General features: G+C 47.1%; 1 long non-coding RNA gene and 2 pseudogenes across 1 annotated transcript; 1 reads left to right on the top strand and 2 right to left on the bottom strand.

Moving 5' to 3' along the window:
• Positions 1 to 31,453: 31,453 nt before the first annotated feature.
• LOC115319247 lies at positions 31,454 to 48,518 on the bottom strand. The gene is made up of 3 exons (XR_005717974.1): positions 48,491 to 48,518; positions 44,566 to 44,826; positions 31,454 to 31,812 (listed from the first exon to the last, which is right to left on the bottom strand). It is a non-coding gene; the product is annotated as an uncharacterized LOC115319247 (long non-coding RNA).
• LOC115311375 lies at positions 37,634 to 40,195 on the top strand (annotated as a pseudogene).
• Positions 48,519 to 63,354: 14,836 nt separating the features above from the next.
• LOC115319246 lies at positions 63,355 to 71,788 on the bottom strand (annotated as a pseudogene).
• Positions 71,789 to 72,089: the final 301 nt, after the last annotated feature.

Below are 72,089 nucleotides of genomic sequence, written 5' to 3'. Positions count from 1 at the left end.
ATTATCCGGCAGTCGGCGTCACACACCTGAAAGTGAGAGAGATATTGACATGTAATTACCTGAATCCACAAGTAGTAGATTGCACTTATGGTTCACAAAGCAGTCGCAATTTCAGAACCTTTTAAGTTATTTTGTCTGACACATGCATGTCAACACACGTTCCTGGATGCAAGGTACAACTAACTACCAAACAAAAATAATGTGTTTTTTTTTTTACGGAAGCTTGCACGTTTTAACAGACAAGTATTATTTTTGGCAGAAGAGTCTCACGGCTGACCTGCTACGTAGAGCACACGCTCGCGCAGTCGTGAGACCCCACAGCCCGCAGTCATAAAACGGCATACTTAAACCGTATCGGCAATACGTTTTTTTTTTTCTACAGATTTGGGGCGCGTTTTGACAACGTAACATGAGTGTACTTACCACCATCACGTTGAGGGCGCAGAAGTACTTGCGGCACCAGTACGCCGCCTTCGTGACGGTGGGGTCGTTCTTGGACGGGCCGACGATGGAGACCATGGTCCCGTCCACGCAACCGCTGACGCCGGGTATCCTGCCGAGCAGCCTGAAGCCCTTCTCCGCGTCGAACCTCTCGCTCGGCGTCTCGGGGAAGTGGATCCAGCCACGCTGGACCCCGAGACGACGCACGATAGCGACGGACACGGCGCGGACCGCAACGCTGACTGTCTTTTGGTCCCGCGCTACGTGTTCGTCGCTCGCCACCATGCCTTGGAAGCTCCCCGTGCCGTAGAAGCGCAGTGCACACAACACTTGAAGCTCCACAGTCATGACGTGGTACGCACTCTCCTCACCTCCGGTTCCTCGCGAAGTTCGTCGCACAACCACCGCACCACGATCTTGGGCAGGCGGTATTGCTTCCGCAAGATCTCCTCCGGGAGCTCGAATGCATCGCGGTGTTCCCGATACAGCCTTTCTGGCGAAAAAAAAAGCTCTATTAAAGAAAATGTAGAAGTGACGAGACGGCGACACCTCGCCGCCGAAAACATGCTGCCAATGACACCTAGTTCCGAGCAAGTACCTTTTGAAACGTACTCGGTACAAAACGAAACGTCATTTTGTTGTCACGTCCGGTAGCCGACTCCGCCCAGTTTTGCCGACTCCGCCCACATTTTTCTAGGGAAATTACGTCACTTTTGTTTCCAACCAATCAGACGTGATGACGTCACTTCCGTGTACTAAAAAAAGGTACATGTACAATGTCGAACCTAGCTATCCATGTTGACAGATTCGGCGAAACGACCGCGCCACCGCGCTGCTATAACCCACCGTTGTAACCAGAGTCTCGACCTCCTAAATAGTACCGATACCGACTATTCACACTTGACGTCACTCCTACGTCACCTCCGTTTTCGGAGGCCCAGAAACGAGAATAGAGATTGTTCAGTTTCGGTTTCTTTACTGCTTTCGTAGGCACATAAATACGCGTCACAATTGTCTAAAATTGGGCAGCATGCTATGTTCCCAAGAAGCATTAAACCACCATTTAAAAAATTAAATAAAATCGTCTTCATTGTCCCTTTAATCTGGAAATTGTGGAAACAGCCATCTTGGATATATCTTGAATATGTCAACACCAGTCAGAGTGACACCAGTGAAAGTGTGGCGCCATCTATCAGTGGCAATCGAAAGCACATATGTCCACTGAAGTGGACATATGTGCAGGCCTGCACTACGCCGGTAATGCACTTCAGGTCGTTGTCGTAACTGAGTTACATGACGTGGTTTGATTTTACGGCATCCTCACCCCTCTGAACGAAGCTGGGTTTTTCACAGAAGAAAATGCACACAGCGGAGGCCTCTACGGCGATGGCGATACACAATTGTTTACCGACGGGCCTTTTTCGCAAATGTTGGGCGGCATAATGCTTCTACAATTCTTGGCATGCTAGTGCCCAGCCGTGACTTGTGCTATCTCCGTATAATTCAGCTGTCAAGCACGCACAGTCCAAGTAAAGTTGGAGCACGCTAACCAACAGTGAAGTTAACATTCCCAGCAGATGGCTAGAACCCGCAGCAGTGATACAGAGGTGCCGCTCAAAAGGCACAAGGATATGAAACTTCTTAGCACTTCTCATACAGCACAAAGATATTACTGCATTTCACTTTTTCCTGGAGTTTGATCACTGCTTGCAGCAAAGTGCGCATATCCCTTTCTATAAAATGGATATGATATAGTTCTAAATAACAGAGAATTTCGGCACATTGATACTTTAGACCCATGTTGCAGTAAAAAAAACTATCTCCAAACTCCGGTCTAAAAACATGCTTTTCGTGCAAGGCTCGTCAAATTATGAGGCGCTGGAGAAATGCAGCCTTCTGAGTTAAGTCCTTATTTCGAACTCTTTTTGTTCGCCTTCCGCCAATTGAAAAGCATGCGGGAAGGGCCTTAGAACGCACCTGGTATTGCTGCGCCGCAGCGTTCTTCCGCATCAAAAAGTTCGTCTGCTTTCCCCGCCGTCACCATGGCAACGAACACCGAATGAATAGAAGCACGCACGGTACCGCCGCGTGAAGCTAGCAACAGCTGACGCCATTTTACGAACGCCGTCTGCTAGCCAAAGCCGAACGCCGTGTGTCAGATCAACCGCCTCCGCCGGTGCGCCGCTAGCAAAGACGACGAAGCTGAGGCACGCCGACGGCGAATGGGCGAGCAACAGCACCGCGGGACGACTGCAACTGCGGCATTTATTTTGATCACAGGCGCGAAATAAGCAAGAACAATTTTTATTTGAATCATAACACCCGATATCCAAGTTGGGGACCACATACCTTTGCTGGGTCTTTCCTGTGAACTTTTTACAGAGACACGGGGTGCCGCATTAAAAACACAGCTCCGTTTGCAAAATATGGGGGCCCTGAAAAGGAGCGTTTAGACCGCTACCAGAACCTATAACTGACATAACGAGCACTTGACGAGCGGTTGGCGCATAAGTCGTCTTTATGCATGCAGGCGGGTGACGGGCTCAGCGCAGCGGATCCCTCGAAGTCACCGGGGCCGTCAGAATTCCCGCCCTGTCTGCGTCGGGGCTCTAGATTTTGGCGGCCGCGGCGACGAACGACTGGAATCTATCAGTGTTTCCGCGCGCCTTGTCTCTCCTCCAAAACATGAACTTTGCAAGGTGACCAGTGAAATGGTGGCTCTCGCGCCGTCCAGATGGAAGAGAGTTTTTGACGTGGGCCCAGGTGCAATCCACCGTATTTGTGTGCGCACCAGTGTTCGCGTCGACAAAGTTAAGCTTATGGTTGACGGTGAGGTGCGTGAAGCGAGCGTCATCTGCAAGCTTGCGATAGCCAGCCCAACAATCAGTGATTATTCTTGTTTCAGGGCGGACCCACTCGGCTATTAGCCCTTGCAGGGATTTAGCGTCACGGGTCTCCACGGGAACAAGAAAGCAGCACCCGCTGCAACGCGCCACACCGCCGAAAACCACCTGGCCAGGCCTTAAATACCCGCGATGGTACTTGTGCCGACCGAACATACTCTCGTCTGGTTCCACAGTCACGCCGTCGCCACCAATCATGTCTGAATGCTTAAAGACGGCATTTACCACAACCTCCCGACAAAGGCTCGCCCAATCAGTTATTGTCTTACTTGCGATATCAGCCTCCCGCTGAATGACGGCGCACGGTAGGTTCTGGCATCCGGAGGATGATTTTCATGAGTTGGAGAAGCGTCAGGTGCGTGCGATCCTTCGAAAAGGGAATCGCTCCGTATCGAGACTTCGCCCCGGCACTGAACTTTGACCGACTTCCTCTTGGGCACCTCACGAATCATCAACACACCGCACCGCACCCCCCCCCCCCCCCCCCCCCCCCCCCGTGTAGCCATTCGGAGATCTAGCGCGGACTTGCAGCTTGTCATCGCAGCTTCGCACTCTGGACACGCACGAAAAGCCAGGAGCAGGCCAACGCGCTAAAGCAAATTAATTGCTTCAAGAGGGTCTTTCATGGCGCCAAGAAGACGGCACAAGTTGAACGCCACGGCACTGCGATGCTCGCCTCTGGAAGAACGAAGCGCCGAGGGGGAACTGCGCGCTTCTTTGCATTTATTATATTTATTTCATCCGCCATTTTATACCTCGTGACACAATTCTAACAAACTCATTGGTTGAACGGTCATACCACACCATCGCGTGACAAAAAAAAAAAAAAAAAAAAAAAAAAAAAAACGCCAAACGTATGTCCACGGACGGCATCGTCACAGAGAAGGGAGCAGTCGAACCCAACAACAAAATGAAGTAACAAAGTGAATAAAAAAAAAAAATAAGAAGGGAGCCGTTGGAGTTTCGGACGGCGTCTTCTTTGACGAAAGGAGCTGCTCTGGCTGCTCGGAATATTCCTTCTTGTTCTTTTTCTTACTCTACAGGGTGCCACGACCCTCATTTGAAGCTGATTTGTTAAATTAATAACAAACAACGCGTTGGAACGGAGGAGGTAGAGAGTCTTGGCGTCAGAATTTGACGTGGTAGAAAAGAAAAGAAAATAACGAATGCACAATACGTACCGTATGCCAAGACCGTTATGCTCCGCACTTGGCGAGGCCTTATGACGCAGCCGACGACCGTAAGGCTATTTATTTTGTTTCTTTTGTGACGACTACTCCACTGTGCCTCGGAGTCTCCAGTGGAGATCCGGCAGTTTTTAATAATTATTATTATTGTCGTTTGAAGGGCACTCTTCGTATGCTGCATCGTTTCTGACGCCACAAAAATATGGGGCGGGATTACTTTGCACCACGTATAAACAAAAATAAAAAAAAGTTTAGTTCATGGTCAGATTGGTTTGTGGATACAATTAGTCCAATAAAATTAGTCCAATAATTGATAAGTACGATTATTTAGCTTCATTATTAGCTTCTTTTGTGTGCATGCGTGAAATACAACACCCAACGAGAAGACACGAGAACAACGCTGCAACTGCTGAACCATAGACCACTTTTGAGAAAATGCGCCGCAAGACAGGGAGGGAGTAAGGGATACAAAAAGTAGACTATTTAATGTCACCAAATTCCAGGGCGGGGAACACTTGGCGGTATCAGTGTATCGTTTTGAAAGCGATACAAAAACACGTCGGGGACACTGGACTTCTGAACCAACTTTGAGTGCGTGCGCGTTTGATGTGTGTTTATGGCATTCTTTCTTTTTAGAATGTAGGCGGGAAAAATCCACACGGACTAGAGCCTGAGTAATGCAGAGTTGTTACTCAGGCCCCAGTCAGTGTGGACTTTTCGCGCCTATAATCTAAACAGAAAGAATATTTTTATGGCGTCAGGAACGAAGCAGCATAGAAAGAGTGCCCTTCAAACGACAATAATAATTACTAAAACCTGCATGCCGGATCTCCGCTGGAGACTCCGAGGCACATTGGAGTAGCCGTCACGATAAAAAATCAAAAGAAAAAAAAATAAATAGCCTAACCAACCTCCGGACACAGAGCGAGTTGCGCGGCCCGAACACGGATGGCGCCACCATAGAGGTGTACACCAGCGCTCGCGTGGTCGGAGGCGCTCATTACTAAAAAATAAACAAAACAATAATGAATCAAACTTCATTCAACTGCAGTTATGACTAGATATTATTTCACTAAATACAAATTACGTATTCCTAAAAATATAACATATTTTTTCAACGTTCATATCAACATCACACTCTCGAATTTTTGCTTTTTTTCTGTCTTTTGCGTTTCTAAAACGAAACCGCTGCCTGTGCGCATGCGCGCCTGCGCTCTGCGCGTTCTGAAACCGGTGGACCGTTGTGGAGGCGTCCGTGGGTCTGCTCGGTGCTTTCGCGCTTTCGCTCGCCTTCGGTGCGTCAAGCGTCGGCGCGTCGATCATCGCATTGCGCGAGCCTCGCACTTTCGGGCAAGTGGAAAGCTTTTCGTGTCTTTGAACCACCTCATTCGTGCGGTTACGCGAAGTCGTGCCCAAGCAGCGTCGGGAACAAGAAGCACCCGTTCGTTCGGATCCCAACTGACGACGGTGAGTTTGAAAGTTTTCACCCCGATTAAAACGTTTCCTAAGCTGGTCTTCCAGCCACAAATTGCACCATTTGAGGGTTTTGTACTCTTTTAGGTAATTGAATATATCGTTTCATTTTTTAAATTTACAAAATATCACCGTGATTTCATTGCGACGCACATATTTCGGCGAGCGTTCGCACGGGGTTTTGTGGATGAAGACCGTCCTGCAAATATTTTATGTTCTGTAGACTACTGTTTGCGAAATATTGTCACGGGTGGTGACCAAAAATAACAAATAAACAGGAAGAAATAAACGTTTAATGTGGCGAACTTGTGCCAAAAACAAAAGGGGTACAAAGAATAATAACAGAGCGTCGCGGGCGTCGAAGTCGGCGTGGTAGCAGAATCGAGCGCTGGGGCGAGACTGACTCGACAAGGTCGCGGGCGGCCTCTTATCTAGAGTGCGCCGCTATCTCGAAGATTCGGCGAAAGCGGTTCGAGCGTCGCGTGATCGGGGCGAGAATGAACACGCACTTTCTAGAAGACAAAAGCAGGGGTAAATGATAGAAGTTACGTAAGTACGGTACATGAATAAACGGGAACTTTCTGGAGGACCGTGACCGAGCGTTGCTTTCTCAGCCTTGCGCGCGGCATTACTCCCCCCTTTAAAAGTGCATCGCCCCGATGCAGTGTAAAACAAATCAAAATAAAAAAGAACGATAAACTAAAGAGTCTTTTGGAGCACAAAAGGTCCACAGTCCTATCGAGCGTAGTACGGCTTCAGGCGCACGACGTGGACGACCTCCGGTCGTGGTGGGCGGCGTGACGATGTTCGTGTTCCGTCGGGCATCACCTCGTAGTTCAGCTCGCCGAGGCGACGAAGTACCTTGTATGGTCCAAAGTACCGTTTCAGCAGTTTCTCACTGAGGCCGCGGCGACGGATGGGCGTCCATACCCACACCCTATCTCCGGGCTGGAAGTGGACGTCCCTGCGACGAAGGTTGTAGCGGCCGGCGTCGACGCGTTGCTGGTCTTGAATCAGGAGTCGGGCGAGCTGGCGAACTTCTTCGGCGCGTTGAGCAACCACCTGGGCGTCGTCGCTTTCGTTGTCAGATGGCTCATGGGGCAGCATGGCGTCCAGCATGGTCGTTACCTTCCGACCATGTACCAGCTGGAAAGGGGTACAAAGAATAATAACAGAGCGTCGCGGGCGTCGAAGTCGGCGTGGTAGCAGAATCGAGCGCTGGGGCGAGACTGACTCGACAAGGTCGCGGGCGGCCTCTTATCTAGAGCCGCTATCTCGAAGATTCGGCGAAAGCGGTTCGAGCGTCGCGTGATCGGGGCGAGAATGAACACGCACTTTCTAGAAAACAAAAGCAGGGGTAAATGATAGAAGTTACGTACGGTACATGAATAAACGGGAACTTTCTGGAGGACCGTGACCGAGCGTTGCTTTCTCAGCCTTGCGCGCGGCAATATCACCTCCTCTACCTCTCGTCAATTTCGTGCACAGCAGTGTAGATCCTCGTCGAGTAAATTGTAGTCTATGTACAAATATTCTCCCGGTTTTTTGTAATATTTCAGAGTTCATCTTATAATATATCTGCGAGATTTTATTAATTTGTCTCGTGTAGATTCTTTTACAGCCCTGCGACTAGTTTTGCCATGTTTTATTTCTTTCACAAATAAATAGAAAGCTGGATAATTTAATTTTTAAAGACACTTTTAAAATCTTGAAAGATTTACGCATAGAAGGGCGGAATGTAGACAGCAGAGCTTGATCGCGAGATGTGCTATCCGTCCTTCCATGTGTAATTCTTTCGAAAGTTTTTACACCTCCCAACGCACTCCCCTCAAAGCAATTAAAACTCGCGTTAGGCATTTTTTTTTCGTTTGTTGCACATAAAATTCTATCATTTGCATTATGTGTTCTTTTTTTGTGTATCCATACAGATTCTCAAGGCATGAAAATCACTCCAACAAGCCTCAGGGACAGGGAACCCCAATAGACAAAAGGTAGTGTCCGTGGCAACCTTTTTGTGAAGTACACTTGATTGCTGGCCAACCTGTCAAGCTGAATATGTAAGCATCAGCATGCTAGGTTCTCATATAGTGATCTATGCAATCTAATCTACGATCAACTGTAATGTAAAGCGAGAGTGGCTGGGGCAAAGAGGATTATAACAAAAACAAAAGGATAGTAGGAGCAGCACTATGCAATGTTTCATAGCCCTGTTTCTCTTCTGCAAGTGTGTGTGTTGTGACAAGACAAACTAATGTGTTCTTACATTGTCCTGTACAGATCCTGAGAGGATAGAGAACACACATACAGGAAAAACGAGAAAGAACAATGAAGTGGCTGGTTCATCCCATGGGCATCATAAAATCTCGGTGGCCACACCAAGAAAACCTGGTTCAACTCGTGGTTCAACTTGACGGCGCAAGCGACAGGTATCGAAGCTCATTAAGAGGCCAAGAGAAATGAGAAATACCAAAGTGGTCTACAGAGAGCTAGGTCTACACATTATTAAATCTCTAAAGATTCTGGTTCAGGCCTGTAAGTAAGCAACAAATAAGTTTGCCCGAATTACAGTTCATTGTGTTAACTGTTTATTTACATGGACCAGTCAGAATGACACGAGCTTTCAACTAGGCATGAAATCTTTTGGCTGTGCTTCTAGAGACCCTCGAGAGATAATGTTGTCCACTGCATCAGCAGGTTGCTCCTTGCACAATTTTTATGGAGCAAGATAATAGACTAACGGAAGCCTCTGAGCATCCATTTTGTTTCGACACGTTAGCCTGCTGGTGGCCAACAACCTCTTGGCAGTTCTTTTTTAGGTGGGAGGGCGAGGGGGCGGGCTAGCAGGCGCAGATGCGTAAAGGTACTAACCTCTCTGTCTATCCTTGCACGCCACTGAGTGGGCAAACTTTCTCGTGCAAATAAAAATTATTATTATTATTATTATCTGTTGCTTCGAACCAGTGATTCCAGGACCTTTGGCAGCTAGAATTCAAACTACGTACTTGGAAAGTTTCACCCTTTAAGATCTCAAGTTTTGGTAGACAATATCTGACCCACTAAAATTTTGCATTATTGTCTTATTACACAGGTTGAAGAATTGATGTTTTTATCGTAATATACGTTCAGGTTGGTATTTGAGATTCCACAACCAATACCCATTTAAATACTTCTTGGACATACCTCACCGATAGGGCTGTTTGCATACAATTCTCCAGCAAGGCTGCATATTTACTTCACACTGGGTTTGCTTCTATGTAACACTCACCAGAAATTATGATTATTGTGTTTTCATGCTAAGGAAACAGACATTTCTGTTTGCTGTTACAATATTTTCTCTTTGATATGGATATCTCCAGTTTCCAAAACAATTGCCCATAATGTTGGTCATCCATAATCTTGAATCACTGCCAAGATCACAAAGAATAAACAATGAAGGTGGTATGTTGTTCATTTTTGTCACCTGCAACTGGGAAAGGGAAAGAACTGCAAGTGATTCAGGTTGGAAACCCCTGAAAATTGTACCCATTGAGTCACCATTGTCATATCTGACAATGGTGCAGCTCTGGGTAAATTCCGTAACCGAAGAGCTTTACTATTCTTTTTTGCCTCCTAATATATTCCCCCCCCCCTTTTTTTTTTTTTTGCGTTTGTCTTTACAGAGACCACAATAAAAAGATAAAAACATGTAATCATCCATTTCGTTCCCAAGCTAGCTATCCATAGTACGTACTTCGGGTTTCTTTATTTAACGTGACGAGTTAGAATGTATGGGGACAAATATCAGTCCCCGAAAATATGACCTATATAGCGGCGTGACCGAAACGATCGCCGATGTTAGCGAGATATGACTACTGTGTTTTTCAATCTCGAAGACAGATATTCTCGCGCCATAGTTACATCTGAGGTTTACGAAACTTTAAACAGTCACTTGGCGAACTAATAGTTGGTGCGCGCCGATAGCCTTTCAAAGTGAAAAAGCTAAGCTATGTCATGTTCGCGCTAACAGTGTCGCACATTGTATCTTCACTGTAGCACCTCTTGCTAACGTAGATACTACGCGCACTATTAATTTTTTCCCGCATAGCAACGTTTGTTTAAAGTGTTTTTTCTTGTCATGCAAATGACTGAATAAATACGTCAACGAGTGCGAAAAATGCTGCATCTGTTTCGATTCCCTGGAAGACGCCGACGACAAGAAACGGACTGTCAACTGCTGGACACAAGGTAGGCAAGCAGAACTTACAATTCTTTGCCATAACAAGTGGCATGGCACGCGCGAACCGTAAATTTTTAAACAAAACCTACCGCGGTAGCGGCGGTACCGCGGTAGGGAGCAGCGGCAGGGCACGGCGGAAGGGCTGCGCCATGTTGGATTTTGGGCGGCTTCGTCTTCGCAAACGGCTAGGAAGCCGCTCAAGCTAGCTTGACGGCGTCAAAAGTAATTATTAAAACGTTAGCGCTTCATTTTACGAACATAATTATCGCTACTTATTTTAGTTTCGCAATCTACTAATATAGCAATGAGGCTTCAATTCGTTGCAGTAATGAGCGCCTCCGACCACGGCAGCGCTGCTGAGCGCCCAGTTTGCCCAGAAATCGACTCCATTGGGTCTATGACAGTGTCCGGGCACTGACGAAGCTGTGACACGCCGACGGCGATCGAGCAAGCAACAACACCGCGGGACGACTACAACGGCGGCATTTATTCGGATCAAAGGCCGGCTTCGCCGGTGCGCCGCTAGCAAAGACGACGAAGCTGAGGCACGCCGACGGCGAATGGGCGAGCAACAGCACCGCGGGACGACTGCAACTGCGGCATTTATTTTGATCACAGGCGCGAAATAAGCAAGAACAATTTTTTTATTTGAATCATAACACCCGATATCCAAGTTGGGGACCACATACCTTTGCTGGGTCTTTCCTGTGAACTTTTTACAGAGACACGGGGTGCCGCATTAAAAACACAGCTCCGTTTGCAAAATATGGGGGCCCTGAAAAGGACCGTTTAGACCGCTGCCAGAACCTATAACTGACGTAACGAGCACTTGACGAGCGGTTGGCGCACAAGTCGTCTTTATGCATGCAGGCGGGTGACGGGCTCAGCGCAGCGGATCCCTCGAAGTCACCGGGGCCGTCAGAATTCTCGCCCTGTCTGCGTCGGGGCTCTAGATTTTGGCGGCCGCGGCGACGAACGACTGGAATCTATCAGTGTTTCCGCGCGCCTTGTCTCTCCTCCAAAACATGAACTTTGCAAGGTGACCAGTGAAATGGTGGCTCTCGCGCCGTCCAGATGGAAGAGAGTTTTTGACGTGGGCCCAGGTGCAATCCACCGTACTGGTGTGCGCACCAGTGTTCGCGTCGACAAAGTTAAGCTTGTGGTTGACGGTGAGGTGCGTGAAGCGAGCGTCATCTGCAAGCTTGCGATAGCCAGCCCAACAATCAGTGATTATTCTTGTTTCAGGGCGGACCCACTCGGCTATTAGCCCTTGCAGGGATTTAGCGTCACGGGTCTCCACGGGAACAAGAAAGCAGCACCCGCTGCAACGCGCCACACCGCCGAAAACCCACTGGCCAGGCCTTAAATACCCGCGATGGTATTTGTGCCGACCGAACATACTCTCGTCTGGTTCTACAGTCACGCCGTCACCACCAATCATGTCTGAATGCTTAAAGACGGCATTTACCACAACCTCCCGACAAAGGCTCACCCAATCAGTTATTGTCTTACTTGCGATATCAGCCTCCCGCTGAATGACGGCGCACGGTAGGTTCTGGCATCCGGAGGATGATTTTCATGAGTTGGAGAAGCGTCAGGTGCGTGCGATCCTTCGAAAAGGGAATCGCTCTGTATCGAGACTTCGCCCCGGCACTGAACTTTGACCGACTTCCTCTTGGGCACCTCACGAATCATCCACACACCGCACCGCACTCCCCCCCCCCCCCCCCCCCCCCCCCGTGTAGCCATCCGCAGATCTAGCGCGGACTTGCAGCTTGTCATCGCAGCTTCGCACTCTGGACACGCACGAAAAGCCAGGAGCAGGCCAACGCGCTAAAGCAAATTAATTGCTTCAAGAGGGTCTTTCATGGCGCCAAGAAGACGGCACAAGTTGAACGCCACGGCACTGCGATGCTCGCCTCTGGAAGAACAAAGCGCCGAGGGGGAACTGCGCGCTTCTTTGCATTTATTATATTTATTTCATCCGCCATTTTATACCTCGTGACACAATTCTAACAAACTCATTGGTTGATCGGTCGGACCACACCATCGCGTGACAAAAAAAAAAAAAAAAAAAAAAAACGCCAAACATATGTCCACGGACGGCATCGTCACAGAGAAGGGAGCAGTCGAACCCAACAACAAAATGAAGTAACAAAGTGAATAAAAAAAAAAAATAAGAAGGGAGCCGTTGGAGTTTCGGACGGCGTCTTCTTTGACGAAAGGAGCTGCTCTGGCTGCTCGGAATATTCCTTCTTGTTCTTTTTCTTACTCTACAGGGTGCCACGACCCTCATTTGAAGCTGATTTGTTAAATTAATAACAAACAACGCGTTGGAACGGAGGAGGTAGAGAGTCTTGGCGTCAGAATTTGACGTGGTAAAAAAGAAAATAACGAATGCACAATACATACCGTATGCCAAGACCGTTATACTCCGCACTTGGCGAGGCCTTATGACGCAGCCGACGACCGTTAGGCTGGCTTCGTCGTCTTTGCTAGCGGCGCACCGGCGGAGGCGGTTGATCTGACACACCGCGTTCGGCTTTGGCTAGTAGACGGCGTTCGTAAAATGGCGTCAGCTGTTGCTAGCTTCACGCGACGGTACCGTGCGTGCTTCTATTCATTCGGTGTTCGTTGCCATGGTGACGGCGAGGGAAGCAGACGAACTTTTTGATGCGGAAGAACGCTGCGGCGCAGCGATACCAGGTGCGTTCTGAAGCCCTTCCCGCATGCTTTTTAATGGGCGGAAGGCGAACCAAAAGAGTTCGAAATAGGGACTTAACGCAGAAGGCTGCATTTCTCCAGCGCCTCATAATTTGACGAGCCTTGCACGAAAAGCATGTTTTTAGACCGGAGTTTGGAGATAGTTTTTTTTACTGCAACATGGGTCTAAAGTATCAATGTGCTAGCTCTGCTCAAGAGGTAGCATTCATGTCGGACTGCTCGGTTAAATGCCAAAGACCTGCCTTCCTCACTGCATCCCTGCCCCCCTCAGCATGGTGTCTTGGCCTCGGTTGAGGCGTCGCGATGCATGCACTCCAAAGTCAGATCGCAACCGATTAACAAAATTTTATTAAGCGACCTCATAGCAGTCCGCATAACCTGGCTCCAGAGCCGAGTATAGAGAGAGTTTGGTCAATGGGAGGTGCGGGCAGATCCAGGGCGTGCACCAGAAGCAGAAAGAGGGCTTGACATGCTCTCTTGGCCAACCAGAAGCCGAAAAGAATCCCCTAGCGGTGGTAGCGGGAAACAGTTTCAATCATAGGTATATGGTTTCAATAAGCGCGCAAGAGTTCAATGTAGTCACCCTTCATGGTTGAAAATAGGGTGCATGTGATGTTTCGATTGATCATGCAGAAAGCTGTAATGAATGTGCCGCTCAAACTCTGTTTTGTTCAGAGAGTGTGACCGCTCAGTTGGCAGATTCTCGGCCCTTGGCGCCCGGCGTACAGATTATGTCGACCCTAAGGTCGACATAACCCACCTACCAACACTCAACCCTAAGGAACTGTTGTATTTCGATTTCAGTTTCGATATTTTAGCAAGCCGTTCTGTAAGCCAAAGAAAGGCAAGCGAATCCAAGAGGAATCCATTTCGGCACATCGAATAAAAACGGTCATCAGTTTACATAACCGGCTTTGCGCTGGGAACCTCCTGGGTTCGATCCCCGCCGCCCCCGCCCGTTTCGATCTGGATGAGTTTCGTACCGGCACGCGTTCGTGTGATCACTACTGCGTGATGCACGTTAAAAATCCCAGGTTAGCGGTTGTACCGCACTGGCTAAATTTCTCATCTACAGCTAAGAGACCGATTACCCGTTGAGGCGCATCTCCATCAAGGCTGTATAAACATAAAGAGCAAGCCAATTACATAACCGGCTTCTTCTTTCTGGTCAAACCACCAGACACAACGAATTAGCGATGAGCGATGCGTCCAACATGACAAGGTAACCCCATGCCTCCTCATCGAATCACCAAACGAGCAAGGAAGGTCAGTTCACCGGCTCCCGACGCTCAGAAAATTTCAAGCAGCGTGGGCTCAAAAGCAAAATGGCGTTTGCTCCGTCTTTGCCGGTTTTCCCGACCTTCAATGTCAGCTCGTCTCCAGCAACGCTCGGAGATCGGTGGCGATGTTGGATCGACAGATTCGAGAATCTTTTGAAGGCGCTCAAGGTCAAGGATGCAAAGCAAAAGAAGGCTCTGCTGCTCCATTACATCGGTGAGGAAGGCTACGACGTGTAAGCGTCAGTCGCACCGTTGACGGCAACCCCACCCAGCGTAACCACGGCAGTTACCACTACAGGAAAGACCGGTCAAAGCGAAGCGGGAAGCACTTCTGGATCACCAGATGACTACAAAAACAAAACAGCTGCTCCACGACCACTTCACGCCGAGGGTTAACCGAGACTACGAGGTCTTCAACTTCCGAAAAACGACCCAACAAGGTGGTGAGACCCTCGATGCCTTCTACACGCACCTCCGTGCGATGGCAAGGTACTGTTCTTTGGCGGACACTGACGCAGAGATAAAATCGCACATCGTGCTCCGTACTTCATCCACGAAACTACGATGTTTCGCGCTCCAGATCGACGAGACGCTCGAGAAGATTTTAACACAAGGACGGATGTACGAGGTCACCTCGCGGTAGTTGAAAGAAATGGAGACATCTGCGACCGACCAGGTGAATCACTTGAACCGCAAGGAGAAGTCTTGGAAGCAGAGATCCACCCACACGTCAAAGCAGCAACAAAGTACAACTGAAAGTGTTTCAATTAACTGTGGTGGACTGTGGCCCCACGAGCAAGGAAAGTTCTGTCCAGCAAGGAACAAAACTTGTAAAGCATGCAAAAAGCGAGGACACTTCGCAGACGTATGCCAAGGACAAGGTGGACCCAACACGGCTCACAGGCTGGTTGAGCACAGTTCGAACTCCGATTCGGACGACCAAGCTTTCACGCTACAGCGCAACAACTCAAAGGCTCCAAAAGTTAAGTTGACCATCGGTGACCGTGGCATTGACTTTATTGTAGACACAGGAGCTTCGGTAAACGTCATCAGTCATGACACGTACAGAAAGATCCCAGGCAAACCGACCCTGTGTGGCCCAGTACCAAAAGTGTTTGCATACGGATCAAGAACAGAACTTCCTTTATTGGGCAAGTTTTCTGCTGAACTCTGCTACAAGGACACCAAGTTGCGGGATACCATATTGGTGACAAGGATGCCAAGTGAGTCATTGTCGTGCTTCAAGTCAGCCGAAGCTCTGGGACTTGTCTCAATTGTGTACAAGGTTTCTCCCTCGCAGAGCATTTAATTAAGAGACGTACCCCGAGCTATTCAGAGGACTAGGAAAGCTCAAAGGAATTGAAATGAAACTGCACATTGATCAATCAATTCCACCAGTGGCACAGAAGCTACGACCCATCCCGTTCAACATACGTGAGCTGGTCACAAGAGGTACGGCGACTGGAAGAGCTTGATGTGATCGAGAAAGCCTCGGGCCCCACTACATGGGTCTCTCCCATCGTTGTTGTGCCAAAGCCACATGCACCGGACACTGTTCGGATGTGCGTAGACATGCACCGAGCAAACCAAGCCATTACAGAGAGCGGCATGCATCCCCAACGCTGGATGATCCAGTCACAAGTCTCAACCCAGCTGAAAATTCCCATTAAATCCAATTGGAATTCCAACTGGTTTTAACTGGAACCAATTGATTTTAGTGGGTTCCAGCTGGAACCGCTCTGGCCAATGGGTCTCACCAATTGGAATTATTTTTCCAGTTGGAACCTGAATGGGTTCCCAATGATTCCCATTGGTTCCCGTTGGTTCCCATTGGCAGTGACCAATTGGTTGTCCAAAAAACCAATTGGTACCAATAAGTCACCAATTGGTACCAATAAGAAAATTCCAATTGGAACTTAATGGGAATTTTCAGCTGGGAATGGCGTGTGCATCGAGTTTGTCTTGTAACGAAACTGGTTTATTCAGGTTGCCAGACTGCTCTTTACAGCTGGCTGAAACAGGACATTAAAGGAGGACCAGCAGAAATATTCTTCCGCCTGGCGGAAAGTCCTCCTCGCCCTCTTTCTTCTTGTATTGTAGCACGGCGAGGCGAGGAGAAAGGTCTCCTTTTGCGCCGGCTTCTTCTGAGAGGATAAGCCGAGAAAATCCCCATTCTGAGCGACGGGCGATCGGTGCGGCAGCAGCGACCTCGTGACTTAGAGGTAGCTTCAGCTCCTATCGCGCAATCTGCCCCATTTTTTGGCGCTCACCAAGCCTAGCCCCTCGGGTGTAGGTTTTACGGAGCTGCAAGGCTGCGCCCGCGCAGTCACCGAATTTCCGCTGTCGAAGGTCTTTAGTTTAGCCGGTGGCAAAGTAAACGCATACTTGAGAGCTGCGATGCATCCCCGCACCCATTGAAGGAACGTTTCATAGATATTTTCGGTTGATCAAGGAGCTCAGAACACATGCGCGAGAAGTGGTGACTTGAATATGTAAGGATGACTCACATCTTCACAAAACGTTCCATCTTGAAAAAAACGGCTTATCACGCTCAAACCTGCCTCAAATTGGGATCGATGGAGAAGAGAACGATGTACCAGGCGCGGGCATCTATCTTCTAGAAGGTCTCTGTTTTCTAGCAGCGAGCACAAACATTGTGTGCGTAACTTACACTATATGATGGCCAACGAATGTATGTGACATTTATATTTACGCATCCCAGCAACCACATTAGGTGAGAAGGCAGCTATGGTGTGTGTCGATACTAAAAAGTTCTAGTGGATCGTCTTTAGCTCTTGGATAACCGCACCCTACAACAATTTATAAGCTATAACCTTTCTGTGAGCATTCTTGATCGAGTGCGGCTATCGAAGCGTCTGATGTTATAGTTGAACGTTGCTTAAATCTGCGCTATAGCACGTGCTGCCACTTTAAAGTTTCTGAGGTATTAAAAATAAAAAATAAAAAATCAACTGTAGCCTTTTTTTAACATAATACGCGTTTGTAATTTGTCTGTGCAAACACGTTTTACTTAGCACGGACAAAATATTGCCGGTCTTTCTGATTTTGTTTTTTAGAAATAAATGATATTTAGAAAACTGTCAATGCAACTATCCAACCTAAGTGGCAGAGCTCAGTGCTAGACAATACATGTTGTATTGTCTATAGTAATTAAATTAAATAGTAATAAAAAGCGCCAATGTCACGTTCGGGCTAAAAGTGCCACGTAATGCACGCGTACCGCTACAAGTGCGTCCGGACATTTCACCGAACGCCGTTTCATCGAATGCCGTTTCATCGAATGCCGTTTCATCGAACGCCGTTTCATCGAACGCCGTTTCATAGAAGCCGTTTCATCGAACGCCTTTTCATCGAACAATGTTACAGTCTGTAATACTTTGGAATTTACTTTAATTTTTATACACAACTTCATCTCATTCTCTCTTTTTTTTTTTTCTTTTGTTTCTGCTTTTATATCACTGGGTGCAGTGGCGAGATAAGTTCCATCGTGAACATATCCTGGTTCGAGAAGAAAGCCTCCCTGAAACAATGACCCCTCTCCATGTCACATGAAACAATTAAAAATGAGGCTAAAACAGAAAGCACAGACGCTTAAAAGTGTTTTAAGTGTCTGTCCTTTATTTGCAGCGTCGTGGTTTCAGCCATGTATGTACAGGAGTAAGGCTTTTCAGTAAGTCGCATACCCAATTGTTTTTATTTCTTTTTATGCCAATTGCTTTTAGTTTTAGTAATTTGACACCACCTTCAAAACAATTTCTCAAGTGACTACCTTTGTCTTAACAAATGCAAGGTGAAACATCTATAAAGCACTGTTATGCCCCAAAACTCGGTACAGAGCCATGGGCATAACTGAGAAATTCGATGAAACGGCCCTTGGCGACTCGATAAAACGGCGTTCGATGAAGTGTCCCTTCATTCGGTGAAACGGCTTTCGATGAAATGGTGAAAAAGTGAGGTTCAGGCTTGGTCGGAGATTGCTACGGTTACACACGTACGCTTTTTCAGTTCTATCTCGCATAAATAAGCTTCTTGCTCAAATAAACAGGGGCATCTGACTTTTCGCTCATCTTGGCCTTTTGCGCGACTGTTAACAAGTTCTAAAACAGACAAAGCAAAAGTGATTTAATTAGCTCAGGATTATAGGTTGAGCGAAATATTTACAAAGTTCAATGGTTCCCTGAGTCGTCTTTTGTATTCAATTCCCCCTCCCCTCACCACCACTTCCTTCCTCTAAATAAACAACGTAGATTATTTTATGGACCACCAGTAATAGAGCGTACTCACAAAACGTCTATTTGGCGCAAGAAAGCGTAAGAAAGGCCTTGTTTAAATGTTCGAGCAATGAACTTGTTTTCTTACTGTGCGTGACACAGCTAGCACGAAACACAATATTGACATTTTTACGCAAGGGCCATGCAGAATTTAGCGTATAAGAACAAATTGATGCCTTGTAAGTTGGTGCCCAACGGAAGCACTCTTTACCGAATTGCTTGTTTAAAAATAACAACTTTTCAAACATAAAAATAAAACAAAATAACACCACTTTTTTGGGGGCCACTAAATTTACTGATTTACTATGTTAGCGTTGATTGTGCAGCGGTATGCGTACATTACGCGACATTGTTAGCGCAAACACGACATCGCGCTTTTTGCTATTTTCCCCAGCAATGTATCGACTCGCACTAAAATCTACCGCTTAGGTTGGATACTCGCATTAACAGTTTCCTAAACATCGTTCTCTTCTAACAAAAGAAAAGTGGGAAACACCGGTGATAGTTTGTGCTAACTGCGTAGCGTAGGGTACCCAAAAGTTTTTTTACAATGTTAAATGCAATTCTGTGTCACGTTAAAAAAAATTGTCTGCTTTTGGCTTAGTTTCTTTGAGACACCGCAAATACTTCGAAGTGGCGGTCCGTGCTATGGTACCGATACAAGCAACGTTGAACCATAACACGACACGCTAGACTCGTCAAAAAGGGTTTTAATATTGTCTTTTCGCTCCATAGCCGCACTCGATGAAGAATGTAAACAGCGAGTCTAGCTTACATTTCGTTGTGGGGTACGGACCGTATACGGTTATCTAAGTGGCTAAAAGCGACCCACTAAAACTTTCTAAAATTGACATCCACCCTTGATGCCCTCTCACCTCAGGTGCTTGTTGGGAATGTGTAAATATGAATTTCATACATTTTGCTGGCCATCATGTTCTGCGAGTTAGGCACACAACAGGGCATTTTAGTAAATCGTTTTCAAAGGCCCGCTGCCACTTCAGGCGCGCGCTTCAGAGAATGCATCGAAGTGGCAGCGCGAGCTCCCGCTAAATATAGCGTGGCCTGAAAACATAGTCTGCTAAAGTTCTCCAATAATTTGTGCTCGCTCCTAGAAAACAGAGACCTTCTAGAAGATGCCCGCGCCTGGTACATCGTTTTCTTTTCCATCGATCCCAATTTGAGGCAGGTTTTTTAGCGTGATAAACCGCTTTTTCTTGAAGATGGAATGTTTTGTGAAGATGTGAGTCATCCTTACATATTCAAGTCACCACTTCTCGCGCATGTGTTTTGAGCTCCTTGATCAACCGAAAATATCTATGAAACGTTCCTTCAATGGGTGCGGGGATGCATCGCAGCTCTCAAGTATGCGTTTACTTTGCCACGGGCTAAACCAAAGACCTTCCTGCGACAATTCGGCGCGGCAATTCGGCAATTCTGTGACTGCGCGGGCGCAGCCTCGCAGCTCCGTAACACCGACACCCGAGGAGCTAGGCTTGGTGAGCGCCAAAAAATGGGGCAGATTACGCGATAGGAGCTGAAGCTACCTCTAACTCACGAGGTGGCTGCTGCCGCACTCATCGCCCGTCGCTCAGAATGGGGATTTTCTCGGCTTATCCTCTCAGAAGAAGCCGGCGCAAAAGGGGACCTTTCCCCCCTCCTCGCCGTGCTACAATACAAGAAGAAAGAGGGCGAGGAGGACTTTCCGCCAGGCGGAAGAATATTTCTGCTGGTCCTCCTTTAACATCACATCTCATACATCTTCCTTTCTAACAAAGGACAAACTTGAAACACAACTTGACTAACATGTTTGGTTGAAGTGTTCATCACAAGTAAGCTTCACTTTCTAAACAAGGAACAAACTTGGAATACTACAACTTGATTAACATGCCTGGTTGAAGTGTTCATCATAAGTAAGCTTTACTTTCTTCTTCCTTGGTCTTGATGACACTCTAGTGGGAGGTTGCACAGACACCGGCACTGGATAGTCTCCGCGTAAGGGTTCTCACCTATCTGTTCAGCCCAGCACACCACCACCTGCGCCCTTGGAAGTGCAAATAAAATTATTATTATTATTATTATTATTATTATTCCATTATTTCACTTTCGCGGTCACGAGTTTCCTGGTGCTGCACCTTGTCCTCGTTAGTCACTTGTGGAACGTCCATGTCCTCAGAGTCGGAGATGGGTTCAAATGCTTCCTTGCTTACAAGTAAATGCTGTCTGTTCCGTGTGTACACAGCACCATTCTCAGCTTGCACCACATAGGATCTTGGCGCCACTTGCTCTTTGACTTGTGCTTTGACTCTCCACTTTCCGTCATCTCTCAGACGCACCGTCTGTCCAGTGCCCAGTGTCTCCAAATGCCTGCCAGCATTGACATTTTGTTTGTATTTTTTCACTTTCTGTCCATGTGCTGATGAGAAGCCAGGCAGTCGAGACCTCAATCGTTGCCCCATGCATAACTCGCAAGGTGACCATCCATTCTCGAGTGGTGTGCATCTGTAGTTTAGCAACCCTAGCCAAAAATCTTCTTTGGCATACCGAGTTTTCTTTAAAATCCTTTTCACAACTTAAACCCCTTTTCCTGCGAGTCCATTCGCTCTTGGAAATCTTGGGCTCGAAGGTGATATGTTCGAACTCATATTTTCTTGCAAATGCTGCAAATTCTCTGCTCGCAAATTGTGGACCATTGTCGGTGCAGACTTCTTTGGGGATTCCGTGTCTGGCAAAAACACTTGCCATATGGTCGATCGCTGCAGCAGCACTAGTATCTGTTAGCTGCACCACTTCAGGGTAATTGGAGTAGGCGTCATATAGCACAAGGTATGACAATCCTGCATGCTGGCACAGATCAGCTCCAACCCTCTCCCACGCTTTACTGGGTACTTCTCTCATGATGAGTGGTTCAGCAGGTTGCTGGTATGCAAATGTTTGACAAGCTGCACACTTTGATATATATGACTCAATGTCAGCATTCATTCTTGGCCAGAATACTAAAGCTCTAGCACGAGCCTTGCATTTGCTCATGCCTAAGTGTCCTTCATGCAGTCTTGCCAGCGTGTCTGCACGACAAGCTTTCGGAACTACTACTCTTGAGCCCTTTAACAGGACACCGTTGACCAGGGTCAACTCTGATGTGTATCCCTTGAGGTCTCACTGTTGTTCTTGACCCCGGTGGATCCGTGCGATAACTCCTTGTAGTTCGTCATCACTCTCTGTGGCCTCTTGCAGTTTCTGAAGTGTCGCTTGACTCAGTGTTGTGGACAATATGCCGACAACATGTACTTCAACGTCATCCAGTTGTACCTCTTTCTTTTTGGCCTCTTTTACTGGTGCGCGAGACAATGTGTCGGCTAGCACCAAGTTCTTTCCAGGCAGATAGCACAGGTCAAACTCATACTTCATTAGACGAATAAAAAATCGCTGCAGACGAGGTGGCATATCTCCAATGCTTTTCTTTGCTATGGAGATCAATGGTCGGTTTCGAGTGTGAACTTGCGACCATAAATGAAGTCATGGAACTTCTCACACGCAAATGTGATGGCGAGCGACTCTTTTTCAATTTGTGCATATCGCACCTCACAGTCGGTCATCACTCGTGACGCATATGCTACTGGACGCCACTCTGTATCATTGAGCTGTACCAGTGCTGCTCCCAGTCCATACTGGGATGCATCAGCTGTCACTTTTGTCTCCTTTTCAGGATCAAAAAATGCTAACACTGGCTTGTTAGTCAGTGTTCTTTTCAGTCTATCCCATTCTGCTTCGTGAGCCTCAGTCCACTCAAATATCACATCATCCTTGATGAGGCTTCTGAGAAGATTTGTTCTTTGCGACAAGTGTGGCAAATACTTGCCTACATAGTTGATGACTCCCAACATCCGCTGTACTTCCTTCTTGCTTTGAGGAGTAGACATCTGAAGCACTGATGCAACTAGTGATGGATCCGGCTCCACTCCATTTTAGTGATCCGGTCACCCAGGTAGCTGACCTCTTGGACCGCAAATTGACACTTTTCCTTATTGGAGGTCATTCCAGCTCTTTGGGCTGCTTTGAGTGCAATTCCCATAGCCTCTTGTCGTGCTCCTCCTTGGATCGACCCCATACGAGTACATCGTCAACGTACACTCTTACTCCTTCAAGTCCATCAAAAACTTCAGTCATGATCTGTTGGAAGACTTCCGGTGACGATGAGATGCCAAATGGTAGTCTCAGAAATCGGTAGCGTCCAAATGGCGTACCAAACGTGCACACTCGAGAGGCCGTCTCATCTAGTGGTATTTGGTGATACCCACTATTGGCATCCAGCCTTGAGAAGAATTTGGCGTTTGCCAGTTCAGCTTCGATGTCTTCACGACATGGCATTTGGTAGTGCTGCCGTTTGATGGATTCATTCACTTGCCTTGGATCCATGCAGATTCTCAGAGCACCCCCTTTCTTCTTGACTATCACAATTGGGCTTACCCAATCAGTAGGTTCACTGACACAGGTGATGACTCCAGCCTCTTCCATTCTCTGGAGCTCTTTGTTGAGTGGTTCTATAAGAGCTTGTGGCACTCTTCTCGTCGGCTGTACCACTGGCTCTGTCTTACACTCCCGTCCAACGCATCCCAGTCCTTTAAACAACTTAGGAAACTTCTGTTCCACCCTTCTTAGGCCATAGTTTCTTTCACCGTGTGCACTCGCTGGACCAGGAGTTCACTCGCTGCTGCCCATTATGGCCTGGCGTCCTTTTTTCACGATGAAGAACTCAATGTTTGCGCTCTTTCCTTTGAGTTTCACTTCCAACAGTGCTTTCCCTTGGTGTGCAATCACACCATCGTTGTAGCTTTTTAGGACTGACATGCTTGGCTTCAGGCTCGCCGTCTTGTGTAGCTTCCGGAACAGTGAACTTGGCAAAAGATTTGCTGGGGACCCTGTGTCAACTTTTAGTTCCACTTCCTTGTTAACCATGAGGGCCTTGACCAGCCACTCGTTACCTTTTTTAGCCTTGCATGTGCTGACTTGAAGAACGGCGAAGTCGCTGTCATCCTGTTCTTTTACTTCATCTACCGAAGACTTCGTTTTGCAACGCAAGGTGAAGTGGTTCATCCTGTGACACTTGTTGCACTTTTTGTTGTATGCCGGACACTTCCGTGGGTCGTGCTTCCAGTCGCACTTCGGACAATTTTTTCCCGTCGGTTAGACTTTCCGCTCATGCATGTCCGCTCTCTTCTTTATGTCTACTGTGTCGACACGTCGGGGACCGCTGAGAGTTTCATTTTGTGTGCCTGAAGAACCTCATACGCCTTTTCGAGCTGTATGGCCTTTTCCAATGTCAGATCTTCTTCGCGCAACAAACGCTTGCGCAGTTTTTTTGTCTGTTACCCCACATACGATTTGATCTCATACCACGGAGTCTGACAAAGCCGAGAAGTTGCACGATTTCACTTTTAGTTGTAGCTCTCGCACAAACTGTTCAAACGGCTCACCACTTTCTGGTTTTCGTGAACGAAACACGTATTGTTCGTAGGTTTCATTTTTCCGGGGCATACAGTACTCTTCAAACTTCTTCAGTACTGTCTGGTAGTCCTGTTTTTCTTCAGGTACGAAGGTAAAGGTGTTGTCGACTTTGATGGCATCGGGTCCCGCCACATGAAGCAAAATGGCTGCCCTTTGTTCATCGGTTTGCTTGGTGGTCTCCGTCGCCCGTAGGTACAGTTTTACACGTTGTTTGAACCGTTGCCAGTTCTCCGCTACGTTTCCTGTCAAGTTCAAGCCCTCGGGTGGGTTGAGCACGTCCATAATTTGGCTTTCTTCTTAGTTCACCGCCCTTTTTTGCGGGATAGCCACTTCTGACACCATGCATCGAGTTTGTCTTGTAACGAAACTGGTTTATTCAGGTTGCCAGACTGCTCTTTACAGCTGGCTGAAACTGGACATTAACATCAGATCTGATACAGCGTGTCTGTGTTCTCGAAACTAGACCTCAACGACGGATACCACCAGCTAGTATTGCACGAGGACTCGAGACACATCACAACGTTTGCTACCCACATCGGACTTACCGATACATGCGTTTGAACTTTGGAATTGGTGCTGCTGCAGAGCTGTTCCAGAACACAGTCCGACAAGTGCTCGCTGGAATCCCAGGAGTCATTAACATCAGCGACGACATCTTAGTATATGGCAATAAAACAGACCAAGAACATAATGACTCGCTGGAAGCTGTGCTACAACTCCTCAGGGATTGTGGACTCACACTCAACCCGAAGAAGTGCTCTTTCTCCCAATGGGAATTGACAATCTTTGGGCAAATCTTCTAAGCGAAAGGAATGCAACCTGACCCGGCAAAAGTCCAAGCGTTTCTTGACATGGCCCCACCAAACAGTCCAGCAGAAGTGAGGAGACTTCTGGGCATGATCACCTACTCGGGAAGGTTCATATCCCCAACCTGGCAAACCTCACCGCACCTCTTCGCAACCTCACAAGGAAAGACGTTGACTGGCAGTGGACCATGGAGCATCAGGCAGCGTGGCAGCCACAAGACTCGACATACTGCCAGCTGCGACAAGCCATTCAAGCCATTCAAGCCAAGGGTACAGAGAGACATCTCCTGTGGAGTGCTACCACACTCAAACCCTACAGACACCTTGAGATGGAGCTTGCCGTGACGCCTGAAGGCATCATTCTTCGAGGCACAAGGATCGTGCTGCCAGCAGGTATTCAGCAACGTGCTGTTCAGCTTGCGCACAAAGGCCACATGGGCATCGTAAAGACCAAGCAACTCCTCTGCTCCTCGGTGTGGTTTCCCAGGATGGATATATTGGTCGAACAAGCTGTGCAAAACTGTATTCCATGCCAGGCATCTACACCGACATCACATCATGATCCTGCGGAGCCAACGCCTCTCCCTCATGGGCCATGGGAAAACCTGTGTATCGACTTCGCAGGACTGTTTCAGAATGGAAAGTACCTGCATGCTCATTCTTATCGACGAGTACTCGCGCTTCCCATTGGTGGGACAAGTAGCCTCGACAAACGCGACCTCAACTCTGCAATTCCTGAGACGAACATTCGCTGAAATGGGCATCCCTAAACAAGTCAAGAGCGACAATGGGCCACCTTTCAACTCAAGCGAGTTCAAGGAGTTTGCAGCTGAACTGGGATTTACACATCACAGGGTGGTACCACTCTGGCCCGAAGCCATTGGTGAGGCAGAGCACTTTGTTTAAACCTTAACCAAGGCCATCAAGGCTCTTGTCCAGGGAAGAGATGGGACGCAGGGCATGGACGACTTCTTGATGTGCTACACGAGCAACCCCAAATGACACAACTAAGAGATCTCTGTATGAACTTCTCTTTGGCAGACAGATGCAGACAATACTATCACGACCCCCAGACAACGGAGTGAATGAGGACTTCAATGTGCGTCAAGATGACGAAGCCGCAAAAAGGAAATCTAAGCACTACACTGACGAGCGACGACACACTCGACAACACTCATTGAAACAAGGGGATACAGTATTGTGCAAACAAAAGAAGCAGCACAAGCTAACGCCATACTTCGACCCAGACCCCTACGTGGTGACAAAGGTTCAAGGATCGAAGATCACGGCAAGACGACGAGAAAGAGACATAACTCGAAATGCAAGTTTCTTTAAGAAGATAAACGCTGACCTAAAGTGGCACGAGAAAGAGGACAATGAAGATGACGATCTCCATCCTCCAGCTGAAGACGCCACAGAGCAAGCCGGACAAAACATCGGAACGGCTGGACAAGACGACTGTCAGCAGACAGCCTGTCGATACCCTGCCAGAGCTTCAAGAGGGCTCAAGCCCCCACACTACCGGAACTGACAGTGAACTGTTGAAAGTGTTTGAACATCATTTGTATTTCATTTTTACCTTCTTTTTTTCACACCACACTTTTTTCTTCAGTCATTAAGGTAGGGGGGAATGTTGTATATCAATTTCAGTTTCAATATTTTAGCAAGCCGTTCTGTAAGCCAAAGAATGGCAAGCGAATCCAAGAGGAATTCATTTCGGCACCACGAATAAAAACGGTCATCAGTTTACATAACCGGCTTCCTCTTTCTGGTTCAAACCACCAGACACAACAGGAACCTTTGGACTAAGTTCAACAAGTGTGCCCCTTATGCAACACGCAGGGACATGTGTGGATAAACATTCCTATAGCACATGCGCTGCCTATAGGCACGGAGTACAGCTCCGAAAAGGAAATACAGGAAAGAACTGCAGTGGGTAAGTTAGAACAAAGGAGCTGTCTCGCCAAATGACCCAACATCTGGAATGGTGGTTGATCATGAATTAACCAGAGGAACAAACGGATTCCGGTCAACTCCTCTCAGATAGACTTTTCTATTTATAATTTCACAGAGGAGGGCACGAATCCCCTCTTACGGTTCCGCCACAAGGCGCCCGTACGCGTGACGCCACAGACGAAAACGGAAAACATTGAAAAGGGATAAAAATACGACATCCGCCAAGGCCCAATCCGTCGAAACGCATACCCAAAAGGAGAGCTCCATGAACTAAAACGAAGAAGCTGCCGGGGCCCAGTCCGGCGCCCTAACTCCAAGACAAAGAGGACAATGCAGCGCCGGCTGCCAAGCCTAACAGGCGTAAACTGCAACAAATTCCAAATTCAAAGAGAGAAAAAAAAAAACCAAACTCGTTTGCCAAAACTGTAGTAATTTGAAAAAGAAAAAAACCCACCAAATAAAGTAGAGGAGGAGCAGAGCCCACGTGGGCCTGCGAAAGTAAAGAGGTTCTCACATGCCGACAAGGCAATGGCCAGCAGATCCGAGGGCAGGAACAAGCCACGGAAGGAAGGCACGTCCAATACAAGTGACACTCCGAGCCGCACTGATTCACTAACGGTCTATCAGCATGGGGCTGCGCACCCTGGGCCGGTTTGCTCATCTTGCGGCTGCGGTCGCGGCTGCGGCCAGGAGGGATTTTTATGTCACGTGACCAGCTCCATGGGGACAAAGAAGTACCTAGCGTCCCTGCCTTATGGCGGAGTGATCAGCATCGCTTCAAGCACAAAAGCCTAATTTCGCTCGCAGAAACTGATTGCAGGGACTTTCATCTGGAATCTAATTGACCGCCCCTTTGTACTGTAGGAGCGGCAGGTAAAGTTACGGCCAGGGAGGGTAAATAGGAGCCAAAATAAAGAAGAAACCACAGGAGATAAAAGCGGTAGCAGTATATTTATCTACCTTCGCCGGCGCCGGTGCCTCGCCCCTGCTGCTATGGTCGAGAGGTTTAAGCGCCGGTACTTGTCGTCGCGGCGTGAAAGTTCCGGGTTCAAATCGCGCTAGGGACTTCTTTTTTTTTTCTTTTTTTTTTGTATTTTGTGAGCGTCTTACTTTTTAGCTGTGATCCTTTTTAGGATATCATCCACTTGCACTACTGCGCCTTACACGGTATTTTCTGTTAGTCCCACCTGTTCAATCGAAACATCGGGAAGAAAAAAAAAAGATGAACGCAAGTTAACGCGCTAATACAATCATTTCATTCCATTTGTTGATCCAAAGTCATTTTAGGAGTTTGCATTAGAGTGAGGGACCTAAAATGACTTTGGATCATAAATGGAATTAATTATAATGAATTCCATTTGTTGTTCCAAAGTCATTTTAGGTGTTTGCATTAGAGAGAGGGTTTGCGATGTCGACGCCTGATTCATTTTTGCATTCAGTCGTGATCGTCCGCTAATCAAACTAAAATTCAACAAGTAATGTGGTAATATTACAAAACGATTGCCACAACAAAATGTAAAGAGTATAAATATACTTTTTATCACATTCCATGCAAGTAAAAGTATGATCGCTTTTATTTCGGTTTTACTACTTTCTCAGACGTTTGACTTGCTGCCTTGCCTGTAGGATTTCGCTCAATCAGCGTAGCAACAGTTGCTAGTCTTTTTTTTCTTTTTGCTTGTTTTTTTTTAATTGTCACAACTGCAGTTTTTATTAGTCCTAAATAGGCGTCTCTTGTTATTGAAAGGAATCGTAGCAAGAGCGTTGTATATTTAAAAACACATAAAACTAGTTGCCGGGGAAAGGATGCTTGTTTCGGCTCGGTTAGTGTGAAGCCATAGCGATGCTGTTATCTTGGTTTCCTTTTAATGAACATTATGAAATGATTTTATTAGCACGTTAACTTGTGTTGATCCTTTTTTTTTTTCTTCCCGGTGTTTCGATTGAACAGGTGGGACTAACAGTAAAAACCGTGTGAGGCGGAGTAGTGCATGTGGATGATTTCCTAAAAAGGATCAGAGTTAAAAAGTAAGACACGCGCAAAATACCAACAAAAAAGAAAAAAAAAAAAGAAGTCCCTAGCGCGATTTGAACCCGGAACTTTCACGCCGCGACGACAAGTACCGGCGGTTTAACCTCTCGACCATAGCAGAACGCGCAAGGCGCCGGCGGAGGTAGATAAATATGCTGCTACCGCTTTTATCTCGTGTGGTTTTTTCTTTATTTTGGCTCCTATTTACCCTCCCTGACTGTAACTTTACCTGCCGCTCCTACAGTATAACGGGGCGGTCAACTGGACTCCAGTTGAAAGTCCCTGCAATCAGTTCCTGCGAGCGACATTAGGCTTTTGTGCTTGAAGCGATGCGGATCTCTCCGCCATTAGGCAGGGACGCTAGGTACTTCTTTGTCCCCATGGAGCTGGTCACGTGACGTAAAAATCCCTCTTGGCCGCGGCCGCAGCCGCAGCCGCAAGATGAGCAAACCGGCCCTGGGGGTGGCCAGCCTGAAAGCACGGGCGCCAGTGGTAGTTGGTGGTGCGATCTATGTAGTGTAGAGCAATTGTACTAGTGGTGGTTGGTAATGCCATCTAGGTGGTGCAGAACTTTAACAAAAAAAAAACTGAAACACTACCACCTTCCTTTCCTTAAAAAAAATAAACCTATACTCTTTCCCTCCTTAAAGGGGCCCTGCAACAACTTTTTGACTGGTTTTTAATTTGCACCGAACCTGAGTGCACTGAACGTAGTAACTTAAAACGTTTCTTTTCTCAAATTTCGCTTTATTTTAGAAGTTATAGGCAAATTAGAATTACAAAAACCATAAAAAAATAACCTCCTTCATGATGTCGTAGGTCCTGGCTTGAGTGGCCGTGAACTAGAGGAGGGGTAGTGAGCTTATGGAGCGCTCACGGTTGCCGCACTCCGTGTCGACGGCTCGAGAGGGCGCCACTAAAGCAAGTGTTGGATAGGCTGTATGAAGCGGGCGGCCAGGGCGGCTCGCACTGCATTTGCTGCGCGATTAAAGATTAATTCGGCATAGCACTTCATTGGCCACAAATGACAGCAAACACAGAATAAAGATAAGTTCAAAACAGGTGCCATTTTGCGCTGCCATACCGCCAAATGGACAAATCGCCAGCCAAGCCCGCACCGAAAGCCTTCGGAATGCTCGGAACCGGTCGGATCCTCGAGCCGGTATACAACTGCAGCGCCGCCCTAACATCCAGGACATTTCTACGCTGGCCGTTCGTCGGAGCCTCATCCCACTAGCCCAGGGACGGCCAAGCTGACCCTGCCTAAGAGCTGCCAACAACACCACAAAACTTCCAAGAGCCACAGGGGGGGGGGGGGGTGCAAACTTTTGTCCAGAACAATAAATGAAACTCAAACTTCTTTCAATCTATCCGAGTCAAAAGCAGTTCATTTGTACGTAAGGTAGCACAAACCGGCCAAATTGCAACCTGCCTTTCGATTTAAAACGCGTTCCATTTCACTTTTTGGGGAAGTTTTCGTGTGACCGGGAGGGTGGCCGTGGGGGGGGGGGGGGGGGGGGGGGGAGCGCAGAGGAGGGAATTGCGAGCCGCACTTTAACACGCGAGGAGCCGCACCTTGGCCACCCATGCACTAGCCCTTTCTAGTATGCGCCGTTTTTTCTGCTGCTTGGTGGCGGGTTTGTCGACGGGTCTTTTCTTTTTTCCGTACTTTATGAACTGCCTTTGTTCCTTTTCTGATCTAAAATACTGAACAAAAACTACTGTAATACATAATAGAAACGGTTCACGGCACTTATTTTTTGTATCTCAAAAGAAAAAGCTTTTAGCGGGTCTGACCAGTAGTAAGCCCAGGACCAAAGACGTCACATTTTGCACGCTTTCGGTACTGTGGGTCGCCCTCGTCAGTGGAAGGAGGTTTCCGCGTCGTCCGGTTAAAATATTACTCACTGATATTTAGTTACTCTCTCCATGCCCGCTGGCTTGCCCGAACCCCAAGAGACGTGGAAACCGCAAAAAAGGTAGACGCTTAAATGTGATTGCAGGGCCCCTTTAAAAAGAAAAATTCTAACCTTAGAACAAAATAGAAAATGCAAAAATTAATACAGACTACAACACTCGTGACAATATCTCCTAAGTAACAATAAATGCAGTTGTAATACACATACCACCTCGTAAGCCCAAAGCCTTAGGGGCAGAAGAAAACAAACGTTGAGAAAAAAAAAAAGACACATTGGGCAAAACACTGTGCGAGTCGCCAGTTACACAACTTTCACTGCCCCATGTTTTGAGAAAAAGAAACCAAACACTTCAAAGTATGATATGGGGAGAATAAAAAAACAGTCCATTGGCATGCGGAAGCCCTGAAAAAAACAAACAAGGCATGTCATCTTGAATTGTCTTTGCAGTTACCACCAAAAAAAAAACGACGGTTCTGGGTAGAGGAGTCCAGTAGTTCATGTCACATCAAAATTCTATGTCCTGTATATCACCAACACTTCAGCTGTAGTACTATAAATTTACAAAATAGTCTTTAAGATCCGGCAGCCACCGAGACCGCTGCGGACGACCCTCTTGCCGCCGAGTAGAGGTGTCTGGACTCTGGGTCTCTGGGGACTCCGGTCCGGGGGTAGGCACGCTGTGTGATGACACTTCCACAGGTAACAGGACTGGCAGTGTCAAAGGAGGTGCTGGACGTTGAACCTTCAGTCGCCGTGTCACTGTAGCTGGATGACCAGCTGCCATCCGCTGATGTCCCAGGGGACAGCTTCTGCTCGGGTGCCAGAGCACACCTGCTCGAGCACAGGTTCCTCTATCTCAGGAGGACCCTTAGGGAAGGGACCACCAGCTGCAGGAGGAACCTCAAGGAGAGGAACTGAGGCCATAGGCTGCACGCTGACCCTCGGGATCCGGATGCGTGGTGTCCGGGCTGGCAGGACCATAAACAGATGGCTCCGGAACAGAGCCGGCGGGACTGCAGGTGGGGCAGCATCTGCAGTGGAAGGAGGGGGCACCAGGGGATCCTCCCGGAACCGGGATGCTCTGGTGAATGATGGTTGAAGTGTTGTGTGGGTTAACTTTGAGGCATGCCGGGTGGATCCGTCGTCCAGTCGGTACGTGGCTGGACCCAACGTCCCTCTATACTGAAAGGTAGCGAGATCTCCTCCTCCTCGCCATCTTTTTTATCGTGCCCTCCGTCCGCCTTTTTTTTTTTTTGTCCAAAATTGTACTGCGCTTAGCCGCGCTAGGCACTGGCCTCTGCTGTCATGTGCGGAGAAAAAAACTAACGTGCAAGCAAGTATAAAGGTTTCTTGATTTGCAAATTATATGCGCGTTCAAGCTACGCCATACTGTAGTGTATTTTAAGTGTTGTTTAGAACATATCAGCAGACGGGGACGCGTTGAAGTTATGCACGCACTATGTGGGCCGGAGGTGCTGCCAAATGCCATTGCGTTTGTCCCGATTCTTTGGTAACACAATCATCGATAATACTCCTATCTTCTGAAGACAAAATATTTTTATTTTGGTCATGACTTTGTTAGGCCGCAATGTTCCCAACGATGAAATAATTTAATCTTTGGCGTGTGTCCATCAACGCTTCTCTTGATTGTTTTTTTTTTCTTTGCTCGGGCCTTGCTGACTGAGGACAGACCTAATTTTATGTATCCCCAAAATAAGAAAATGTTCACTGGTGTGAAAACTAGCGCAGTACTACCGTATTTACACGATTGTAGGTCGACTCGATTGTAAGTCGACCCCCTCACATCGCACATAAACAAAAAAAAATATTTTTTTTTATATGCGCATTTTATTGCAAACACGTGTGAACGGCAAATTATCTGTTTCGAAAGCCGTGCCTCCAACACGCAATCGATGCCTTCTGGCGTGCTTTGGCTGCGCATGCACGTGCGAGGTGCGTAGGAACTAGGAAGTTCACGCTGGAGGCGGGACAACTGAAGCTGCTCACTGTCGTTCTCACTCCATCTGCGACTAGACTACGACTCGTCCGCACAGGTGATGTCAGTCCCGTCGTCATCACTACTGTACTCCGCGACAAACTTTTCTTGGCAATGCAGCGGAAAGTACAGGCCTGCGTCCCCTCTCCAATTTTGAGTTTGCGCGGGCTCTCCTCCTCTCCCCGGAAATGGGGAGAGAAGGAGAGCCTGCGTACACTCAAAATGGGAGAGACAACGCGGGCCTGTACCTTCCACTGCATTGCCAAGAAAAGTTGTCGCGGAGTATAGTGATGGGACGAATCTTTATCTGAAGCGAAATTCGGAGCCGAATCTGAAGATTCGGAAAGAATCAGAAAAGTAGCCGAATCTCGAGCGATTCGGAAAAGTTCGGAAAGATTCGGAGCGTTGTCATGGCTGCCAAATCACGTTGATGTGTTTTTCAACTTTTCGTGATATTAAATTCACCAAATTCTATAAAGTGCACAAAACAATATTGTAATATAATATCACAGTAATAAATAGAATGTTCCGCTTTGTTTATATTATTTCGGATGTTTATCGAGAACGGTAGCCAGACATCGCAGAAAAGTTGGTTTCGGTTCCGGATTACGACCCAAATAGGCATGCTTGGTGCACGTGGAAATACAAGCGCATGTTTTCATCGCCGCAAGAGATTGATGCCGTACGTGCTGTTCGGTACAGACACATTTCGTGCCCATATATATATTTACTGTCATAGTAGCACACACCACACAAGTGATTTGATTTGATTATCTCCAACGATTTGATTTGATTATCTCCGAGTGTCCACTGAGGTATTGCTATCGGAACACGGGAAACAATCTGAAACTCCTGGTGAATGATATCCGGTTTAGTTAGTGTTTGTTTCTGAACAACGAAGTTGCGTTGGACACCCCCGTGTTTTGTTACATTTTCATGAAATAAAGTTCACGTATACAAAACTTGCTGCCAAGGACAAAGAAACAACAGTGCAACGGTTTTTTTTTTTTTTTTTTACAGGTGTTATTATGCGGTCGAAGTTGTGACGAGCAACATTCATCTCGCTCTCGCATCTTACGGGTACGGGCATACGCAGCTCTAGAGAAGGAGACGAATCATTTCCTTGCCTGGATATATATTTATTGTGCGTTGCGCCACATTACGTGTAATACACAGCGTTTCGCTACATTTTACCGATCACCGCGAAACCGCAAAGCAAGACCGTGCATTGGTTAGGCCTACGTCAACCACACCGATCAGCTCAGCTGGACCTAAGCACGTGCCAGGGTTTAGAACGACAGTGCAGTACATACCATATGTTGAAATAAACAAGACGTAATTTGGTTATATGCAGTAACAGTACCTAAGAAAAGCACAACTGACCGCATTCGCGAGGTTTACGACAAGGTTCACGCTGCCGCCTGCAACCAGCGACGAATCTCCGAATCTGCCGAATATTCGTCGCGGGAAGTTCGGAAATTTCCGAATCTGTCTGTGACAAGTAGGTAGCGCCCCCCTCCGGTTCGCCCGTCTGTGGCCGCCAGGCTCGGCGGGCAACATAGGTCACCGCGCCCAATGAACGCCGTTGAGCGTACGCCGCTCCGGTCAGTCATCGTCCACCCTCACAACCAGGCTGCGTGTCGTCTCTTCTCGGCGGGTGCTTCGGGCCCCTTCGTCCACGTTCTAGAAGGATCGTGACACTGTCCGAATCCAAACCTCTGGTGATTCGTCCCATCACTAATCACTACTACGTTCTCGAAGCACGTCGTCGGCGTCGTCCAATGAAATCTCGCACTTCGCAAGTGACAGGATCAACCGCATCTTCCGCGCTTGCTCAGCGATCGCGTCGGACGTCACGGGTAGGGACCGATTGTGCGCGTTTGCGGCGTACGTTGCAAGCCTGACTTCCAACTCCAGAAGGCATCCCCACCTATCCAGAATGTGGCCTGCGGAAGCTTCTTCATTTGCCGTCACACTTTAAGATTCCACGCCACCGCAGACTCCACTGGAGCATCACCCACTCCGACAGGTCGAGCTTGCGTCCAACAGCGCAGTTGTTGGTTGCTTCCGAGGGAAGAATGGCCATAAACGAGCACCGAAAACCTAAACTGCCCAGATCATGCGTTTCAATACAAATGAACATAGCGCACCAGCATGATCTCGTACTCGATCAAACGATGTGCGACCGTGAATTGTGCGAAAAACTGCGAAGCCACGGCGCTGCGGGACGAGCCGTGAGGCTGTTCCAGCTACCTCCGGAGTGGCTCTTACGAGAAATGCCGTCACCCCCCGGGAGTCGGGCGCTCCGTGCTCTGTTCACCGCATTCGGATTAATTTGCGAATCGCTACCAATAATACTCGTTTGTGCAAATAAAAAATATTTAATTTGTAAAATGAGCGCACAAAACATTGTAATGCTAGGGGTACAGCCGGCTGAACTCGAAACAAGCCGAGGTGTCCATGATATCGCGATTGTTTCGTTTTTGCCGGCAATGGAATGCTTTGGTTCGATTTTAAGTTGACCCCCCCACTTAAGATTTTCAAAAATTGAAAAAAGGGTCGGCCTACATTCGTGTAAATACGGTAACCTCATACAATGCGAGTGATCACCAACCATACTCGCGTCATTTCCAGTGGTATACACAAATATCTGCATCAGGATTTTCTTTCGGTTTTATTACATGGACATTACTAGATAGGTATCCCTGCAAGGTAGCTCGAAAATCCTGTAATTATTTTGGCATTTCCCTGCTGTTATTTTAAATAAAATAATGTAGCAGCCATGATGAAACACTGTTTGGAAGAAACATTCTAAAAGCCCTCACTGAATCTAGTTTCAATTAATAGGCCACTCTAACAAGCGAGTGCAAACTAGCCAGAATTCATTTGCAGAAACAATTTGCTCAGTGGAAAATCAATGAGGAATCTATATGAATTCCAACGTAGAAAGAAAACTTGCCAAGAGTTTCAAGGCAAGAGTGCTCTATGAAATTAAAGTTTATCGGTTTCAAATGAAGCGAGGGGAGACATAAAGACAAGAAAACAATTTTTCTTTTTCTTTCAAGAGGTGGTGAGAAAGATAATTTCCAATGAAGAGCTAGTGCAATACACAGATATACAATAATACCATAAAATACCGAGGAAGCGCCCATACCCATACAAGCGCCTACTATTAACATTGGGAGTGTCTACATCCACGTGCGGGGATGTAGCCACGTCGGGAGGAGATAAGGCTCCATCCACGCAATACGTCACTTCCGGCGCACTTTGATCAACTTCCGGTCTAGCCTCCCATTGTTTTTCCATCTGTGCGGCGGCCATTGCACCTTGCGTTCCTGCCGTACGCGGACTACTGTCTACTGTGCCATGCCTGGTCTTTCGCAAGCGGGTTTGACTTTCTCTGAAGCGTTTTTTTTTTCCTGTTTTTCTTGGACAAGGAGTTTGGTTGTTTGAGTGTTAGCACGGTCGCGCTTCTGATCTGCCTCAAGTTTGGTTGCCGGGGATTCGACGGTGAAATACTTGTCCTAGTATTTTCCATCGAATAACCAGGTGGCTATCGAAGTGCGGGTGTTTAGTGGCATTAGGATCGAGGCTTTGTTTTCCAAGGTGTCTGATGCCCTGCTCGATTTTGGCACAAACAACACCAGCGTTTGTGCCAGCGCGTACGTTGACAAGTATCGTCGACTGGCCGCTCAGATCTTGGAACGCAATCGACGATGCAGATCACCTTTTCTTCTGTCCTTCCGAGGCGGGAGAACAGGTTCTCTTCGATGGAGTGTCAGGGTAGTCAGAGTGCCGAGATCCAGGCGTTGAATGATCAGCACAGAGACGTAAACTGGCTCCTGCAGAAGTTCTGCCGCAAGAAGGGCTTCGTGTTCATCGGTGATCTCGTGGACGAGTGGCATCTGTGCATCGGCTACTGTTTTATTTGTCATGGAATAAACTGTTTCTGGAATCTTTTACCCAGTTTTCTCGATTGAATGCTCTCGGTATGTTTGTTATAATTTGGGACTAATGCATGCTTTCCCTTTTCTCATAATCTTTGTGTGATTGCGAGCGTGCACGCAGGTCAAGAACGTAAGGAGCGGTGGGCACGTACTTGTCCCTTCGAACCAAGCCAACCACACACACGACGAAGCCTCTCCGCCTCGCCTCAGCAGCGATGCACACATGGGCGAAGGCCCCGGAGGCCGCACCGCCTGCACGGATGGCACGAACGCCGCCCACACATGTGTGACACCTGGACAACATAACTACGCAAAGATATATATTGGTACTATTGTTATGACGCATGATATTTGCTATTAGTCTTTGAAAACAGTAAACAATTGATGAATTGTCTAAAAATTTGTAAGGTCACGTGACATTAACTTTAAAACAACAATGAAATGTAGCCTCTTTATTTTTACACCCTATATTTACTTATAAGAAAGCATAATATGTGCATAAAAACAAATGATCTTTTTATATTATAAGTCACGTGACCTTTTGCGTGGATGGAGCCTTATCTCCTCCCGACTTGGCTACGTCCCCGCGCGTGGATGTAGCCGCGGCCATTATCGAAATTCGAAAATTTGGGCAAGTACACATCACGTGGCCATATTCTCAGAAGTGCCGGCGTTCCCGGCAGCCGCCACGGCAAGCACCCTGACAAAGATTGCCGCGGCGGACCGGGCCTGGAGACCAATTCCCGTAGAATTGGGTCACCGAGGTCACTCCGGGCACTTTGTCCTTCATGTTACTGCAGCATTATGTGGTCCGCACAATCCAGGGGTAGCAACAACAGGACCAATAGGAGTGTAGATAACAGCCAGTTCGTCCCAACATTTTGTAAAATACATTTTCATAAATGCTTCGTGCTTCCCGATTGCCGTTGGTCACTCAGTTGGCAAGTAACCAGCACAGAATGCACTCCTGCACAGTCTCCAAAAAGATTGAAGTCGTCGACTGATATCGGAGGCAATGTCAGCCACACCTCTCGTCATTTCAAGATCGACAGGAAGCAAATACGTGAGTGGGACTCTAAATACGAAACCCTGAAGCAACTAAACTACGGCAAGCAGAAGATGAAGAGGAAATTCACGAATGGGGCGCCCGTCTTCAGTGAGGAGGTGGATGACACACTGTTTGAATACTTTCAAAGGGAGCAAGATGCCGGCCAGGCCGTCAGCAACCGGCTCCTGGAAGACGAGGCACTGAGGATAGCCGAGAGTCTCAATCTCGGCAACTGCGAAGCGTCAGCACAGTATATCAAGCGATGGAAGCAGCGATTTGCGGTGACTATACGTACGACTACCAACGACAGCCAGAAGGCCCCTGCCGACTGTGATGAAGCTGTCACTGCATTCCGCTCTACAATTGCTACTTTGCAAGCACGGCACGACTACACGCCGTTCAACATCTGCATGGACCACACCATGGTCAGAATGGACAACCCAGCAACCCGCACCAATAATGCTGCTGGTGAAAACAGCATCTGGATCGCCAACACCAGCTGCGCCCGTCGAGGCTTCACCGTCGCACTGGCAGCTCGTGCGTCGGGGGCGAAACTTCCGGCACTTGTCGTACTCAAGGAACCCACAGGGAGGATCCCTGCCCGTGCGTTCATGGCGCTCCGCATACCAAGTAAGTTTGGCGCATTTCCTAACAAGTTCCGCTTCGTTTCGTTGACTGTGACGCGGTTCCTTCGAAAGATGAAAGCATGGCAAGAGCAACAAGTTTGTAAAATTTGACGCTTTTTTTTTTTTTTTTTTTTTGTAGAGACGGCGTTGGAGATGGGGTATATAACGCGTGTTCGAAATAAACTTTGCAGCCGAGTTTGAGACGTTGCCTCCTCTTTTACTACCTTCTGTTGTGTTCTCTTTCTGCCCCAGTCTCATGTTTACAATCACGTTCACGTATTGGAACAAGTCGTTTAAGGACTCGCTTCGTACGTCATGAGCGGAGTTCATGCGGAAGGGAGGCAAGACACCAAAAGGGAACCTCCGGAAGCTTTCGAGGCAGGATGTCCTCAACTTCGTGTCAAAAGCCTGGGCAGCTGTGGCCAGTGTTGTCAACCGTAGGGTAATTACCCTACTTGTAGGGCATTTTAGGCATTTATGGTATATTGTAGGGCTGTAGGGCCGTCCGGCCATTTCCCCGCCAAAAGTAGGGTATTTTCAGACGTTGCTTCTTCAACGGCGAGCATAAAAAAAAAAAAAGTTGCCGCGCAAGTTTTGCATAGCTTTACAACCCGTGTGCTGCCACACCACAACATCATGCAAAACGAAAGAATCCAAGTTGCAAGACGTGCTAACTGAGAGCACCACACACCAAGTTGGAGTATGTAGGCTCCCTAAGTTGAAGAGTATTGGAGAGCTAGAGCAAGTGGGAGAGGTGGGAGGAGGTGGAGTTGCACTTAGGAAGTTTGGAGCCAGAAGAGGTATCTTCCCAGTGGAAATGGTCCTGTCAATTTTTTTCTGATGACTGGTCCATCCGGCGGTCCTTGTTACACCTGCGAAATACGTGGCACGCAGGCGGAACCATCCCGAGCCCATTAGGACGGGTCCATATCGCTTGAGCGAATGATGTTTTAGCGAACAGTGACATTTGAGCGAATCGACGTTGTAGCGAATAACGGGGGCCGCGCTGCGCTTACGCCGCTTCGCGGCGACAGTCTGCGGCGGCTCATTACAAAAACGTGAACCCATTTGGCCCACCCGAAAACGCCGCTTCGCGGCGTCAGACTATTGTGTCATTCGGTGAAACGTGGGCGTTCGCTAAAGCGTCATTTGATCAAGTGAGTCCATCCCGGGGACTGGAGGCGTTCACTTGAGCGAACGACGTTTTAGCGAACGAAGCTGAAACAATGACGTTTCATCGAATGACATTTTAGCGAATTCGGAGGAGCCGCCGGTTTCCTATCCTCCCATGGGGTAAAAGCCTGGTTTGTCGAAATAGTACCTTAGTTTGACGAATCCCTAGGCGGTACACCCAAAGAAGCTAATATACCGTTCGGATTAGCTTGCTTTTGTAATGAGCCGCCTTGTCTGGCGCCGCGAGTGCTGGTTCCGCGTAGCCCAGTTTTTAATTTCACGACAAATCGACTAAACATGTTGGTTGGGGATGTCTGTGCGCTCGCTACATCACTGTTGTGCTGATGCTACACAGCGCACATGCAAGATGCAAGCATGGTGTTCTAGAATAACGCAGGTATGCGCAAGAATGCATGCCCTGTCGCTTTGTACTGTATTAATATTACCCTGTATCATCATAATCCATGCAACAGTATTATTTAAACGAAGATTTGCCTCGTAGGGTAAAACGTAGGGTAATAAGAAACATTCGTAGGGTAATGTAGGGTTTTCTGGACGCTGTCGTCGGGTATTTTCGAAAAATAGGTTGGCAACACCGAGCCGTGCCCGAAGACATGATTGCCCAATCTTTCAAGGGGTGTGGCATCGGTAGCAAGGATGGCTACCTGCACAACGGACTCCCAGGCATCGGAGCACCAGCAGCCTGCTCCAATCCCGAAGGTGCCAGCGATGAGTGCGTAGACCTTGTCTTTTGCAGTGATTCCGAAGAGTCATTTGACAGATTTAGTGATAACAAGTGAATAATGACGTCTACCAATCATCTGTACAGCGGAAATAAAAAAGCCAGGCTGGCTGCTTTCTCTGTTTCCACGGCTCTATGAGGCTCTTCATCAGCCGCCATCTTGATTTTGGCGCATGAACCTAATAAGCGCCCATAGTTGGTTTCTATGCGTATTTCAATAAAATGGGGGTGGGCGCTTCTTCGGTACTTTACGGTAGTCATTTCTTGATTATACAGTGCGACTGGACCTAAGCAAACCATTAACACTGTAATTAAAGGTAAAAGAAATTTCAAGGTAATTGTAATGGCTCAAGTTAACATGCACAAATTCTGGCAAAAGAATAATGATCACTACTGTTTAGCAGACTACGAAGCAAAAAGAGATATTCATATTAAAAATAGCGCAAAAGAGACGGGACAAAAAGACGAAGAAGCACACAGGACAAGCGCTAACTAGCAACTAAACTTTATTGAAAGCTTCCAACTTTGCTATCGCCATGCACGCTTAGTCTTGTATCAACAGAAATAGGGCGTACCGCCAAATCTGCACATTCATACCGCCCACCACCTGTTCCAAAAAGTCAGCAAAACAGCTACATCACCCCGCCGCACAATCCGAACGAGGAAAGGAATAGAAACACGCCACGTTAATATCAATTTATCAATTTAGAGTGGGCTGAGTTTTGACTCAGCCCACTCTTAATTGATAAAGAGGGGCATCGCCTCGCTCTGCCTCCGGTCGGCTCTGTTGAAGTCCTGTCCGCATGTAGTTAGTGAGAGTTTTGACCTCCAGACACTTCGCTTGGAACACTCCGGGTTTCCCTCGGTTTTAATCCAGGGAGTTGCGGAATCCCTTCTAAAGAAGTTGAAATGCTCTTCCATTGTACCTAAGAGGAAACCAAAGAATTTGGTAGTGCTACCTTACGTCCATAAGGTGTCGTACAATCTGAAAAGGATTGCATCAAAGCTCGACGTGGATGTTGTCTTCACTGCCCCGTGCAGATTGTCAAAATTGTGCGCTATGGTGAGCGGGCCGAAAGTGAACAAACCTGTTTGTAGCAAGAAACACCTGACAAAGTTTTGTACCTTGTGCTACTGAGGTGGTTTACAGACTTCCTTTAACGTGTGGTCGTGTCTACATAGGGCAGACGGGACGTTGCTTAAATGATCGACTTCGAGAGCATGCGGCTTCTCTTGGCAACAATTACGGTTCCCACTTACCGGGGCATTGTAAAACTTATGGTTGTTCCCCCACGCTGGACGGTGCGCAGGTGGAGGGACGTAACAAAGGAAGGAGGGAACGAGAGTTGCTGGAGGTGGCAAAAATACATGCTTGTGACAAAGACGTTTGCATAAGCGTCGCATCGGTGTATATGCAGCCAAAAGAGTACAGTTTCATTAACACTATCTAACTTGATAATATTAACGCGGCGTTTTTTCTATTTCTTTCCTCGTTCGGATTCTGCGGCGGGGTGATGTAGCTGTTTTGCTGACTTTTTAGAACAGGTGGCGGGCGGTATGAATGTGCGGATTTGGCGGTAAGCCCTGTTTCTGTTGATACGAGACTAAGCGTGCATGGCGATAGAAAAGTTGGAAGCTTTCAATAAAGTTTAGTTGCCAGCTAGCCCTTGTCCTGTGTGCTTCTTCGTCTTTTTGTACCGTCTCTTTTAGGCTATTTTTAATATAAATGTCCACTACCAACTTGCCCAGCAGACCAAGCTTTTACAAAAAGAGATCATGTTTGACGGGCTGACCTCGTCGCAAAAGAAATACAAATTTGCTAATTTAAGGAAACAAAAAACACAAAATACAGAAACATACAAGGTACAAAATACTCAACTTGACATTAGTTGCCGCCGCATGCATGCTAACACCCCGGCTCCCACATTTCAGGTAGGACTTCCCTTTTTTCAAACGTTCACTGTTCTCTTTCTTTTTTTGCAAAATGCAGTCAAGTTTTCAGAAATACTCGCACAAGTTTTGTCTTCACATCATGACACCCCGAAAAGCAGTTCGAAAAGGTAAGGGAACCTAAAATAGGCATCCTCAGACTGTCTAAGCAAACTGTATTCGAAAGCAGCTGTTGCTCATTGTGTCTAAAATAAGTCTTGGCTCGCTCAAGCAGCAGCATCACAGATGCTGAGGGCATTACCAGCCTTATGTTTTCTTTGTTGTATGACTTCAATTGTGTCAACCTATTAGCTGGATTGCAACTACATATGGCGCCAACACAGCCTGTACACAACGAAAACCTGTCTATGACACTCCGAACTACACCCAAATATTCTAAAGACTCCTGCTCTGGTCAAGTGAGGTCAAGCACGTCTTCTGGGACATTGGGCTCAATCTCCTCGACTGACTCGGCAGAGCAATGCTTTTGCTGCAATCCTGTCAGCAAAAATCCACTCTCCTCAGCATAGCTCCCATCCTTGTGCGGTCGCAGGACAACCTCTGATTGCGCACTTTAAGTCACATGGGCATGGTACTCGGTTTTTGGATCTCAGAGAGTTCTCCAAAGCATCTGGACTCAGGCAGCTTAATTAAACAAATAAAAGTCCCTTTTCACTCAAGAAGGGGTCCTGCAATTCAAGAGCTGATGTTGTGGCCAGGATAACTCCTGTTTGAATAGGCTTCCACACATGCTGCACTGCATTTCCAAAGGACAATGTTGCAAACAACTCAATCGTGTCTCTGAGAAATGGAAGAGACTCATATTTGTTTGAATCAAATCTGCTCAGTGCGAGTTTGGTTGTTTGCAACCTCACGATGCGGAACCATTTAAAAAATGTCTCAATAAGCCACGCTGTTGTCAGAGCATCTTTCGACATCTGGTTCTTTTCGACCAGAAGACAGATAGCGGCTGCTGTGTCAATATTGAAGAAAGAAAACGCAAGCCCCACTTTCATTTTCTTGTAATGGCCAGGTTCCACCCATGACTCCTTCAAGTGAGGAGCCAACTTAAGCTCGGAGGTTTTAACCAAGCCTATGAGCAGCTTCACACAGTCCAGATTCACCTCATTGCTAACAAGCCCATGTTCATCATCCACACTTTGAGGTAGATAATTAGACTACCCTCCCGTGAGATGGTTTCTCAGGTTTTTAAGCAGGTGTGGTACATCAGCCATGAAGTACAAGTTTCTTGACGCGTCACAAGAATGAGGGCAAGAAACAATGCGTAGACCATTCTTGTTTACAACAATGCCAAACAGCTTCCATAGGCCCAAGCATCCTCCTCCCATGTTGCTGAACACAGCATCCACAATTATGCCAATGCGAGCACACTGCTTCAGGATGTCAACGATTACCTATTTTCCAGTGTATAAGTCGCAGTTTTTTTTCAAACATTTTTCTTCGTGCGACTTATACAACAATGCGACTTATTTTAGATTTGTTTCTTAGGTGAGACGACATTTTTTTTATACGCTGCGCGCCATTTTTTGTAGAGCACCATAACAGCGTAGCCATGGGCGGTGTTTCTTCCTCCAAGAGGCGCTGCTGTCACCGCACTGTTTTGACTCGGAATGGGAGCTAGATATTTTCATTTTTATGGTTTCTCCGAAGCGGCTCAATGCGCATAGGCAAGACGGTGAGAATAAAACTTTTACAGCATGTTATTGATGTTGCTCAATTAAGCCATGGTTCTGTATTCTTTTGCATCAGTCCAGTAACACTGAAAAGTAAGGGGGCTGGTATACACGCATTGCAGAATATTTTCTCAAGTCTTTCTTAGTTTCCGTTTGATGAGCAGTTTTTTTATGCCACGCTCCAGCCGTGTTGCTACGTGTAAAAGGAAGGATTTTGGCTAGCCAATCTTTTAGAGGTACCAGAAAAAAATATGTCAAGGTTTATCTTTCTGCCTGCGCATCGATGCTTGCGTCGTCTCCAGGACTTCGCCAGGCCTAGTGCTCCAAAGCTTGGTTTGAGTGTCTAGCTCCTTAAACCTTTGTTCGCTCGGCATGCGTCCGCTCGAATAAAGTCGACTACCCTCTCATTTTGCGCATTTGACATCCTTTTGCTGTGAAACACTCGATTGCCCCTGCCAGACAGCACCATACTATGGGTATTTCTCACAAGTCGAAATGTACAACAAACATTAAGTGCGATCTAGCAATTGTGCGAAACTCTGATTTCGCAATACCAATGCGCGTAAACTGAAAAAATCATAGCGTGGACCATGCAAAGAGGTGCAACTTATATACCAACTTTTCGACGAAGACGGCTCAATATATGGATGTGTGACTTATAATCGGGGAAAATACTTACCTCTTTCCCACTCATAGCACTGAAAGACTTTCCAGTAAAATGGTATGCAATAGTCTGCTTCCACCTTATGGTCAGTCAGCCAAGCATAAATACAGGGCCGTGTCTGGCAAGACGCTTTTCCGGGATGCTACCATCCGCAAGAAGAAGGGTTGGCTTGCCCAAGATCCTTCCAGTTGATGGGTCGTAAACCAGACTTGGCGACAGCTCAATTTCATCAATCATTAGTGACACATGGCGTTCATCTGGGGACATCATGCTGACCTGTAAAATTGAAGAAAAACATTTATTAATGAATTTAAATGTTGCAAAATCCCGCCTTTTCGCCCCCCCATTTTGCAAAGAAGTGACAGTGATAGCTGTGCCATGTTCGCGCAATGTGGTAAAAATGTCGCCGCAAAATGTGGACACAATGATGCAGACTGTTTCTTTTACTGCAATGTTGGTGAGATGGTGCTGCATCATACCACCATCAATCAGTGTTTGCAAATTCTATATATGCTAGTCTTGTGCGAGTAGTGGATTTTGAGTTCGAAGCGAATACTGGTTTTGGCCGAATATTTTCGATTCGAATATCGAATAGTTTTTCCATGCCTTCCACTACCATAGCGTAATGCTTAGACGAAAACCCAGCTAACTTGTGAAGGTTGTTCCACTTGTTCATTAATAGGCTAAGTTTATCTATATTTTTAAAATGTGTCTTCATAAGGTCTGATGTCTTGGGATGGTAAGTAAACAAAGAATTTGACATAAAATGAATCCTATAGAGATGGCCACCTATACCCAATTGAGTGAATTTAAAAAGTTTGCTATATAAAATACGCCTTCTTTAATCTCAAGTTAAAAAATAAATAATTGCACATGTTGAACGCAGGTTGTAAGGGCATCTCTGCCTAATATAACACCAACTCATGTTTACAAACAAACCGGAGCGCCCCAAGCGGACGCCTCCGGCGCCGCGCATGCGCGGTGGACGGTGGGCAAGAAGCCCGCCGTCGCCCATAAACAAACCATTGCATTGCGTTGTTTTCGGCGTCGGTGGGAGTCCCCGTGCTCTTTTTCGCGTTGAAATTGTTGATTTTACGTCCTCCTAACAATGTCGGACTACTTGAGCGGCTTCAGCAAAGTTAACGAGGCAAAACTTTACGTGAATAATCTGACATGCGGCGATTCACTTCACGTGGACGCCGCAGAATGGGCGCTAAAGCCTGACTCGCACGATGAGATTCATCTCGCTATTTTCAGTCGCGCAGTCGCTCGGGCTGCAAAAGCGTGCACCGTAGGTGAGATGGTGGACGTCAATACTGAAAACCGCAAGTAGAATCGGGCATTACAAGTCGGTGATGGCCACTGATAACGATCAACATCGTCTTGTATCTGTTTACACTTAGCTCCCAACCAACCTTCAAATGTGTTTTGAGGCCTGCACTCAGTCTTGGGCAGTAACTAGTTACTAGTAACGCGTTACCGGTAACTAGTTACTTTTTTCGGTAACTTTTAACTGTAACGCGTTACTCTTTAATACTGGTAACTTGTAACTGTAACACTGTTACTTTTTTATTGGGTAACTGTAACTGTTTAGGCCGTTACAGTTACTTTTTACTATAAAATTAAAATTCCTGGCTGACAAAAAAAAAAAGAAATTGAACAAACAAAAAAAATTGCCTCGTTTTGCCCACGACGGACCATAGACGAGACGGACGAGCGAGCACGAAACCGGGAGATTAAGGAAGCGGCGCCTGCGGTGGTAGGGGAGGCAAACAATGTGTGTTTCACCGACTTTGGCTCAATCTTCTTCTGTGGGGACCGTCTGCGGGTGTCGGTGGTCATGCGACATGTCTCCGAGTATTCCGTCTGGGCTGTGTCTGCCCTTCCCCCTCTCCCTTCCTCTTTGTCAGATATGTCCGCGCTGTACGTCGCTTTTACACCCAGCCGGTCGCCGCTCCCTCTTCGCTATGAGTTTCCAAGGAAGCCGTCCCCATATTAGGCGGAAAGTCGGCGCTTGTTTAACTTATTCTTTCTCTTCGGAACCGCTCGAGTAAATTGCCTTTCCCGCTGACAGCCCCAAGAAATACTCCAATAGACGTTTTGTTGTGGATTCTCTGCAGTGCTCCAGCTGAAGCGATTACCCGGAAAACACGTGTTTTTAAGAGAGAGAAATTGCTGTTTTGAGGCGCGTGTGCGGACTGATCTTCCACAGTTGGCGTTTGAGACAGAGGCGCCGCGGTGGTCGTCGTACACACGTAGAGCACCAGAAGGCCTCACTTTGTCTCCTTTCCCCCTATATTCTTCCAAAGCTGTTTGACCTGCTATATTTAAGCCTGCTTTCGAGTATATCCCATAAGGTAATTATGTGACCATCTGTGTCCTCTTTGGTTTCGGAGTGAAAAATAAACGAAAATGTTCACTGACGCGGGAGGTCCATCTAACGCAACGTATGTCCGAAAGCTTGTACCCTGTCGCCTATTGGTGAAAACTTTTGGGGGCTGAGCCACGTGCGGGAATGCGATTGGTTTGCGCAGAGGCCAGTTTAACCAGACGGTTCAACACGGGGATTCCGTCAAGCGCGCCGGCTGAACGCCTGTTCAGCAAAGGACGCGATGTGTTCGCCATCAAGAGAGGGAAGCTCTCCGATGACAATTTTGAAAAACAGTTGATATTAAGTTATAACAAATATTGCAAATAAGTTATAATCGTTAAAATTCTGAAACGACGAATGACACAAAAAAGAAGCACCCTTCGGTTTTAATGTTTTCTAATTTCTCAGCAGTTCATCTTTCTTCTCACTACAGTGTAACAAATAAAATATTTTTTTTGGTTTATGGTTTCTTGTGTCCAATTTTTGTACTGTAACGAGAAAGTAACGGCGTTACTCTTTCTGCGGTAACTGTAACTGTAACACGTTACTTTTTTAATCCGATAACTGTAACTGTAACAGAGTTACTTTTTCCCCCTAGGTAACTGTAACACTGTTACTTTTTACTGGTAACGTGCCCATGACTGCCTGCACTTAGTTCTTATCGTAATTACCGGGTCAACGTTTGGTTTACGGGCCGCTGTCGTTTGAACGAGCTGACGACAAAAAGCATACAAGTTTGAAAGAGCAGACGACAGTTCGAACGCATGCGAAATAGAGTGCGGACTAGAAGCACCGCGTCCCGCGTCCACAAACCTTTAAAATGTCACGTTGTCGGCGTCTGTGTGAGTCTGCAACTCTTTTTCGCGTTGGAATTGTCGAATCTACGTCCCCATCGCAATGTATTACCATTTTAATCGCCTGAGCGAAACTATCAAGGCTCGTTACACCGATAAACTTTGCGTAAATAATTTGACGTGCGGCGATTCATTCGCGTGAACGCCACAGAATGGACGCCAAAACCACGATGAGAATCTTCTAGATATTTTCGGTTGCGACGTCGCTCGTGCTGCAAAAGTGTAGAAGGTAGCGACAATGATCGACGTCGATACTGAAATTCGGCAGCGGAAACAGACCAAGCGTAACAAGTCGGTGATGGCCACTGGTACCAACGATCAACATCTTGTATGTACTGTTTACACCGAGCCTACTTAAGTCGTTTGAGGCCTGCAATTAGTTCTTATTTCAATCACCGGGTCAAAGTTTGGTCTACGGGCCGCTTTTGTTTGAACGAGCAGATGACAAAAAGCAGACAAGTTCGAAAGAGCAAACGAAAGGTCGAACGATCAGGCGGCCGTGTAAATTTGAAGACGCACTGAACCCGCGGGGGGCCCGGACAACTTGGCGGTTTTCTCTCGTTAATGTTGGAACAAAAATACATCTGGCAACCACAAAGTGTTGCCCGCACAAGCAATCGTAGTTCGACAGCGTCTGGTTTACCCTTTTCACGGCTACTATCCACGTACTCGGACGAACGGAGCGGGCAGAAACACATGAAAACTGATCTCAAACCTTTCCAGACTCTTTTGGCACCACCCCCGTAGCAGCATTCTGACGAGAACGCAGGTTTTTTGTCTGGTTTCTCCGAAAAGAACACAAGAATGCATGTCTTGCACGGTGACTTCTGCCCACCGCCCCAGACCGGAAGTGCGTCCGACGCGCCACCACCGCGGCGTGACGTAGGAGAGTTGAGTTGGTGTATACTCTTGCATAACAGTAAGTTTAATTGATCGATTATTAGGTGTTTAATGGCGCAAAAAGCAACATAGGCCATGCTGCGCCAAAGGAATAATTAAAAGACTTTATAGTAAAAGGAAGGAATTACTATGCAGAGGATCTATAACTGGTGCAGGTAGCCAGTTTTTTTAAGAAAATCTAAAATATGACCAAAAGGAACTAAAGGTTGATCCCCTAGTAAAAAGGCTAGATGAAATGGAAGGTATCCAGAAAATGAAGGGAAACTTGTTCGACGTTCTTGATCAAAGAATTTGCAGTGCCATAGAATATGCAGCATTGTTAGCAATTCACCGCAATGCTCACAGACTGGGGTGTCCTCACCACAAAGAAGGTGTCGATGGGTGACACGTGAATGTCCAATTCTCAAACGACACATTAAAACTTCATGGTGACGGTCTCTATGGTGCGAACTCTCCCATACCTCCAAACGTGGTTTGATGACATGTAGCTTATTTATTTCTTCGTCCCAGTCTTGCTGCCAGGCATTATGAATTGCTTTCTTAAGAACTGGTTTAAAATCTTCTTGAGGCAGCTGAACGGGTGTTTCCAGAGCATCCTTAACAGAGGCTGCTAGCATATCCGCCTTCTCATTACCTGAAATTCCCACATGGCTTGGTACCCAGCACAGCTTGATATTGTATCCCATTTGGAAAGCCAGGTTTAACTCTACCCGTACTTGTTGCACGAGCCGATTCTTAGAATCTTTGAGGGAACAGAGAGAGATGATAGCACTGTGGGAGTCCACAAACAAGATAGCTTTCCTGATGTTGTTGCCTAATATATATTCAATGACCATCAGCATACCATAAAGTATTGCAGTAAAAATGCTGGCAACAGAGTGAAGCCGTCGAGCTTTTACAAAGTGTTCTGAATATACAGCCGAACCGACAACGTGTGGAGTTTTTGCACCATCAGTGAAGAATTGTGCATGGTCCTTATACTTAGCTTGCAAGGTCATAAACTCTTGCTGAAGGACTAGTGGTGCAACAGTTCGCTTATTGTATTTCGCTAGTGACCAGTCACAGGTATAGTGCACCACCTTACAAGGAGCAATGCTTCGAACTTTTGTCATCAAGCTACGCTCAGGAAGTGCAAGCTGCAGGGATGCAGACATGCATTGAATGCGGAGGCTTAAAGGCCGTACTATACTTGGCTTGTTCTCAAAAAGACGTGAAAAAGGAGATACCTGCGAGCAACGATAGGATGGGTGTTCATGGTCAGATTTGACTTTATAACTATAGCATAGGCTGAGGAACTGTCTTCGCTTTTCTAGTGGCACTTGGTGCGTCTCTGCATACAAACTCGGAACAGGCGACGTTCGGAAGGCCCCCGTGGCAAGTCGAAGTCCAAGGTGATGCACAGGATCTAGCATTTTTAAAAATGACGGTCGTGCCGAGCCATATACAACCGCACCATAGTCGAGGCGGGAACGAACCAGCGAGTTGTAGAGTCGCAGGAGGCATCTCCTGTCAGAACCCCAGGACATGTGTGCAAGCACCTTGAGAACATTGGCAGATTTAAGACACTTTCGCTTCAGTTCTTTTAGATGGGTCCGAAAAGTGAGCTTCTTATCAAAAATAACACCCAAGAACTTGTGTTCATGCCTAACGGATATGTCAGTGCCATTCATCTGCAAGCTGGGATCTAGCGACAACCCCCGACGTAATGAAAAAGGCACGCACACCGTTTTTTCTGGTGCAAACCGAAAACCATTTTCTAGGGTTGTGCGAATATTCGAAATTTCGAATAGTAGTTCCGAATAATACACTATTCGATATTCGCTTCGAGAAGAACTTCACTATTCGCGTTTTTCGAAGTGTTGATTGCGGTGGGTTAGCCCCGTTGAGTGTGCTTCTTACCGAGCACCGGTACACTGCGAAGAAGCAATGCCCGCGGAAGCAAGCTTTGCGGGTGTTGCTTCTCCGCATTACATCGGTGCTCAGTAAGAAGCGCACTCAACGGAGAAACCCGCCGCGATAAACATTTGGAAAAGTATGAATATCGCAGTTGCGTGCTTGGACGAAAACCATACATTCAAAGCGGGATGGTGCATACGTGCCGGCTGTATATGAAAATAAATGGAAACTTTGTGAATGTGTATTATCTACATTGTAGTAAAAGTTTTAAAATTAAACTGACTGTTTTGCAAGAGTATATGTTGGGCAGAGATGCCCTTAAAACCTGCGTTCATCATGCGCGAGTCATTCTTTTTTAACTCGAAATTAAAGAGAGAATATTTAAGATTTGTAAAATCACTCAATTGGGTATAGTTGGGAATTTCCATTAGATTCATTTTATGTCAAACTTGTTTACTTACCATCCCAAGACATCAGACCTTCTGAGGTCACAGTTCATAAATATAGATAGATTAAACTTGGCTTTGTGGTTTTGTCTAAGCATTATGTTTTGGTAGTGAAAGGCGTGGAAAAACTATTCGATATTCAATTCGAAAATATTCGGCCAAAACCACTATTCGCTTCGAATTCGCTTCGAACTCAAAATCCACTATTCGCACAAGACTACCATTTTCATCAGCCCACTTACTCATCCTATTTATTGCTATCTGCAATTGGCGCTCACAAATTGACAAGTTGCATGAGGAGAAAGCAATCTGGACATCGTCTACGTACAATGAATAAAAAACTGGTGGTGGTATAACTGCAGCGAGGCTGTTGATCTTAATTGCGAACAAGGTAACACTCAAGACACCTCCCTGTGGAATGCCGTTTTCCTGTGTAAAAACATCCGAGAGCGTGGATCCCAGGCGGACCTGAAAACAACGGTCTGTCAAGAAGTCCTTTATGCAATGCAGCATGCGACCACGAACACCGCACCTATACAGGTCCTGAAGTATTCCGTACCGCCATGCCGTATCATAAGCTTTCTGTAAATCAAAAAAGACAGAAAGGCAATGCTGCCGGTTCACAAAAGCCTCACAAACAAAAGTCTCTAACCGGACAAGGTGATCCAAGGTTGAGCGACCTCTTCTAAAACCACACTGGTTTTTATCAAAAATTTTCTTTTGTTCTAGAATGTATACTAGCCTTCTGTTTATAAGCCGTTCATAAGTTTTTCCTAGACAACTAGTCAAAGCGATAGGCCGATAACTTGCTGGTAGGGAAGGGTCTTTGCCAGGCTTCAAGATGGGAATGATGTGTGCTTGCTTCCAGCAAAAACAAGAAGCTGCCCATAAATGATTAAAGAAAGACAACAAATTCATCAAGGATTCAGCCGACAAGTGCCTCAGCAGTTCATAATGAATCATATCTGGGCCAGGTGCTGACTGCTTCCTTACTGCAAGGGCTATTTCAAGTTCATACATTGTGAACGGCCGGTTGTAACCATTATCACTTCCAGAGAAATCAATTGGCTGTTTTTCTGCCAAAGACCTGAACTTTTTAAATTTAGTACTGTAATTTGAAGAACTGAAGACCTATCGAAAATGATCAGCAAGAATGTCAGCCTGATCTTTTAGTGATGGGGATGATGAAGGGAAAAGGGGAATACTGAAGGAGTGGCAAGTACCCCGAATTTTCCGAACACGATCCCATACCTCTTTTGCAGGAACAAAACTGTTCAGAGAGGATACATATTTTACCCATGAGGTCCTCTTGGCTTGTTTTCGTGTCCAACGAGCTTTTGCTTTGCACTGTTTGAATTTAATCTTGTTCTGAACAGTCGGGTACTGCCGAAACCTTCCCCAAGCCTTATTCTGAGCTTTTATGGTGGTCGTACAGTCCTTGTTCCACCAAGGCTTGCATTTCTTGGGAATATTTCCAGAAGTTCGGGGAACTGACAGAGAAGCAGCATTTATAATTTTTTTGGTAAGATAAAAAGTCGCTTCCTCAGGAGACTTAGCTAAAAAAATAGCGGGATCAACAACTGCCTCCAGAGAAAATAAAGGCCAGTCGGCTTTATCTAACTTCCACTTGGGAGCACAAGCTCGAAGAGAAGGAAGGGATACTGAACTTTCTAAAATTACAGGAAAATGGTCACTACCGAAAGGATTTTCTAAAACCTTCCAAGAAAAACAAGGAAATAAAGTAGGTGATGATATGGAAAGATCAATGGAAGTAAAAGTATTATGAGGTGCACTAAAAAAAGTTGGTTGTCTCTTGTTTAAAAGGCAAAGGCCAGATGACAGTAAAAAACGTTCTATGACACCGCCACGAGAGTCTTGACGAGCACTGCCCCACATGGAATGGTGTGCATTAAAATCTCCTAAGATTAAAAAAGGCTGTGGCAGTTGGCCCACAAGCCCTTGCAGGTCATGTAAATGCACTGGAAAGTTTGGTGGAAGGTAAAGCGAAACAATAGTAATTAGGCGGTAAAGCAGAACACGAACTGCTACTGCCTCTAAGGGGGTTGCGAGAGGGACAGGCGCACAGGCAATACCACTCTGCACAACCACGGCTACTCCACCAGAAGAGGTGTTTCAAGAAACACGGTCTTTTCTAAAAACCTGATGTCGCCGTAGTACCTGTGTATGTGTTTCATTAAGATGAGTCTCCTGTAAACAGATGGCAACAGGCTAAAGCTCATCGAGAAAAAAGTTGACATCATCAATGTTACGAAAAAGACCGCGGCAGTTACACTGCACTATACCTATATTTTTAACCATTTAAAACAAAATAAGTATAACATACAAATTATATTAAAAAGCTATATTCCTTACGGTTTAAAATCTATTTTTACACGCGGTGCACTTTGTTTTTTGGGGGAGTTATTCTGCCTCCGATTAGAGTCACCGGAGGCAGAGGGGGTGGACTCTGATCTTGAGAGGAGAGCCTCCTCATCAGATCTCGACCCACCCTCGTCCATGGGCTCGTCTGCAGTTGCTGGCAGCTGGCCCTTGGAGGTCGACTGCTTTGGCACTTCCCCAGGCTTCCTCTGAGGAGCAGAGGTGTGGGGAGCAGAGCCGTGTATTGAGAGAGTTTGGTCAATGGGAGGTGCGGGCAGAGTCAGGGCGTGCGGCAGAGTCGTAAAGAGGGCTTGGCATGCTCTCTTGACCAACCAGAAGCCGAAAAGAATCCCCTAGCGGTGGTAGCGGTAAACAGTTCTGATCAAAAGTCTATGTTCGTATATGGTTTTAATAAACGCGTAAGAGTGAAGTGTAGTAACTCTTTGTGGTTGAAAATAGGGTGCACGTGTTGTTTTGATCATGATCATGCAAAAAGATGTAAGAAACGAATGCGCCGCGCAACTCTGTTTTGCACGGACAGAGTGTGACCGTTCGGAGGGCAGATTCCCGGCCCTGGGCGCTTGGCGTACGGATCATGTCGATCGTTCCGCTAGTCGCACCCTTCCACCATCATTTTGGATTAACGTGACTGAAATTTCACGTGTACCACATTTCCAGCCATTGAGAGTTACTCCAATGCAGTTATCAGGTTTGTTTCTTGCGACTGCCGCCAGGGTATTATTTCCGGCTTCTGGTTGGTCACATTCGAATTCCTGAAGACGCCCTGGAACACGCCCAGCCCGCTTTTGGCCAATGGCGCCTCCTCATTCGTCTCCTATACTTCCCAATGAATGGCCAAACTCTCTACATTTACGGCTCTGGTGGGGAGGTAGGCCCCGACCCCGAGAGGTCGAAGCAGCCGGTTGAGCAGGAGACGACATCTCCTGTTCTGGGGCGGATGCTGGCAAAGCAACATTCACCTTGCGGTTCGGAGGCGGTGCCACTGGCGCCGCTCTCGGGGGTTTAGAGGGGGACCGTGACGGAAGATACAAGTCGTCCGGAGACGTCTGCGTTCCCATCGAAACTACTGGCCGCGCTGGTCCCCTGCGCACGGCCTCGGCATAAGACCCTTTCGATACAAAAGCAAAACGCTTCTTTGCCTCAGTGTAGGTAATGTTTTCGGTAACTTTTAATGGAAGAACTTCTTTCTCGTCTTTCCACACAGGGCAAGATCGAGAGTATGCCGGGTGGTTGCCACTACAGTTTGCACTATGAGGCTCATTATCGCACACATCTGCAACGTGTTCCTTGCTGGAGCACTTTGCACAGGTGTCCCTTCCCCGACAGTTCCGTGACCCATGGCCGAACCTCTGGCACTTAAAGCACCGTTGAGGGTTCGGCACATAAGGTCGGACCCGGCATTGAAGGTAACCTGCCTTTACAGTCAGCGGCAGAGTGGTTGAATCGAAAGTCAAAATGATATGTTTTGTCTTCCGTTCCACACCATCACGGCGGATAGTGATTCGTCGTGCATCTATAACTCCTTGACTAGAGAGGCCCTCAATTATCTCTGGCTCAGGTGAGTCAAGCAAGTCATCCTCAGAAATGACCCCTTGAACACAGTTCAGTTTGCGGTGAGGACTGACGCTTACTTTGTAGTCGGAGACAAGGTTCAGTTTAAGGAGGGCATCACTTTGCTGCTTTGTGTTGACCTCGACAAGGAGATCATCAGATCCCATCTTCTTTGCATTGTAATTGGCGCCAAGAACACCCTCAAGAACTTTGGAGGCTAGAAAGGGAGAAAGATTGCCAAGTGGCTTGTCACCTTCCGAGTGCATAACAAGGAACTTCGGGAATTTTTCCAGTACAAAAGATTGTTTCGTGTTCAGTGCTTCGGTGCGGCCCCTTTTGGGGGGCCGATCAAAAGGTTTAAGTTTGGAACCCATATGAAGGGGGAGGGTTTTCGGAAACTGTGGTGCACCGCCCACCACCGAGCCCAACAAGGGAATAGGTAACGCTCCATAACAAGAATGGCTTGGCTGAAGACGTTACGCTATTAGTGCTGCCCAGTCTCTATAACCAAGAGTGGTTTTGGACAAGGTGTCTGTCGCCACCCAAGGTTAGCCCTTGCCGCCAAAGGAGTTGAAAAGGAAAGAAGAGAAATGAGAAGAGTGAAAAGGAGGAGAAGACAAGGGTGAAAGTAGAGAGGGGATAGTAGAAGTGGCGACTAGACTGAATCATCCTGGCCGGGACTTACCAGGACTCCCGTCTACGAGAAGCAGGGGCCGAAGTGGTGTATTGCCTCACCCGGGGGGCCCCGAAGGGTCCAAACCTACCCCGGGCTCGGCTCAACCACCAGGATGCCCTTTTCCCCGGACACGGGAAAGCCACGCACAGCCAGACGTGGGCGGGCGAACCCGCATGGCTCGGGGTCCGTGGAGACGCCACTCTCCAAACACCTGCTTCCACAGGTGCCCCCTGCGGGGAATAGTAAGTTTACTTTTAGAACTTTTACTACAATGTAGATATACATATTTACAAAGTTACCATTTATTCCCAAATACAGTCGGCAGGCGTGCACCATCCCGCTTTGAATGTATGCTTTTCTTCCAAGAGTGCAATTGCGATATTCATACTTTTCCAAGTGTCTATCACGGCGGGTTACTTCGTTAAGTGCGCTTCTTACCGAGCACCGGTGTAATGCAGAGAAGCAACACCCGCGGAGCTTGCTTCCGCAGGTATTGCTTCTCCGCTATGCACCAGTGCTCGGAAAGAAGCGCACTCAACGGGGCTAACCCATCGCAATCAACACTTCGAAAAAAGCGAATAGTGCAGTTCTCTTCGAAGCGAATATCGATTAGTCTATTATTCGAAACTACTATTCAAAATTTCGACTTTTCGCACAAGCCTAATATATGCACATGAATTGTAAGTGATTAGTTGAAAGGCAAGGTACTTAAATTACTTGAGAAAACCACATCAGCGATTTCACATTCGGCAGTAAAACCACTAAATTAATATAAAAAGATGTCCATAAAACCTTCACTTCAAGAGAATCCATCAATTTATGCATTATACCAGAAGCAAACTTGTACTTCTCGAGGTGGTGTTGAAGGGTCCTTTCTGAAGGCAATGGCTGCCCAACATCCTTCACAAGGGTGTTCCCTTGAGATCCGCAGGCAAGACGAATCTTAAAGGGATACTGAACTGCAAAATCGGGTCGACGTTTTTGGTCTTAATCACAATAAAGGCACATCATTTAATTTTTACTGGCGCTGTTAAAGCGAAAATACGACTAAATTTTAATAAACTGGAAAATAAGCATTTTAAGGTGCCCCTGGTGAGCGTTTCCGGAACCTCGCTTCGTGACGTGACAGACCTCAGAGGCCTCGTGCAGCTGTCTTAGAAGACGCGGAGAATCATAACTTTGTTGGTTTGCTGTGACCTGTAATGCGTCTACCTCGCGCTCGGTGGCGTGGACGATTGTTATGGCGACAAGCGAGAGCGCCAAGAGCGGCAGCAGTAGCTATAGCGGGAGCACCTGCCAACGAAGAGGCGTAAGGTGTTGCCTTACGCCTGCGACCCGTCCGTGACGTCGGACAGCAATGAAACTTCACCGGAGCCAGCAGCGGAGTCCTCATCTGACGTTCTGCCGCGAAATGACAGCTGCGGCGGCTACACAACACACGCTGGTCAGAACACGCGCACATGGCGCAGCGTATGTCTTGCATAGGCCCGGGAGAGCGATTGTTTTGGGGTTGCGCGAAGTTCACTTGCAGCCTCGAAGAACCAATGATAAATGGGGTTTTATATATTGTGAGGTGTACTAGTGACTAACATGCTCTTGGTATCGCCGAGCGGCGGCGAGTAAGCTCCAACCTCAACTTATCGGTCCCATCGCTTGGGCCAGAGAAAGATCCTTTTGCTCAAAACTGTCAGTGCTAAGGCAGGGCTACCCGTGCACCTGTCCCGCGTAGGTGCGTTAGAAATTCAAGATGCATCAGCTGCGTGCGGGCTTGAACCTGCACGTAGTGCCGGTACACCGTCCAAGTAATCACGTGCGTGTTTGCCCAATGCTGGGCACCAGGTTGGGCGCTCAAGTTCTTGTGGCATAGGCAACACTGCTTTTTTGCGGCCCTCTATGCCTGGGTCAAAGCTTCCGGAATATGAATAAAGTATTACTATTATTATACGCAAAAATGCAGCGGCTGTATAGTGACTGCATCGCGGTTGTGGATACTCCCAAAAGGCATCCGAGGCTTGAGCAGTGTTTGGGTGACACAATTGGATTAACAAAAGAGACAAAGTGTGTGTAGCCACACCAGTGCCCACACAGCATTACAGAGATGTTGACATATGCACTAATTCATGTTTTCAACTTTGGGAAACAGGTGCTGCTGCAAATCCCGCTGTGGCAGCATGCCCACACCAGTGGAAAGTGTGTGCTGCAAAGAGCAGAACAAGGTCAAAGAGAAGGCTGGGAGCCTTCCCTGCATCACAATACATAGGCTCATTGAGCTACAGTGTAGACCGCATATAACGTATGTCGCGGGAGTCGCGAAAATCCGCACTATAAGCGGTACCGCGTTATAACCGAAACATCAATTTTTCAGGCCAAAATACATGCCATGTGACAACTTACCTTTGTAAAAGAATTTATTTTATGTTAGATGAAAAATAAAGCTTAGTTTGAGGAAAGTCTTTATTTCACCAGACTAGTACACTTCTCTCTCAAGTGTGTCGCACATTTTGAAAGAAATGAGCGGCTTTTGCCTGGCGCAGCCTCTTAGCGGCGTCGCGGGTTGCGGACGGATGTTGCGAGCGTTCAGGATTGCTAACCCTAATCACCTTTCTCCGGAGATGAAAACGCGTGAAAATTCGCATCCTTCATACGGTACGCGCCAGTAATACCTTGAACTTGAGCACACGCATGAAATGCGCCAAATAAGAAATCCGGGCGATGTTCGAGGACACAAATGCTTAGAAATCACCACTGTAGTCGAAGTAAACAAACACGACGACACGGGCGTTTCTGCCGTCTTGAGAGCGCCGCCACGACATCGCCGCTCGAGTAGGTGGATCTTCCCTTCCAGTACGTGCTGGGTTATCATATCACAACGAAATTTCACAGTCAAGGATAGCGCTTTTACACGGAACGATGAGATGAACGCCGTCTACGACGACGATCACAACGTTGATCACAACCGACGCCATGTTCGCGGATAGAAGCAGCCGGCCCGCGACGGGCATGCAACGCGCGCGAACACTTTTCCTCGACCTGCTACTGGTCTGTCGTTGCGGTTGTTGGTTTCCAACGCAGCGGAGGGACGCACGCACGTGAACGACACGTGCGTGCGTCCCTCCGTCGCTAGGGCAACTGAAGCCTCTCTCTTCGCTTCTCCCGCTTCTTCGAGCACCCTCTTTGCCCCGCGAGTGCCGCTTGCGCAACGCTTGCGGCTCGCGCCGTCAGCGCCGTTTTCAGTGTCGCACAGGGAAGCGTGCTCGCTGCTCCGGTCGTCGGCGCGGTCGGCGGGCTGTGCCAGAAACCGCACTATAGCCGGTATTTCCCTTCGCGCGCCTGCATTTTAAGCGGTATGTAATTACATGGAGTTCTATGGGAGGCGAACCGGTGGTTTAAAAAAAACGCGTTATACCCGGTCCTGCACTATAAGCGGTTACGTTGTAAGTGGTCTATACTGTATACTGTCTGAACCGGATGTCCTGGACCGCGAGCACAGGAAGCTGAGGGTTTGCCGGCCTCTCAGCACGAGAAACATCAAGCAGATAAATGCGTATGTACAGTAAAACTAAATCACTATACAGTCGCCAACCGTTTTTTTGGACTCCGATGATTTGGACTTGTTTTATATTTCGGACCTAAAGGCGGAACCATGACTTACCCCAAAGAAATAGTGTATATTCACGACCAATGTTTCAGACAGCTTCAAGTCCAAAAGTTTGATTATTCGGACAAAATCATCGCGAGCGATCAGCGTAAAACACCATCGAGAAGAGGCCATTTCGAATTCTATGTTGGCTGCCAATGGATTGGCTTGGTTTGCCAGCGCTACTTGAGCACTCCTGAGTCCTACTGCTAGGCGACGCTATGCTAGCCCTTTCTTTCCCATTTAGCTGCACGTCATCATCATCATTATTATCATTTTGCTTTGTTTTTCATTCCTTCGCGTCGCCAGTCGCCATTTTGCGCTCGTGGATTTGCGCTGGCTTGGACGTCATGGCCCCATTTGTTCTTCTGCTACTCGACCATAACGCTAGAAATGAAGGCAGCGATTCTCAAGCTAACAGAAAGTTGTCGAACGGAAACGGAGGCGCAACTTAAAACAAGGCACGCAGGCGTAACCTGAAACAAGGCACTATTTACGGCTTTTTAAAGCCCACTTGGAAGTAATAAAGGCGAGTTTTTCAGTCTGCTGATTTTTCGGACTGGTCTATTATTCGGACGTTTTTTCGGTCCCAGCGAAGTTCGAATAACCGGTCGCCGACTGTACCTTTTTACTATGAAATTCACCACTTTGTAAATAAAGTGAGGATGTAAAGCGAGATGTGCATTAGATGAACCGGAAAAGGCAGTGCCTCAATGTTGGCAATTGAAGTTTCCGACACAGGCAGGTTTTTATTGGTGGCCTGAAAAACATACCCAAAATTTAGAAGCAAACCATCCATTACATGCTTGCACGCTCGCATATGCATGTTCTAATGAAACTACAGCATGTGGCGTTTTGCTGCTGGCCATCGAACTAGTTCCAAGTGGATACCTGGCAGTGTAACTAAATAACTTCATTATGTTATCACTGCAGTAAGCACAGGTACACGGCGTACTGCCAATTCTTTTGGTGGGTGCACGGAAGGCTGGGAAAGGAGAACCGGGTAACCTTGCCCAGCTGCGTGGTGACCAGGCTGCACAAACAGTTCCCCGCCCCGAACCCTGCAGACTACACGGGCTTCAAGCAGTCATAATGCTGAGTAAGTTGGCATGCTATCCACCTTCAAATCTCTTAAATATGTATCTTTTCCTACCAAGCACTTGGGAGCAACAGTCGCTCCAACCTATTGTTGGCGCTGTACAAGTAATGAGGCCCAAAATATCTTTAAACCTTAAGATGTTTTGTCTGCCATGGCAATGAGCATGATCTAGCATGAGAATGCTCGCACTCACTGCCAGAACAAATAGTCCAATTAAATTTTGGGCTTCATTTGTCAAGCTCCCTCCACAAATCAGTGAATTGCTTTTTCCGGTGTTTTGCAAAAAAAAAAAAAGGAAAGATGTAGCTTTCAGGAGCAGTACGTAATTAACGTTTGAATAAAGAGATCAATATTTGACATACAACAAAGTCACTGTTTATTGCAAACTAACCAATTTTTTACTTTAAACGATCAGAGACCGAAGACGAGGAAATGGGCCAGAGACATTTTGAAAAGGGGCTCATGGCAAGGAGCTGGTGGCCGGGGAGCGCGGGGCCCGGGGCTCGTGCTCGGAACTGATCAGATTGACACGCCAGATCGAACTGCTTTGTTGCTTGCGCATAGTGTAAATAAATGTTTGCTTCAACGTAACTAACGATGACTACCAGAAGTTCCTGCATTTAATGCTGAAACCCGAGACGTAACGAGTCAACAAAGGAAATCTGGTAGACCGAAGCAATACGAACGACAGAAGCAAGCAACATTCCATCGAGACAAGACTGAAAGATCATGGACATCCTCAAGAAGAAACGGAAGCCCCTGCAAACGCAAGTAACGAAACTCCTCAGCGAGGCAGAAGAATTATTTCAGCTGACTCCGGCAGCCATTGATGATTTAGAGATTTTGATCGAGCGCATAAGCCTCTCTCGGGATCAACTCAGCCACGTAGATGCCACGATTGAGCTATTGAAACTAATAAGTCGTTGTAGCTGCAATATCGGGTGCAATAGTCAGCAACGAATGGTGCAGGAGGCTTTCGCTTTGCCTTACCTCACTTAAATCGCAAAGCATGAGCAATGACCTCGACGCATTCTTTAGATAGTCTTTCCATTCTGGCCATTCCTAAGCCTAAATGAACGCGATAATTGTCGGCATGGCAACGTCTTTGGAAAGCGGATTGCCTTGACTCAATCGGCCGGGTATTGATAGCACACAAAAGCAGACAGCGTCCCAATAGACCTTTCTCTTAATTACCCAAGCATCGAGGAGAACACTGAAAGTGTAATTCTATGGTCCACGAGCGCTGGCCTTCCTCTTATAAAAGATTCGAAGTAGATAATCATAAGGCTTTGACAAGCGTGCGTGCAAGGCAAAATCTGTTTTAGACTTTTTGCTTTAGAACAATTACTACTGCAGACGCCAGCACGTCTGCCCACATCTCATTGCGCAATGTGTGGCACTGCTAGTGGCCGGACCTGTTTGTAAACATGAGTTGGTGCATACTTCACAGCATCACTTGGTATGAAACACTAACATGACAACACTGTTAATATGCTGTGGTCTACTTGCCCTCAGGAAGCTGCTTTTTCTTCCCCAGGTCTCCGTGCTGGCACCTTGGATACAGGGGGTTGGCATGTTCGTGCAAGTCAGCCACGTGTCCCACCAGGGAAGTCCACTTTGGAAGGATCTCCTCCGGCGCTCCATTGCTCGATTCCGCACACCAATAAAGGTGCTTGATGATTGCCTCCACCCAGTCTTGGAGTCCCCCAAGGGACTTGAGTTTTCCAGCTGAGACCAAGCGTTTCTTGATGCCTGAAAAATGAAGCATTGCATTCATTCTGCTAAGCACCAAGCTTAGATTGCCAGAAACCACAGCTTGACAAAATAAAGAGTTCATAATTATGAACACCAAAAACAAGAAAAACCCAATTCTGCCCCATTTTCTCAAGTATAAAAAAAAACATGGCGATATCTCACTCTAGGACACTTTCCTGTATTAAAGGCTTTTAGACGCTTCCGTCAAGTGTAAAGATTGTGCCCGCTGTCTTCCATGCTGAGAAAATAGTTAAGGGACGGAAGAAACATCAAAATCCAAGCATTTTGGGCTCCGGCAACATGCGTGCGCACGGCCTGGCAAGCGAGATTGTTTCTAAGCGCTCTGGGGACGCCACCTCGCTTCACCTCGCCCAACCTTGCCAACCGCGACCGGACCCTGAGGCCGAAAGGCTCTGGCGCAGCCAGGAACGGCATTGAGGTTGCAGCTCCTCCTTCTGTGCTACCATGCAGTGCTCAGAGTTATCGGCGTCGTTTGTCCTTGCACTGAAGCCTCTAGGGCCTCCTTCGGACGCGAGGGTCCTATTTCACAAGGCTTGGACAAGGGCCGCCCTCACCAAGCAGCTTCGCAACCTTCCGCTCACTTAGTTTGACAATAAAAGCTTGCGGTTCTTCTCTTGAGAAAATTGCGGGTGACCCCACGGGACTGCTCTCCGCCGCCACCGAGGATCACTATGTTCTCAGTTGTGCACTCGCTCCCACAGTGGGTGCCTTCCCATAATCCTCCCTGATCCAAATTGCAATGCAACCTCCATTTACATGGTTTGAATAAATGCCCATTCGCCCTCTCAATCCACCTCTGTCTAGGGACTTGAATGCGATGCGCTCCCCTAGAGTATTATTTTGTTCACATGACCGCATTGAATGCGACAACTGGATTCAAATCGACTAAGTCGCATTCATGTAAACGCAACTTATGTTTCAGCTTATATTGTACCGCAGCGAAAACTAGAAGCGCAAGCTCATGGCCTTGGCAGCTGCTTCTGCTGCACGAGAGCTTGTGCCGCCGAGCAGTTGCCACAGAGCAAGGAGCTCATGCTTGTAGCCTTTCCTGCAGTACAACATGCGCAGAAACAAACTATAGTGACAGGCAAGGGTAAGAGCGTTCCGCAATTAAATATTTTGTTTTTGCATAACCTGGAACCCCGATTACTTATGGCTCACCTTTTGCAACGTGCCGGCTGTCGAACATGTGCCGAATCTGGGGGTACCACTTGGCAAGGAATGACTTGATCATGGAGTGGCGATCAGTGATGATTCCTCCCACAGTCAATCCATTGGCTTCACAAATCACTAGAGTCCTTTTCAGGCCCTTGAGCTCCATTGCCCAGCTGCCCTTTGTTTCGTTGGACTGAAGCGACAAATAGAACATTGCATTATCACACCAAACATGAAGTATCCAGAACAAAGTCAACTAGACCTGTTGAATGAGACAATGCATGTCTGAAAAATGTTGTTTTCGCCATTCATTTTCACTTAAAGGGAAGCTACGGAGCTTCTTGGAAAAAATGAGTTAGAAGTGAATTCTAGTGTATTTTTACCCCGTGAACCCGAATACCCAAACCATTTGCTGCGTAAGTATTGTTAAACGCGAGAAAAACGCGAAAGACAGTCGCTGTCCGTGACGTCATCGACGGCTCTTTTGGCTGCCCAAGGCTAGGGAGGCGGGGCTTCAGTCCCATTTTGAAATTGCTCGTGTGGCTCTCCGGCGCGTCGCATTGAAATACAATTTTGATATCTGTTAATCTAAAGGCCAAATGAACGCAATGCAAGCGTTTTTTCTCAAATGTAGAAGTGCCCCATCTTCCCTTTAATTACAGAAAGGTTTCATTTCAGTGGAACAGAAGCATCAGAACATTTATAGCAGGGGAATTTACCTGCACTGTTTCCACATGGAGAACCTTGTTCGTTGACACGTCAACAACGGTGTACGTTCCATATTTCGCTGAGTGCCCGGGGGAGTCTGACCGCCCATCACCAGCGAGGACCAGTTCTCGTCCACTTGCTTGCTCAAAGAGCTCGTTTTGTTTCCTGTTCCACACCTGGAAGTCTATTTGCAAAGACTTTTCTAAACAAACATAAATCCTGGACATGTTTTTCATTTCACCTATAAGTATACTGCAAGCTTCTTTCGTTTATGTGAACTCCCATGGAAGTTGAGCATTTAAGTTTCAATCCCAGCTAATGCGATCAAAGCATTGACAAATTGTAATTTGTCTTTATATTCAAAATGAGGGGATGAAATGCTCCATGTCGTGGGTATAAATACTGAAGGCACATATGCACATTTAGGTAGATTGGCAAAACACTTTGTTTTTTCTATTATCCATGCATGGGAAAGTTGATGAATAGCTTTTGACACTTTCCGCATTGAAACTCAAGCAGCATAGTGTTGGACTTACTTAGGTCGCATAGACCCCTGCCTGTTCAGGTCTTGTTCCCCTCGTAGCATTCAACAAGCACAGTTTGGCTGCCGAGGAGCTGCCTTCTCAAGAGCGACCTTGAAGAAATGCCACTCGGTATAAAAATAGAGTACTGGCCAATTAATCTTTACAATCGAACTGGGGAACATTTATTGTTGCTTCTTTTACTTATTCCCCACATCAAAATCTGTCCTTTACGCTGCCCACTTCTCCAGTAGGTGCAGTCGGTCACAAAGCAAAAGAATAAGAACTGAAAACATTGCCTCCCCGTTCAGAAACCAACGAGGCGACGGTTTCCCCACATGGAATGCGGCGAGTCTTCGAAGTATGTGCCCTGTATTACTTTGCACACACAGTTGGTACCTTTCCACCCTCGGAGTGTGGTCAAAATAGGTGCAGAGGACACATCTCAACTCTCCCTATTTACGATATTTTCCGGCATGTAAATTGTTTCTTTCCTCAAATTTCTCTCAGTGCATCTTACACAAAGGTGCGACTTACTTTTTTTTACAAGTATAAACCATAGCTGTGCAAGGCCGTATCAACAGTTACAACAAAGGGAAATCGGCAGAGCCCGTAGTTTGTATTGCATCGCACAGGCCTAGATCCATTAGATGTAGCCTTCGGGTACTGCGGATCAGCTTTTCCTTACAATCGGAACCTTGGCAATATGCCGGCTTCCAGCAAAGCTTCCAGCCGGCCACATCAGAACACCTTTCCCACGGTAGTTCGCAAGAACATTGAAGCTAACTCTTACTTGTGCTTATATTACAATATACATATGACAGCTCATCGATGCAGTTTTGCCTTGCGGTCCGTATAAAGATGTGCCACCTATAGACGTTTGCAAGTCCGCGGCCTCGGGGCGCTGCCACCTTGCTCAGTTGGGGTGCACTTGGGTACGCCAAATTGGATTATGATGCCTCACTAAGGTGTCGTAACCAGACTATGGCCACGCCCAAGCATACCCCAGCTCGGCAAGATGGTGGCACCCTGGGGCCGTACTTGCAAACATGTATATATCAACCTTTTTGTAAAAACAGCCGTTTATAGGAGTGTGTGACTTGTAGACAGAAACATATGGTGCTTCAAAGGATGTACTGCACCATTCAGGATCCCATAAGAGTGCTGAGCCTGAAATATTGGCACCTAAAATAAACCCCTTTCACAGGTACGGAAAAGCTTGAAACGTGCCATACCTGTCTGATTGCTGGTAGAAGGAAGGCACCCTGAATCTTGAAGTATGTCTCGTACGAGAAACAGGGCACGCCCATCTGGCGGAGGAGCCTCAGCACTTTTTTGACGATGCTCCCAGAGAAGAGTGTTGCTGCAGCTAGGAGCACATTGCCTAGGGCCCTCCTATTCACTGGTGGTTGGCTGGTCCAGGTGTTGGTGGCCATTGTTGCACATTCTGTGCACCCGGAGACACGTCCCTTTGAGCTTCTTCTCTGTGATGCGGCACAGTGCAGTGTACTCAGGTCAATTACCCAGTAGCTCGTCCAAACAAGACTCGAAAACAATAAACTTTCGTTCCGAGACGTAGTCGATGCTTTTGCTGCTCTCATGCTGACTGAGTGCGCTGTCACATGCAGTGTTCTGTTGTGCATCCCTGAAATAAAAAAAGAAAAAAGAAGCAACCTCTTACACACCCCCTCATACTCTTTACTAAAGATGACATATATCCGACTGATACCAACCTCAGAAAGCCGGTGCCGGACATCATCATGAGAAAGCTAGCGTCAGAGGGGAGCTCATTGTCTATTGTTGGCAGCTGTGGTGGGTCTGGTGGTAGAGCTGGTTGTCTGGGATCTGGCGGCTGTGGCAACAGCGTCAGCCCTTCAGGCAACATCCAATCCAATGGAGCCTGGGGGACATGATTTGGTGAGGAGCATTGTGGTGTCACGAGGACAGGACTTGTTTGGGACTGTCGTGATGAAGTCTTCATGGTGACTTGTATGCCTGTGCCATCATAACGTGTTACAACGATCTAAACAATGCTGCCTTCTGAGAAATTTCTTTTTGCAGATACGTACATTGATTTTTGTAGATGCCCGAGGTCTGCGTAGCAGCGGTCCGAAGGTCAGGAGCCTGTTTGGCATTACTGATGGAGGGGGCTGTTCACAGCAGAGGAAATAAAGTGTGTTTCAAAACAAAATCACCCTTGGCTCATGCAGTCAGCAATACAGTGAAACCCGTTTATAACGAACAGCAGGAAACACTACGATCAGTTCGATATAGCAAGTAGTTCGATATAGCAAAACCCACTTACAAAACCGAGCTACGACTTTCCCGGCGATTAAATATGGATCTTTAAATCGCTGCAGCCACCCAGATCCAGCGGTGAAGCCCTCAACGTTCAGGAGGGGTGCAAAATCTCTTGCCTTGCTTTGCAACATTGGTCCGGAGACCAGCAGGTTCCGCGCACAAATGTCCAAAAACCATTGGTACAGCGCTTTTTCCACCTTGCCGTACGCCGGCTTGCGGATGCGCCTGCTGTCCGCATTTAGCCGTTCACGGGCCTTGTCTCGGATGGCAGACTTGTTTTTAAGAATTGTACTCAGCATACTTCTGGGGATCTTGTAGGCAGCGGCAACGTCTGATTTCTTTTCGCCGTGCTCCACACAACTGATGATGTCAACCTTCTCGGAAAGTGGCAGAGCCTGCCGCTGCTTCGTCGTCATTTCGGGCGCGAACTAGCTGGCCCGTACAGTGAACAGAAAGTGCATTGGGGACAAGAAAGACGACAACAAACAACGACTAAATTAACGAGAAGAAAGGAGGGAGGGGGAGAGAGAGAGAGCTTTGCCTGTGGTTGACGCTTTCAACGGCATGTGACAATGCTATCGAATCTGAAATGCGATAGGCTTATTGCTTCTTGGGGCGTGGTGTGTCAAGCCCCAAGTGAATGCGCAAGGTGAGGAGGGTCAAACTAGAGTTCCTTCAAGTTCTCTTCGGCGGGACATGAAGGCCCCCTAGGTCAAACTAAAGTGACTTTAGGTGAAACAAGGCGCGAAGGGAGAGGAGGCGAGAACTTCTTTTTCTTTCTCGTCTCTTCGCTTCCGCCTTGTAACAACGCGCTAGAAAGGTTTTTTTTTTTTTTTAGCTTACCTACGTTTTTTAATTGCTTTTCTTCGTAAGCAACCGCTTCGCACTTAAAAGATTTCTTTTTTTTTTTCTGTGCCCTTCGGAATCGCTTTTCTTCGCTTATTTTTGTTTGCAGCTCGAGCTTTTGGAATTTTTTTTCTTTCCTTCACTTTTTCGGGCGAAGGCATTGGCTGAAAGACGATCGTTTGCGCGTTTTTGGAAGCCTTCCCAGGGGGAAAAAGTTCAATATAGTCAATCTGTTGTCCGTTACAAAAAGTACTTTTCACATACATTTTGATTTAAATTTTTCGTGAGTTTGATATCGACAATAATTCGCTGTATGTGGGTTCGTTCTAAACGAGTTTCACTGTAGACTATAGATTACCCTAATTTGGCAGAATTAACTACTAAAATATGTAAGCTGAGTGGTTTCCATCGGCGCACATACCTGAGCTCGAAAAAGGTTTTTCGATGCCAGCACTTGCATCGTGCATTGGTTCATGTCCAGAGTCGGGACCTTGCTCTGTGTCGTCAGCAGAAGGGGTTGACGATGTGCTGACCTCTTCAGCGATGAGTGTGGCCGTTGCTTGTGCCGGTGCCTTCATTAATTCGTCAATTATCTATAAATAATAGGCATAAAAACTTACAACATGCAAAACAAACATGCACTGTCAATATGCTGCTAACACCCAGGTTTGGCTCAAATGAGGGTGACTGGCCCGAGCCCTTATCTATGTTAGGCTCATGTCACTCTGTGTACCCTCCTCATCTGGACTTTACTTGAACTGGTAAGCAAATTGCACCGTCAAGTGCACAATCATGAACACTAAGATGGAACGGTCGAATGACGACCAAAGTTAATTACTGGCCTCGAGCCGAGAAATTGAACAAGCACTTATAATAGCCTCATGATTGGGGTGCAACTGTCATAAATGGCCAGCTGGTGCTCCCAGTGAACTTTATAAATAAACACCATATTCCACGAGATTAAAACAAAGTAACTCAGCAAAAGATGTCACAGTGTTTATTTTTGTTATAAATTGGCACACATTTAGCAGCATCTATTTTTGGCACAAGAATCAATTTTTGCTGCAATTTAATTTCCTACACCACCAGGTTTTTAGGCCTTCTCGGCACTTGTCGTCTTGAAGCATTATTGCGAGCATGTATTCAATGCATGGGAAGAACATAGAGGAAACAAGATCTTATAGACCGACACACTGTTTCCCAACAAGCCTGCATTCGCCCACACCAGGGACTGCGCAGAAACCCAATTCAAGTGTCTGCGCCTGCACAGTGCCATTAACAGCGCCACCGCAGCTGCGTGACATCAGGGCCGCCTGTTGGTCTACAGTCGAACCTCGTTATATCCAACAGTGCGAGAACCGCCAAATAATTCAATATAACCAAAATTCTATATACAAAATCACACCAAAAACGCGTCAAAGTGCATCGCGATTCAATCACTAACAAGCTTGCGGCAAGAACGACTACTCACGTGAAGCTTTAAGATTAACTATTTATTTCGGCGAAGAAAACTGCCGCAGCGTAGATTGCTTCTTGGAGTAGACCGCATGCCTTACTATGACCCGCTCCATGGTCTCCAAGTCCACAAGCACCTTAACACTACCGTTGGAATTGCGCTTCAGTAGCGGCGTAAAAGCATCAAAGCAGCCACAGTTTCACCCCAAGTCGGCCAAGTTTTGTGCTTGGTGGATGAACGCAAAGTCTTTTGCTTTCTGTTGAAGCATCGGCCCCGATATCGGAATGTTCCGAGCCCTTGTGTCCATGAACCACTCGTAAAGTAATCTTTCCACCTTTTCGAAAACCGGTGTCCGAACACGGTGTACGCCGGAGTGCTTGCTTCGTTCAGCCTTCGATTTGATGTCACTGTTTGTCTTCAGCAGCATGCTCAAATTTCTTCGCGGTATGTTGTACGCTTCGGCAACGCTGGACTTCTTTTCTCCGTTTTCGACGTGGCAGATGATTTCAAGCTTCGTCGCAAACGTCAGCGGCGTACGTTTCTTTACGTCTGTTGCCATCAGTGCGCCATATGCGGTTGACGCAACTTCGGAGGAATGAACCCGGAGGAACAAAACTGCGGGATCTATGCACAGCGCATAAAAATAGCGATACTGGCGAAGCATGCTGGCAATACGATTGAGCTGATTGAGCTGACTGAGCGACTGAGCCTGTATGCCGCTGAGTGGCTAAGTCTGGATGGCGCTCCCGGCATCATAGGCATAAAACTTTACGCAGGCATGCGCTTGTAAAAGTCGCAAACGCCTGCTGCGCAACCGCTATCCTCCAATGTGTTGCGGGAAAGCCCGCCGTATCCTTTGATGTTGTGCCGGAAAGCCTGCCGCCTGTCTCCGGAGCGCACGCTTTCCGGCGCTGCGGAGTTCGATATATTAATTTTTTAACCGACTGAGTCTGTTATAAAAAATTTAAAATGCATGTAATTCGTATGACAGTTCGACAACGATTCGATATAAGCAATAAATCTATATATCCGTGTTCGATATAATGAGGTTTGACTATATAACTAAGATATCGTCATAGTGATCAGAAATATAAACGAGGGGCGGAAACATTAATTGCAGGTTTAGGTTATAGTACACGCATATGTACATAACAAGGTTCTCATTAAAAAAAACTACAGCACTCTTTTTCATTTATTTTCCGCAATTGAGAGAAACGGCCTTCCAGGTTAACACTGAACAGATGAAGCGACGGCAGCTTGACCACCTCATCAGGAAGAGAGGACCAGTGAGGGAAACGAGTTTTCCAAAACAGAATGATGTATACACTCACACTTTTCTAAATGGCGTGGCACTCATACTGTGGGTATCCTATTCCGAAATTCAGCAGCACCTCCTTATTCGCCACAATGAGGAATAGCACATGCTCAAGATGCCGCGGAGTTTGCACATCCTGCTCAAGCTCGGAACATACCAGCTGCAAACCAAAAGGAAGTATGTAGATCATCAATTAACCACATTCTCCCAGGAATGGTTCAACTCGGTCCTACGTGCCATTTTCAGATAGCCCAAACCAATATTCAATATTTATTTGTTTATGCCAAATTTCTCAAATTAAAATTAGCTGGCATTTATCAGTAGTAATACCGATAAATACCAGCCTTCACAATTGAGCCAAAGGTGCCGGCGCAAGCTCGTAGCTTCAAAGCAAGTTTCTACCACATGAGCCCGCGTACCGAGTGCCATCGCCGCAGCTACTATACTCCGTTTCACCTTATGTTGTACCGCAACGAAGGCTAGAAGCGCGATTTCACAGCGTAGGCAGCTGCCCCTCTTGCACGAGAGCTTGCGCCGCCGAGATGTGCCCTAAAGCAAGGAGCTCGCGATTTTAGCCTTTCCTGCGGTACATCATAAGGTGGAACAGAGTATAGCTGCAGTCTCGCCATGTACACGGTACCGACAGTGGAGTACCTGCGATTGGCGGCCACCTTACGTACGGACAAGGGCACGAGAGCGAACACGAATGTTGTACACACTTACCCTGCGCGACGCTGTTAGCGAGAACACAATCTCGGCGTTTTTCCGCATTCGACCTCAAAGGCGAGTTAGTAGGCACGATACTTTACAGCTCAGGTGAGTGCCGCAAATGAGCACTTCCCACTTTACGTGACAGCAAAACAAAAGCAAAAAAAATCAGCGTTCGCTTGCTCGCGCTAGCAGTTTTGCGCTATGTACTACGCTAATTCCACGACCACTCGCATTCGTGCTTTCCACTGGGAAAGAAGCAGAAAAATATTTCGGTAGCTGCGCTCACCTCTTTGCGTCGCCATTTTTCCACAGCACCGCTGTGCCGCTCTCGCTTGCATTTTCGTGTGAAGAGCGATGGCACCATGCCAGGCTTTAAATAGGCCTGTTTTACAGGCAAGCCCAGACTCTGCAGTAACTTTGGGCTCGTCTTGCAGTCCTCGTCTTCGAAGTGTTCCATGCAAAGACAATCGCCTTTGGTGGGCTTCCATGTTGGCTGGGAAGGACGGGCCGCGCGAATCCACAGCTTGCGCAATGTGGGCTCACTCGGAAACTTTTGCGCAGGCCTGCCGCTGCAACATACGCTGTTTGAGCAGTCTCGTGCAGCGCAGTACCGCGGCATAACTATCGAAGAAACTCGATTCGAATGGATCGAGTTTCTTCGATCCCTCGATCACTCGACGCGGTTCTCCATTAGGACTGCAGCGGGACAAGCCAGGCTGCCAAGGAGCGAGAGGTCTGTGACGTCAGTTCCGCTCGGGCTCCTCCGCGGTGGCGTCAATCGTACCGGCGGCTTTCGGCCGACGGATTGCCCCATCGCGGCTTTTCAATCAAAGAAATATAATAGTCCGATCCCTTGGTATGGTCTTGATTTTTAGGTATAGTAACGTCCGGGGCACCTCGTCCGGGGCTTATATTGAAAA

The sequence above is a fragment of the Ixodes scapularis genome, unplaced genomic scaffold, assembly GCF_016920785.2.
Source record: "Ixodes scapularis isolate PalLabHiFi unplaced genomic scaffold, ASM1692078v2 ptg000607l_1___fragment_2___debris__unscaffolded, whole genome shotgun sequence".
Lineage (NCBI taxonomy): Eukaryota > Metazoa > Arthropoda > Arachnida > Ixodida > Ixodidae > Ixodes > Ixodes scapularis.
The sequence above is the reverse complement of the archived record's forward strand: the minus strand, read 5'-3'. Positions and strand labels throughout refer to the sequence as shown.